Source organism: Arachis hypogaea, chromosome 12 (assembly GCF_003086295.3).
Source record: "Arachis hypogaea cultivar Tifrunner chromosome 12, arahy.Tifrunner.gnm2.J5K5, whole genome shotgun sequence".
Lineage (NCBI taxonomy): Eukaryota > Viridiplantae > Streptophyta > Magnoliopsida > Fabales > Fabaceae > Arachis > Arachis hypogaea.
The window spans coordinates 82299089-82371177 of record NC_092047.1 but is presented as its reverse complement, the minus strand read 5'-3'; the positions used below and the strand labels follow the sequence as shown (position 1 = coordinate 82371177).

Sequence of the window (72089 nt, the reverse complement as noted above, 5' to 3'; positions counted from 1 at the left end):
TTAGATCATATTGATCACGTTGGGGGCTGGCCTCTCGGCCATGCCTGAACCTTCATCTCTTATGTATTTTTAACGGTAGAGTTTCTACACTCCATAGATTAAGGTGTGGAGCTCTGCTGTTCCTCACGAATTAATGCAAAGTACTACTGTTTCTCTATTCAATTCAACTTATTCCGCTTCTAAGATATCCATTCGCACTTCTATATGAATGTGATGAATGTGACAATCATCATCATTCCCTTACGAACGCGTGCCTAACAACCACTTCCGTTCCACCTTAGATTGAATGAATATCTCTTGGATCTCTTAATCAGAATCTTCGTGGTATAAGCTAGATTGATGGCGGCATTCATGAGAATCCGGAAAGTATAAACCTTGTCTGTGGTATTCCAAGTAGGATTCAGGGATTGAATGACTGTGACGAACTTCAAACTCGCGAGTGCTGGGCGTAGTGACAAACGCAAAAGGAGGGTGAATCCTATTCCAGTATGATCGAGAACCTCAGATGATTAGCCGTGCTGTGACAGAGCATTTGGACCTTTTTCACAAGAGGATGGGATGTAGCCATTGACAACGGTGATGCCCTTACATAAAGTTTACCATGGAAAGGAGTAGGTGATTGGATGAAGATAGCAGGAAAGCAGAAGTTCAGAAGAACGAAAGCATCTCTATACGCTTATCTGAAATTCTCACCAATGAATTACATAAGTATTTCTATCTTTACTTTCTATTTATTTAGTATTTATTTTCGAAAACTCCATAACCATTTGATATCCGCCTGACTGATATTTACAAGGTGACCATAGCTTGCTTCATACCAACAATCTCCGTGGGATCGACCCTTACTCACGTAAGGTTTTATTACTTGGACGACCCAGTGCACTTGCTGGTTAGTTGTGCGAAGTTGTGAAGTTATGTTTGGACCATGGTATTGTGCACCAGTTGTTGGCGCCATTGCCAAGGAGAGAACGAACAACAAATTTTACAACCTCAGAGTAACAATTTCGCATACCAAGTTTTTGGCGCCATTGCCGGGGATTGTTCGAGTTTTCGGCAAGCTTTTGGTCCGGTAACATCAGTGCCAAATTTTCGGTCCGGCAACAACACCAAGTTTTTAGCACCGTTGCCGGGGATTGTTCGAGTTTGGACAACTGACGGTTCATCTTGTTGCTCAGATTAGGTAATTTTCTTCTTATTTTATTTTCAAAAAGTTTTCAAAAATTTTTCAAAAAAAATATTTTCTTTTTTTTTTTGTTTTTCAATTAATTTTTGAAAAAAAAAATATATATAAATCTTTTCAAAAATATAATATTCTTCAGAATTTTTAAGAATGAATTCTAGAGTTTCATGAAGCATGTGAAGCCTAGCTGGCTGTAAAGTCATGTCTAAATTCTTTTGGACTGGGGCTTTCAACCCAACATTATCAAGAGCAAGCTAGTTGTTGCTAATCCATCAGCTGCTGTATGCTTGATTTGTCACTTAAAGCTTGGCTGGCCATTGGCCATGTTTAGTGTTTTGGACCGGAGCTTTCATTGAAAGCTTGGCTGGCTAGTGAGCCATGTCTAATTCCTGGACTGAAGCTTTAGACTAAGAATGCAAGATTCCTGGAATTCATATTAAAAATTTTGGAATCCTTATTTTTCTTTTTCAAATTAATTTTCAAAAAATACCAACAAAAAATTAGAAAATCATAAAAATAAAAAAAAATATTTCATGTTTCTTATTTGAGTTTTGAGTCAATTTTAAGTTTGGTGTCAATTGCATGTTTTAAAGTTTGCATAAAATTTTCGAAAAAATTCATGCATTCATAGTGTTTTTCATGATCTTCAAGTTGTTCTTGGTAAGTCTTCTTGTTTGATCTTGATGTTTTCTTGTTTTGTGTCTTTTCTTGTTTTTCATGTGCATTTTTGCATTCATAGTGTCTGAACATGAAAGATTTATAAGTTTGGTGTCTTGCATATTTTCTTTGCATTGAAAATTTTTCAAAAATATATTCTTGATGTTCATCATGACCTTCAAAGTGTTCTTGGTGTTCATCTTGACATTCATAGCATTCTTGCATGCATTCATTGTTTTGATCCATAACTTTCATGCATTGAGTCTTTTTCATGTTTTTCTCTTTCATCATTAAAAATTCAAAAATCAAAAAAATATCTTTCCCTTTTTCACTCATAAATTTCGAAAATTTGAGTTGACTTTTTCAAAACTTTTTAAAACTTAGTTGTTTCTTTTGAGTCAAATCAAATTTTCAATTTAAAAATCTTATCTTTTTCAAATCTTTTTCAAAAATCATATCTTTTCCATTTCTTTTTATTTATTTTCGAAAATTTCAAAAATCTTTTTCAAAATATTTTCAAAATCTTTTTCTTATTTTTATATCATATTTTCGAAAATCACATCATCAATTAATGTTTTGATTCAAAAAATTTCGAGTTTGTTACTTACTTGTTAAGAAATATTCAAACTTTAAATTCTAGAATCATATCTTGTGATCTCTTGTGAGTTAAGTCATTAATTATGATTTTAAAAATCAAATCTTTTTCAAAACTAATTCTAATCATATCTTCCTATCATATCTTTTTTTTTTAAATCTTATCTTTTTCAAAAATTTGACTTTCAAATATCTTTTCTAACTTCTTATCTTCTTATCTTTTCAAAATTGATTTTCAAATCTTTTTCAACTAACTAATTAACTTTTTGTTTGTTTTTTATCTTTTTCAAAACTACCTAACTAACTCTCTCTCTCTCTAATTTTCGAAAATATCTTCCCTCTTTTTCAAAAATTCTTTTTAATTAAATAGTTATTTCAATTTTCAATTTTAATTTGATTTCATTCCTAATTTTCGAAAATCACTAACCCCTTTTCAAAATTTTATTTTCGAAAATCCTCCCTCTCTCTCATCTCCTTCTATTTATTTATTTATTTACTAACACTTCTCTTCATCTCAAATCACTGCTCCTATCCTCACTCTTCTGTTTGGATTCTCCTTTCTTTTCTCTCTTCTACTCTTCTTTTCTTCTACTCACACAAGGGAACCTCTATACTGTGGTAAAAAGGATCCCTATTATTATTATTTTTCTGTTCCCTCTTTTTCATATGAGCAGGAGCAAGGACAAGAATATTTTTGTTAAAGCAGACCCTGAATCTGAAAGGACTCTGAAGAGGAAACTAAGAGAAGCTAAAATACAACAATCCAGAGATAACCTTACAGAAATTTTCAAACAGGAAGAAGAGATGGTAGCCGAATAATAATAATGCAAGGAGGATGCTTGGTGACTTTAATACACCTAATTCCAATTTATACGGAAGAAGCATCTCCATCCCTACCATTGGAGCAAACAATTTTGAGCTAAAACCTCAATTAGTTTCTCTGATGCAACAAAACTGCAAGTTTTATGGACTTCCATCTGAAGATCCTTTTCAGTTCTTAACTGAATTCTTGCAGATATGTGATACTGTTAAGACTAATGGAGTAGATCCTGAAGTCTACAGGCTCATGCTTTTCCCGTTTGTTGTAAGAGACAGAGCTAGAGTGTGGTTGGGCCCTCAAGTCTCAACCCAAATATAGCCTGAACTCTTGGGATAAGTTGGTCACGGCTTTCTTAGCCAAGTTCTTTCCTTCTCAAAGGCTGAGCAAGCTTAGAGTGGATGTTCAAACCTTCAGATAGAAAGAAGGTGAATCCCTCTATGAAGCTTGGGAGAGATACAAGCAACTGACCAAAAAGTGTCCTTCTGACATGCTTTCAGAATGGACCATCTTGGATATATTCTATGATGGTCTGCCTGAATTAGCTAAGATGTCATTGGATACTTCTGCAGGTGAATCTATTCACCTAAAGAAAATGCCTGCAGAAGCTCAAGAACTCATTGACATAATTGCTAATAACCAGTTCATGTACACTTCTGAGAGGAATCCTGTGAGTAATGAGATGCCTCAGAAGAAGGGAGTTCTTGAAATTGATACTCTGAATGCCATATTGGCTCAGAATAAAATATTGACTCAGCAAGTCAATATGATTTCTCAGAGTCTGAATGGAATGCAAGCTGCATCCAACAGTATTCAAGAGGCATCTTCTGAAGAAGAAGCTTATGATCCTAAAAACCCTGTAATAGCAAAGGTGAATTACATGGGTGAAGCATATGGAAACACCTATAATCCCTCATGGAGAAATCACCTAAATCTCTCATGGAAGGATCAACAAAAGCCTCAACAAGGCTTTAATAATGGTGGAAGAAACAGGTTTAACAATAGTAAACCTTTTCCATCATCTTCTCAGCAACAGACAGAGAACTCTGAACAAAATACCTCTAATTTAGCAAACTTAGTCTCTGATCTGTCCAAGGCCACTGTAAGTTTCATGAATGAAACAAGGTCCTCAATTAGAAATTTGGAGGCACAACTGGGCCAGCTGAGTAAGAAGATCACTGAAACTCCTCCTAGTGCTCTCCCAAGTAATACAGAAGAAAATCCAAAAGGAGAGTGCAAGGCCATTGATATAACCATCATGGCCGAATCCAAGGAGGAAGGGGGGACGTGAATCCCAAGGAGGAAGACCTCCTGGGACGTCCAGTGATCAACAAGGAGTTTCCCTTTGAGGAACCAAAGGACTCTGAGGCTCGTCTAGAGACCATAGAGATTCCATTAAACCTCCTTACGCCATTCATAAGCTCTGAAGAGTACTCTTCTTCTGAAGAGAATGAAGATGTTACTGAAGAGCAAGTTGCCAAGTTCCTTGGTGCAATCATGAAGCTGAATGCCAATTTATTTGGTAATGAGACTTGGGGAGATGAACCTCCCCTGTTCACCAATGAACTAAATGCATTGGATCAACTGAGATTGCCTCAGAAGAAACAGGATCCTGGAAAGTTCCTAATACCTTGTACCATAGGCACCATGACCTTTGAGAAGGCTCTATGTGATCTGGGGTCAGGAATAAACCTCATGCCACTCTCTGTAATGGAGAAACTGGGAATCTTTGAGGTACAAGCTGCTAAAATCTCATTAGAGATGGCAGACAATTCCAGAAAACAAGCTTATGGACAAGTAGAAGACATATTAGTGAAGGTTGAAGGCCTTTATATCCCTGCTGGTTTCATAATCCTAGATACTGGGAAGGATGAGGATGAATCCATCATCCTTGGAAGACCCTTCCTAGCCACAGCAAGAGCTGTGATTGATGTTGACAGAGGTGAACTAGTCCTTCAATTAAATGAGAACTCCCTTGTGTTTAAAACTCAAGGACATCCTTCTGTAAACATGGAAAAGAGGCACAGTAAGCTTCTCTCAAAACAGAGTCAACCAGAGCCCCCACAGTCAAACTCTAAGTTTGGTGTTGGGAGGCCACAACCAAACTCTAAGTTTGGTGTTGAACTCCCATATCCAAACTCTAAGTTTGGTGTTGGGGAGTCTCAACAATGCTCTGAACATCTGTGAGGCTCCATGAGAGCCCACTGTCAAGCTATTGACATTAAAGAAGCGCTTGTTGGGAGGCAACCCAATTTTTATTTATCTAATTTTATTTTTATTTTTGTTGTTCTTTCATGTTTTATTAGGTTCATGATCATGTGGACTCACAAAATAAATATAAAAATTGAAAATGGAATCAAAAACAGCAGAAGAAAAATCACACCCTAGAGGAGGATCTTACTGCCGTTTAAACGCCAGTAAGGAGCATCTGGCTGGCGTTCAACGCCAGAACAGAGCATGGATCTGGCGTTGAACGCCAGAAACAAGCAGCATCCTGGCGTTCAGATGCCAGAAATGCACACTGAGGAAGAGCTGGCGCTGAATGCCAGAAACAAGCATCTGGCTGGCGTTCAACGCCAGAAATATGCTGCATCTAGGCGCTGAACGCCCAGAACAAGCATCAATTCGGCGTTTAAATGCCAGAATTGCATGCAAGGGCATTTTACATGCCGAATTGGTGCAAGGATGCAATTCCTTGACACCTCAGGATCTGTGGACCCTACAGGATCAACTCAGCATCTGTGGACCCCACAGGATCCCCACCTACCACCACTCACTCTCTTCCCTCTTCTCAATGTTCATCCTCTCTTCCCAATAAATACTCTTCCCCAAAACCCTTCACCAATCACCTCAAGCTCTCTTCCCTATTACCTATTCACCACTCACATCCACCCACTCTTCCCCATAAACCTACTTCATACACCCCACCTACCTTCAAAATTCAAAATCACTTTTCCACCCAAACCCTCCCCATATGGCCAAACCTTAACCCCCCCCTCCCTTCCCTATATAAAGCCCTCCATTCTTCTTCAATTTCACACAACACAACCCTTTCCTCCTCTTCTTGGCCGAATACACCTCTCCCTCCTATCCTCCATTTCTTCTTCTTCATCTATTCTTTCTTCTCTTGCTCGAGGGCGAGCAATATTCTAAGTTTGGTGTGGTTAAAGCATAACTTTTTGTTTTTCCATTACCATTGATGGCACCTAAGACCGGAGAATCCTCTAAAAAAGGAAAAGGGAAGACAAAAGCTTCCACCTCCGAGCCATGGGAGATGGAAAAATTCATCTCCAAAGCTCATCAAGACCACTTCTATGATGTTGTGGCCAAGAAGAAGGTGATCCCCGAGGTTCCTTTCAAGCTCAAGAGAAATGAGTATCCGGAAATCCGACATGAAATCCAAAGAAGAGGTTGGGAAGTTCTAACAAAACCCATCCAACAAGTCGGAATTCTAATGGTTCAAGAGTTCTATGCTAATGCATAGATCACTAGGAACCATGATCAAAGTAAGAACCTGAACCCAAAGAATTATCTCACCATGGTTCGGGGAAAATACTTAGATTTTAGTCCGGAAAATGTGAGGTTGGCGTTTGACTTGTCTATGATGCAAGAAGATGCACGCCCCTACACTAGAAGGGTCAACTTTGATCAAAGGTTGGACCAAGTCCTCATGGACATATGTGTGGAAAGAGCTCAATGGAAGATTGACTCAAAAGGCAAACCAGTTTAACTTAGAAGACTGGACCTTAAGCCTGTGGCTAGAGGATGGTTGGAGTTCATCCAACGCTCCATCATCCCCACTAGCAACCGATCTGAAGTTACTGTGGATCGGGCCATCATGATTCATAGCATCATGATTGGTGAGGAAGTAGAAGTTCATGAAGTCATCTCCCTTGAACTCTACAAAATAGCCGAAAAGCCCTCCCCCTTGGCAAGGCTAGCTTTCCCTCATCTTATTTGCCATCTATGTTACTCAGCTAGAGCTTTCATAGAAGGAGACATTCCCATTGAGGAAGAGAAGCCCATCACTAAGAAAAGGATGGAGCAAACAAGAGAGCCCACTCATGGAGCTCAAGAAACGCATGAGGAAGCTCACCATCAAGAAATCCATGAGATACCTCAAGGGATGCACTTTCCTCCACATAATTTTTGGGAGCAAATCAACACCTCCCTCGGAGAATTAAGTTCCAACATGGGACAATTAAGGGTAGAACATCAAGAGCACTCCATCATCCTTCATGAAATTATAGAAGATCAAAAAGCAATGAGGAAAGAGCAACAAAGACAAGGAAGAGACATAGAAGAGCTCAAGGACATCATTGGTTCCTCAAGGAGAAAACACCACCATCACTAAGGTGGACTCATTCCTTGTTCTTACATTCTTTGTTTTTCGTTTTCTTTATGTTAAGTGCTTATCCATGTTTGTGTCTTATTACATGATCATTAGTATTTAGTAACTTTGCCTTAAAGTTATGAATATCCTATGAATCCATCACCTCTCTTAAATGAAAATTGTTTTAATTCAAAAGAACAAGAAGTACATGAGTTTCGAATTTATCCTTGAACTTAGTTTAATTATATTGATGTGGTGACAATGCTTCTTGTTTTCTGAATGAATGCCTGAACAGTGCATATGTCTTTTGAAGTTGTTATTCATGAATGTTAAATATGTTGGCTCTTGAAAGAATGATGACAAGGAGACATGTTATTTGATAATCTGAAAAATCATAAAAATGATTCTTAAAGCAAGAAAAAGCAGTGAATACAGAAAGCTTGCAGAAAAAAAATGAAAAAAAAATAGCAAAAAAAAATAATGGGAAAAAGAAAAAGCAAGCAGAAAAAGCCAAAAGCTCTTAAAACCAAGAGGCAAGAGCAAAAAGCCAGTAACCCTTAAAACCAAAAGGCAAGGGTAAATAAAAAGGATCCCAAGACTTTGAGCATCAGTGGATAGGAGGGCCTAAAGGAATAAAATCCTGGCCTAAGCGGCTAAACCAAGCTGTCCCTAACCATGTGCTTGTGGCGTGAAGGTGTCAAGTGAAAACTTGAGACTGAGCGGTTAAAGTCAAGGTCCAAAGCAAAAGAAGAGTGTGCTTAAGAACCCTGGACACCTCTAATTGGGGACTTTAGCAAAGCTGAGTCACAATCTGAAAAGGTTCACCCAATTATGTGTCTGTGGCATTTATGTATCCGGTGGTAATACTGGAAAACAAAGTGCTTAGGGCCACGGCCAAGACTCATAAAGTAGCTGTGTTCAAGAATCAACATACTGAACTAGGAGAATCAATAACACTATCTGAACTATGAGTTCCTATAGATGCTAATCATTCTGAACCTCAATGGATAAAGTGAGATGCCAAAACTATTTAAGAGGCAAAAAGCTACAAGTCTCGCACATCTGATTGGAGCTATGTTTCATTGATATTTTGGAATTTATAGTATATTCTCTTCTTTTTATCCTATTTGATTTTCAGTTGCTTGGGGACAAGCAACAATTTAAGTTTGGTGTTGTGATGAGCGGATAATTTATACGCTTTTTGGCATTGTTTTTAGTATGTTTTTAGTATGATCTAGTTACCTTTAGGGATGTTTTTATTAGTTTTTATGTTAAATTCACATTTCTGGACTTTACTATGAGTTTGTGTGTTTTTCTATGATTTCAGGTACTTTCTGGCTGAAATTGAGCGACTTGAGCAAAAATCAGATTCAGAGGTTGAAGAAGGACTGCTGATGCTGTTGGATTCTGACCTCCCTATACTCAAAGTGAATTTTTTGGAGCTACAGAACTCAAAATGGTACACTTCTAATTGCGTTGGAAAGTATACATCCAGGGCTTTTCAGCAATATATAATAGTCCATACTTTGGCCGAGTTTAGACGACGCAAAAGGGCGTTGAACGCCAGTTCTACGCTGCAGTCTGGAGTTAAACGCCAGAAACACGTCACAAGCCAGAGTTGAACGCCAGAAACACGTTACAAACTGGCGTTCAACTCCAAGAATGACCTCTCCACGTGTAAACTTCAAGCTCAGCCCAAGCACACACCAAGTGGGCCCCGGAAGTGGATTTATGCATCAATTACTTACTTCTGTAAACCCTAGTAACTAGTTTAGTATAAATAGGACTTTTTACTATTGTATTAGACATCTTATGATTTTTAGTTCATCTTTAGATCATATTGATCACGTTGGGGGCTGGCCTCTCGGCCATGCCTGAACCTTCATCTCTTATATATTTTTAACGGTAGAGTTTCTACACTCCATAGATTAAGGTGTGGAGCTCTACTGTTCCTCACGAATTAATGCAAAGTACTACTGTTTCTCTATTCAATTCAACTTATTCCGCTTCTAAGATATCCATTCGCACTTTAATATGAATGTGATGAACGTGACAATCATCATCATTCCCTTATGAACGCGTGCCTGACAACTACTTCCGTTCCACCTTAGATTGAATGAATATCTCTTGGATCTCTTAATCAGAATCTTCGTGGTATAAGCTAGATTGATGGTGGCATTCATGAGAGTCCAGAAAGTCTAAACCTTGTCTGTGGTATTCCGAGTAGGATTCAGGGATTGAATGACTGTGACGAACTTCAAACTCGCGAGTGCTGGGCGTAGTGACAGACGTAAAAGGAGGGTGAATCCTATTCCAGTATGATCGAGAACCTCAGATGATTAGCCGTGCTGTGACAGAGCATTTGGACCTTTTTCACAAGAGGATGGGATGTAGCCATTGACAACGGTGATGCCCTTACATAAAGTTTGCCATGGAAATGAGTAGGACTGATTGGATGAAGATAGCAGGAAAGTAGAAGTTCAGAAGAACGAAAGCATCTCTATACGCTTATCTGAAATTCTCACCAATGAATTAAATAAGTATTTCTATCTTTATTTTCTATTTATTTAGTATTTATTTTCGAAAACTCCATAACCATTTGATATCCGCCTGACTGAGATTTACAAGGTGACCATAGCTTGCTTCATACCAACAATCTCCGTGGGATCGACCCTTACTCACGTAAGGTTTTATTACTTGGACGACCCAGTGCACTTGCTGGTTAGTTGTGCGAAGTTGTGAAGTTATGTTTGGACCATGGTATTGTGCACCAGTTATTGGCGCCATTGCTAGGGAGAGAACGAACAACAAATTTTACAACCTCAGAGTAACAATTTCGCATACCAATCACCTTGATATCACTTGTTTAGTATAGACAGGACCCGAATAGCGTCTCATGGACATAAGCGAGGTACTCAAAATGGAAATCTTGGCAGTGGTATATGTGTGATTAGTGTGTTGGTTTTAGATTGTTGAGTAAAATACTTGAAGACGAATAGTTGATTGGATAATTTGTTTAATTAGGATTGAATTGATTGGATCTTGATGATTTAGTGTATAGGAGGCTTGTAAATCAGTCTTGCTATAGTTTGGATTTGAATTGGAATGAAAGTTTGTAAAATTGAGCACTTGTGTAGAAATTGAAGAATGACTAATTGCTAGGTCATTGATATTATAGGTTATGAACAATCAGGTAATGTGAGTAGGGAGATCAAGGATTTTTAAGAGGTTGTGATTGAGTCTCAGGACAAGCGTAAGCATTATTTTGGTCAGATTGAGAAAGCTTAGGAGTGGGCTTAGGTTTTGTGACCCGATAAGGGAATATGACGTGAATGCATGATTGGATTCTTAGTGGTTAAAAATCAGAGTGACGTAGCAGAACCTTGCGGAAGCAATAACACAGGATAGTCACGAATAGGAGGTGTAAAGTTGACTAGAGTGTCTTAAGCTTGAAATACTCGAAGGGTTTGGCGGGTTAATACAAGTAATGATTCCCAGATAATTGAATTTGATTGTGGCTATGAACTTTAACTGTTTCCAAAGTGGATACGAAAAAGATTGTTGGTGTGTAATTAGATTTAGGTGATAAGTGAGTACTAGTTGTCATGTTTGAAAGATAGGTATTATGATATTTTCTCATGATGACCTTGGAGTTAGATTGAAATGTATAATGATTGGATTTGAGAGACGAATTTGGAAAATATTAAATTGAATGCTAATGTTATATTGAGATTGGTCTGATAAAACCCGTGAAAGGTGGTAAACCTAAATTTATAGGGGAAGTTCTGTCGGAATTCTGAAAGAACATGAAGAGTTTAGAAATCTCAAGTTACAATTTCAATTGGGAGTTTTAGCTTAGATGTTTATGAAGAGTGAGATAAACTTGACATTGGTTAGTTATTGGGAGGAATATAGAAGAAGTTAAAAGTGAAACAGATGAATATGGCTTAGGCTTGAATTTGATCAACTTCATGACCTTGTGTATGAGGGAGAAGGATGTGATTTGGTATTGAAAATGATATTGGAGAAGTGTAGAATGAATGGTATGAAGATGGTTGAACTTAAGGGAACCTATATGAAGATAGAAGAGCAAATTTTGAGGACAAAATTTTAAATAAAGTGGGTAAGATGTAAAATCCAGTCAAATCATAATTAATTAAATAATAAATTAAATATGAATGAATATAGTTAGAAAATTTAGCAATCAAAATTTGATAATTTAAATATGATATTTGGACTCAGTGAATTTTTCTGAGTCCGAAAACATAATTTCAGCGTAAAAACGCACACTAGAAATTTGACCGGCAGTACCGGCTGAGATCTATCTGGTACTGTAGCTAAGAAAATTAATTATGAGTGAGAAAGTTTAGAAAGTTAAATATTTATTGTTGAGGTGGTAAAAATAATTAAAGCATACATTAAAACGTCAATCTTAAAGGTTTTGGCTCAAAATTGGGTCAACGGGCTAAACCGATTGAACCGGGCCCAAGTAGGCCCAAACCCACATATATAAGCCTTCACATTAAGCCATTTTAGCATCATCCCCCCCCCTCTTGTGTTCCACGGTGAGAGAGAAGAGAGAAAAGAGAAATCAAAACTCTAACTCCCTTTGATCTTCAAATCACCATAACTTTTTTTCCAGAGTTCTGATTGACAAGCCGTTTGCAGCCACGCATCGCTCTTCTCATTCTCTACAATTATATCTAAGTTTTGTGGTGAGTATTTTGCTCTCCTCTGCCCAGTTTTTGTTTTTCCTTTAAATTTGAATTTGTTTGTGGGTTTTGAGGAAATCTTATGGTTTTGGTTGTTTAGGGGTGCTCTAGTATGAGCCATTGGTGAGTTCCATCAACTAATTTTGTGGCTAAGGTAAGGAACCCTCTAACCCTTGTAATTTATGAGATTTTGTGAGCCTTAAGTTGATGTATGTATGTAATGTGTGTATTAGAGTATTGGGTACGCTTTTGGAACTTGGAAATTGCTTGAGGAACGGTTGGGTAGAGCTTGGAGTAGAAACTTGGTGAGATTTCACAAGTTGAGAGCTTAAATTTAACTTCTAAGAGGTGTAGTTTAAGTTTCATTTAAGTACCGTGTGGTATGATGAGAATTCCTAGGTTAAATGCTCCTAGGATTAAGTTTAAATTGTGTGTTTGGTTGGAATCGATGTGTATAGATGACATGTTGTAGAGAATAATAATTTGGATATGTAGTGTGATTTTTGCATATTTAGTGTGCTGTGAAATTGAGGAATTGGATGATGATAGTATATATATATATATATATATATATATATATGGAAGGTATCTCATAACATTTATAAAGAATATTTTTCATCGGATTTTTATTACAAATCTTTTTCATAAACTAAAAGTTTTATAGTTAAAACTTTGAAGTAGTAGTGAGAACTGTTAATACGTTGGTCAGGCCAGATCGTGGTCCCGGTTGTAAGTCCTAAGTAAGGCAGTGAATTAGTTAGTTAACGAGGGTGGTCCCGTAACTCACAAAGTTCTAACCATAAAATGGCTAGTTTATTGAGAATGATGAGTAGTTTAAATCTAAGAAAAAAGTAATTCTTTAGTAGTAAAAACAGATAATGATGAAGCATCCACCTCTAGAACTAAAAATGAATTAGAAATAGCTAAGTTAGAAGAAAGTTTTCATAATTAGAATATACCTATAATAGATAAAGATGAAGTATATAAAAAGAGAAACTTCTGGGAAGGAAGAAATTATGAAATTCATATGTTAGAATCTTGTAAACCAGGAACAAGTAGTAATAAGACTGTTACCATCTTAGAAGAAGATAAGCTAAAAGAACATAGTAACAAAGGATACAACTTCATCCATATAGGATTAATACAAGTAGCTATAAAACCTAATTTTAGAATAGGGATAAATCTTCCTATATTATTGACCTTAAGAGATACCAAAGGTTTTTCTACTTTAATGGTTTTTTCCATATTTTTCATTCTTCCTAATTGATTTTTCATTATATCTAGCATAGTATTAGTAAAGTTTAATTGTTGATATAATTTCTTAATATCTCTTTTTTCTATGTTTCCTTCTGAATTGCTATCTTTATAGGGTGTTGCTTCAACTTCTAAATCTTTTCTAACTGGTATTTTAATAGTTTCTTTAGGAGGATATTCAGATTCTATTATTGATCCTGAACTAGTTTTTCATACAATAGTCGGTTTTGTTAAGGGACATAATTTCTTATTGTCTTTAGAGTAATAATTAGCATACCAGTCAAAGAAGTATAAATTAATTCTATTTTCTTTCATAAAATCATAGAATAGTTCTCTTAGTCTAATAACTTCATTTTCAGAATAATTGGTAAAATAGCAATCTCTTAATGGTTTATTAAAATCAGCATTAAAATCTTGTCTTATCCATTCTTTATCAATCTCAATGGTTCTTCCTTGATAATTACTGATAATACTTGTGATTCCATTGGATCGTATTCCGAAGGTGATTTATATACAGGAGTGGCTATATGAGGCCTTGTATTATTAATTCCTATAATATTATCCATATTTCCTATTGATGAATTATCTATAGAATTTCTATGACTAATAGTTTCAACATTATCGGGAATTCTTAATGATTGGAATCTATTCATCCTAATTCTAATATCCAATCCTTCTCTTATTATTTCTCTTAATCTAGTGTTTTCTATTTGTGGTTCTTCAATAATATCAGGTATTACCCATTCTTCAGGCATTCTGCTTCATAATTCTTCATGTCTTAACCTCCTAGGGGTTTGTATATTAGATCTTTTTAGATTCGCATGCATAATTATCGTTTCTTCTTTTGAGGATTGTTTTAATGCTTTGAAGTTATAATTAACCTTAGTAGTTTTATAATATATTCTATAGATTATTTCGAATGGATCATATTTCTCATTTATAATTTTCTCATCAGATCGGACCTGCAATTTTAAGGCTTGCCATGTGTATTCATTTCTTAAATTCATAGCATAATTCGGGTAACAATTGAAAAAAATTGGTCCATCGTGACAGTTACTTTCTAATATTCCTATTAATGAATCACTAAAATTTTGAAATCTGGTATCTCTTAAGGTCAATAATATAGGAAGATTTATCCCTATTCTAAAATTAGGTTTTATGGCTACTTGTATTAATCCTATATGGATGAAGTTGTATCCTTTGTTACTATGTTCTTTCATCTTATCTTCTTCTAAGATGGTAATAGTCTTATTACTACTTGTTCCTGGTTTACAATATTCTAACATATGAATTTCATAATTTCTTCCTTCCCAGAAGTTTCTCTTTTTATATACTTCATCTTTATCTATTATAGTTATATTCCAATTATGAAAACTTTCTTCTAACTTAGCTATTTCTAATTCATTTTTAGTTCTAGAGGTGGATGCTTCATCATTATCTGTTTTTACTACTAAAGAATTATTTTTTCCTAGATTTAAACTACTCATCATTCTCAATAAACTAGCCATTTTATGGTTAGAACTTTGTGAGTTATGGGACCACCCTCGTTAACCAACGGATTCACTACCTTACTTAGGACTTACAACCAGAACCACGATCTGGGCTGACCAATGTATTAACAGTTCTCACTGCTACTTCAAAGTTTTAACTATAAAATTTTTAGTTTATGGAAAAGATTTGTAATAAAAATTCGGTGAAAAATATTCTTTATAAATGTTATCAGATACCTTCTCCTTGGGCAGGCTTTGATACCACTTGTAAATAATCTTGTAAAGGCTCGGATAAAGGTTGGAAAGAGGTAAGGCAGGTAAGTGGTGTTTGTATGGTGTGATGATATATGAGATTGAATTGATTTTAGATATTGAATGTGTGAATAATTAGTATGATTGTTGAGTAATGAGAATTGAGGAATTGAGGTGTGGAATTTGATGGTTTTTGGTGGAAATTGTGTAGATGAGGTAGATTTAAATTCGGTTGAGTGTAAATTCGTGAATTTGGTTGATTTGGGGTCAATTTGATAGTTGAAAATGAATTTGACTTATGAATCCTGGAAAAAAAATTGGTGATTTCATGTTTCTAGGTAAAAACTGATTTTTGACTAATTTCGTCAGTCCGTAATTTGGTCATCGGAGTTGGAAATTCTTCAAAACTAGATTTTTATGAAAGTTCATTCAACGATCTTTCCAATGGTTCAAGAATGGTTGAAAACCAAATTTTGTGGAAAAAGTTATGACATTTTGAATATTGGACTGAAAAACTAATTTCTACAACATATCAGATTTTCTGTTTTCTGATATGGATGTATACGCGGCTTTGGACATGCATACGCAGACATTCGCCTCTGCCAAGTGTCTTTGCGTATGCAGACACTACTTGCGTACGCGATACGGTCCAAAATCAATGTATGCGTACGCTGGCCTTTTGCATGCGTACTCGGACACTCAGATTTTCAGCTTGTGCGTACGCACACTACATGCATGCGTACGCACACTTTTCAGAATTTAGAATAAAAGTGTTTTTATGACTTTTAACCATTCTTTTGGTCTTCTAAACCTTTATAAACTTCGATACGAGTCTAGAGCCGGTAAAATTGAGGATGGAAGAGTTAAAGATAAAGCTAAATGAGTTGAGTTAGTAAAATTGAGAAAAATGAACAAGAGGTTAAGTGAGAATGATGATGATTATGAGATTGTTAATGAGAGTGATGATGATTATGAGATTGATAATGAGAATGATAATGCTTATGAGATCGATAATGAGAATGATAACGCTTATGAGATTGATAATGAGAATAATGATGATTATGAGATTGACCATGAGAATGATAATGATTATGATATTGATCTTGAATATGATCCTAATTGTGATGCACCTACCTGGGTAGATGCAGTGGAGTGATTTCGCTTGCTCCGGGATGTGGTGAGATATACCTGCCTGGGTAGATGCAGTGACATTGATCCACTTGCTCCAGGTTTGTTTGAGTCTCCTGGGATAGATGCAGTGGTTAGCTCCCACTTGCTCCTAGTCGAGAATGATTTGAGATTTGAGAAATTATCTGAGTTTCGAATTTCCTTGGGTAGATGCAGTGGGTCGGCTCCACTTGCTCCAGGTTGAGATCCGAGATTCTGTTGACCATGTGTCGTAAGTGTGGTCGGATACTTAGACCTTTCCAGATGAGCTCTCCCCCATGAATATTTTTATTTTGAATGATTATGATTTTGAGCTTGGGGATGCGCACTCGCAGGGACTGTCCAATGGTTAGCTACCAGGACATGTCGGGTTGGCTATATAACCGACAGATTATATCATCAGGCATAGGGCAGGCATACATCATTTGTATATGTTTGATTTGTTTGGGTTTACCTACTTGTTTTGGTTTTTCTAACTGTATATGCCATACTATGTGACTATGTGCTATTTGCCTTACCTGAATATACTTGTGTATTACTTGTCTGCATTCCATGTGTTTGTACAACTGAGAAGTCCCTCATGCTGGTATCGGTTGACGCTGAGGGCTGTTCTTGTTGAAATGAAATGATGAGATGATTGATTAATAATGATGAATATTAAATTAGATTATTTGGGTTTCCTGGGTAGACGCAGTAAAGTGATTTCACTTGCTCCAGGTGAAGATAAGAGGTATTGATATAGAATTACTGAGATAATAACTGGTGATGGTTCTGTTTATGATTGTGGATTCTGTTATGTTGGAGAGTTAGAAAGTTGGAAAAGATGCAAAAGATGAATTAGATTTAGTATTCCCTTATGACAGTTGCATATTTATGGATTGGTGAAAACCTAGGATGAATAGTTGATGAAAGGAAGTTTATGATACTTAGTGAGTTTTTATTATAGTGCATTGTATTTATTTGGCACTTTTACCGTACTGGAAACCCATGGGTCGGGGGTTCTCATTCCGCATATAACTCTTGTTTTCCATATGCAGGTCCAGGTGCTCAGAAGTGAGCTGTGGTTCATCTGAGAGATGGCGAAGACCTTTATATTCTCTGCTTTATATTTTACTTAGAATCTCTCCACCTTTATTTTGAAAAACTTATATTTTGTATTGATCTCCTTTGGGACTTGCCTATAGAGGCCTTTATGTATCATTTGGGAGAGATTAGGAAATATTGTTGTCAACTACTTTTATACTATAATCTAGCTGGTCTAAACTTCGCAGGTCGCGACTAGTGGCTATTTACTTACGTTATATATCTATACTTTGTCTTATTCTTACTCTTCTTTATGGCTTTATCTTCGTATCATTTTCAATTCACGCTTTGCCTTCTATTTGTCGATATGTGAGTGTTACGACTTCGCGATTTTATTTTCACTCTCTTCAGGCTTCTCGATTAATAATTTCTTTTCTTTTAATTATAATTAAGTATTATAATCTACTTGAGAGTCGTACCAACTTATTATCATTGACTTATGACTCGAGCACAAGGATTTGAATATTAGGGTGTTACAACCGACAATCCCACATTAATTTGGATGCACACTCTAGCAAAATGGCCATGTTCCACTTCTTTTGTTTCCATGTCCACTTTTATGCATTTGCCAATGGCCGCAACTAGCGCTACATCACTTTCTCTTGGTAGTATCGTATGTTCAAGCCCACAATGCGCACCTAAACAAGCGTCAAGCCAAAGAACTCCTCACAAGGAGAATCAGGTGACCAAGGCTTGACTGCCAAATAATGTCCTCCTAACCTCCACAAACCACCCAGGAGAATCTTATCTTTATCCTCCATGAGATCAAATTTCACAAGAAAATATTCACAACCAACATCCATGACATCGTATCCGCCTTGCAATCGCCATATGCTCTTGAAACGATGAACCATGGCTGTATAATTCACATGCTTTCTAATCACTTCGATGACAATAGATCCCGCATACGGTGCTGAAAGTGCTCATCTCCCTTCCTCCATGAACGTTACAGTTAGTGGTTTTGGATCTCCTTTTTTTTCCGTCACAATAGCTATATTATCCCCATCAAGAGCATCATCCATTATGAAGGGTTTAAGACTAGCCATTCCCACCATCTTATCCCCATAAGAGACTCTCATCCCCTTTGAACCCTCCATACCACCAGATGTACCCCCTCTCACACTCTCTCCGTTATTACTTCCATTGGTGGAGGCAGCTGCCTCACAGTGTTTCCCACTCTCACGGCCATTCTCATCGTCGCTTATACTTTTTTCGCTTGTCTCCATTGGTTCTCCTATTCTCTTTAAAAGCTAATCAAATTTAAATTGCATTAAAGTAGCAATGTCATAATTACTTTAAAAAAATTTCTCTTTTTTTCTGTTATGTAGGAATATGGGTGGGATAGATAAACCCAACTTTAGATATTACACATCATAACACTTACGAAAAAATGTTATAGGACTATTAAAATTTATTAATTTTTGGCCAACAGTTATCTAGTAATATTTAAAGGTGTGGCCTAACAATATATTTTTAGATTACTAGAATAAAAAAAATTAGACTAATAACTAAAGTACTGGTTAAAAATAATAAATTTTGCTGGACTTTGAACTTTTTTCATACTTACTTACTTGCATTAAATACCCAAGTCTTAGAACCCAAATGTATATAATGGACATGAAAAAGTCTAGGGGATCAATTACATGTACGGTCAACTTGAATAAATTTTTAAAAATTAAAAAAAAAACCTTATTTTAAAAGATGTCCCAACAAAAATAAAAATAAAAATAAAAAAATACCCAAAGAGTCAATCTAATTTCATGCTCACACACATTCACAGTAAACAATAAAAAAAAATAACCACACAAACTCTTATTCATCTCTTTAGCCACGTCCGCGCCCCACCCAGCGCCACCGATCACAGCCACACGTAGTCCCCTTCCTTCTCAAACTCAGCGTTGCTGATCGCCGTCATACGTAGCGTCATCTATTCCTGAAACCAGTGCCCTCGACCACCGCTGCAAACATGCATCTCTCCATTAGCCAATATAGCGCTGCGGAGCACCACCATAAGCTTCCTTTGCATCCGCAGCCACATTCACGCCATGCCCTCCCTTTGCAGCTGTGGTAGGAATGTAGCCCCTTGTTGTGATTGTAGCATCACAGACCACCGTTGTACCCTCCTCTCGAGTGCACCGCCGACTGCACGCACCAGCATCTCACTGAGGACAAAGACCTTCCGTTCGTGAAAATACTACCACCGCACCCTCCCCTCGCGACCGCATCGCATCACGCCACCAAGGAGACCGCCACACGTCCGCTTCTATTGCCTTGCCGAGGGTTGCGACAGAATGACTAGTAAGGAAGAAGGAGGTTGCGTTGCTCTTCTTCTTGATTTTCGATAATTTTTTTTATTAGTTTTGGATGTTAAATTTCAGATTTTTTTTATGTTTTGGATGTTTCTTCTTTTTGGATTTTGGATGTTTTTTAAATATTTTTAGATGTTTCTTGGTTAATGTTCAGATTTTTTTTCAATTTTTTTTATTTTTTGTTTTGTTATTTTTTGAATTTTTAAAATAATTTTAAATATTTCGTTTTTATTAAAAAATTTTAAAATAATTTTAGAATTTTTAAACTGAATTTTTAAAATAATTTTAAATATTTGTTATTATTTGATTTTAAATATTTATTTTTAAATTTTGATTTTTTTATTAAAATTTAAATATTTTTCATAATAATTTAAATTGACATCCCTTTAAAAAAATAAAAAAAGTGGTAATTGATTATAGTTTTTTTTTTTTTTGGTAATTAAAACGGCGCCTAAAAGCCCAGGTAATTGATTATAGTTGACTTTACCTTTATTACCACCATTGATTGGATAGTGCATGGAAAAAGACCCCCTCTATCTTTTTTTTTTTTTTTTGGACAGGCCCCTCTATCTTCACTTCTCCAGTCTGCTCAAACGCAGAAACAATCCCCCACAAAGAAAGCCCTATTGAAAACCCAATTTAGATGTCCTTAACTGTGTGTGGTTCAAGTATTACTTTGTTACAAAGATTCCATTTCCATGGGAATCATATATTGAAAATTAAAATGATGGTATTTTGATTCCTGAAATTAAACTTACTTGAAAATAATTTTTCAAACTTTGAAACAAACATGGACATATATATTCCCATCTTAAAATTCCTAAAAATTATTTATAATTCCCCCGACCACATATCCTAAATTTCATCCAATCAGCAAACATTCTATTTCACAAATAAAAAACGAACAGGGCAAGAAAAAGGAGAGCTTTCTCGTATGAAGCAAAGAAGCCTCTGCACCCACTGACGGCAACAGCTCGACAAAAGGCCGACCCCTGCCACAAGTGGAAACGACGCCGCGGTTAACTCACTCAGGTTTGTTTCCCTTTTTTTTTCATCTTTCCTAAATTTCATCCAATCAGCAAACATTCTATTTCACAAATAAAAAACGAACAGGGCAAGAAAAAGGAGAGCTTTCTCGTATGAAGCAAAGAAGCCTCTGCACCCACTGACGGCAACAGCTCGACAAAAGGCCGACCCCTGCCACAAGTGGAAACGACGCCGCGGTTAACTCACTCAGGTTTGTTTCCCTTTTTTTTTCATCTTTTTTATCTTTTATTGTTTTATAAATTGTGTCGTTCCTGGTGCTATGTTCTTGCATTTTATACACCATTGCTATGTTTTTCCTGAATGTGTTGGATGTTAGTGATGCATTGGGCGTGAGGGATTGATAAGTGATTAGAATTCGAAATTGCCAAAAAAAAAAAAAAAAAAAGACAAATTTCCATGCTTCGCTATAGGTAGGGCTGGTTGATATCTGATTACTCGTTAGTGTGTAAAGCCCGCCAATGGTGAATACTTTTAGGTTGTTGGATTTGATCAGCAGTTGATGATAGATTAGTCGAGGTTTCATATCGTGTGTTACATTGCTTTAGCTTGGATATGAATATCATTATATAAACAGTTACAAGTGGGTGCCATTGTTAAGTATTTACCTTGATGTCACAGTGGCAAGTTTCTGCATGTTCTTTGGATGTCGCAGTCACGGATATCGGATGTTATTTGCGCATTATGTTTCCATTAGTGTATTTAATGGTGAACCTATTAGTAATTTGAAGATTTTGCTATTTCACATGTATTATTTTTGAAAGCTTCCTGTGCTATTTCACATGCTCCATTATCATGCCACAGATACTAGAACCTTCTTTCTTTCTTTCATATGCCATGCGCTGCAATGGCGTAACCTAAAACATTTTCAATGGAGTAACCTAAAGCAACCCAAACGAAGCAACAAAGAATATATGTTATTAGTTTGTATTATTTCTTGTAAAAAAGTTTTCGTTTGTGAGTGATTACTGTTGTTTCTACATAATTCTGCAAAGATTTGGCTATGTTTTTGTTTACCGTTTAACTCCACCCACTTATTTTCGGTTCTGCACCGTGAGTTTCGGGTGTTTTGAATGGAATGGGTACCAATGGCTTGGTACATTTAGTGGGCCTTCTTATTGCATTTAGGTTTAACTCTGAGGATTCTATTGTTGATAGATTGTTAAGTAACATGGGGCATGCTCGAACTCTGAATTGAGGCATTTCCTCCACCTAAATCTGTTGTCCTGAAGATTTTTTGGATGGTTGGTTTATGATGAATGGATATATGGGAAATACGCCATAATTTATTGAAAGAAGTATGAAGTTCAACTAGGTCTAATATAATTTGAAAATTTTTGCAGATTGTGAGTAGGTGCAGCACCGAGGAATTTGTGAAGGTTGGGGCTGTTCTCTTCTTCCACTAAGAAGGAGGAATCACGTAGCTTAGCTGTGATGGTTGCAAATCGCTATCTTCCTCCTTGGTTTAGGTGGGTTTGCTGTTTATCTAAGCTTTCTTTCTATTTCTCCTTTGCTTGATAAATGATGTCAATTTGGTTTTTTTGCTTGGATTTCAGTGTTGCTCCAATGATGGACTGGACAGACCATCACTATAGGACTCTTGCACGTCTCATATCAAAACATTCTTGGCTTTACACAGAGATGCTTGCAGCTGAAACAATTGTTTATCAAAAGGGAAATCTGGTAAGTTTATAATGATAAGTCCTGGGTCCCTCCTAGCATGAATAACAAGTTGTCATAATTTCTAAGGGGAAAGGTCTCTTGAAATCTTAGGATATTACCTACGCAGACAAATTTCTTTATCTTGAACATGCCTCATCATACAAGACCTATTCAGATTTGAAGCATAATTGACACATGGGCCCATTCTATGTTGCCCTAAATTGGCATAAGAGTGCTTGAAGCTGCCCTTTGGTGGGATTTGGGGGAAGTAGAAATATATGAAGTTAGCAATCCTGCACTTGCAATTAGAAAGAGTGTCCTTGACTGTTCTTACTTCTTAGTGTTTGGACCCATGACCTTCAATTGTTTCTATGTCACAAGGTAACAATCTTACTAGTGTGTCTGGGTTCACTCTCTTCCTTATTTTAAAAATTAACTGATTATTTAAGTTCTTATGGTGGCATGAGGTGAAAATTGGAGGTAACACCGCACTAAGCTCTCGAGATTTAAGTATTCTTGTTTAAATTGCTGAGTAATAGAGAGATACCATAGGATTCAAGTTAGGTGGTCACTGTGGAAGAGTGTTTGGGGTTTTGTCGCGATAAAAAGGTGCCACTAAAGCTTATGGGTAAATGTTACCGCACAACTATTAGACTGGCAAAGTTGTATGAGACTAAATGTTAGACGGTAAAAAGCCAATAGGAACTTAAGCTTAATGTTGTAATTATTAATGAATGCATTAGAATCTCATGTTAAGTGGTTTAAACATGTTGGAGAAGGCTTCAAGAGGCTCTAGTTAGAAGAGTGGATAAGATACTGCAATGAGATAAAATATAAATGTTTTAAACATGTATATGATCTGTGATAGGCCATTATGTTGTTGCTGCAATGAGAGAAAATATATTGCTTACCCAATATGGATTGTTTTTTCTAGTTGAAGGCTTTGATTATATCTATGCTGTGGGCATATATGTGTGTATATGAACACAAACTAACGAAAGGGTGTTGAATAAATTGGTGCTGAAAAACCATTGATTCTTTTTATATGTTGTCAGGACAGGTTCTTGGCATATTCTCCAGATCAACATCCAATTGTGCTGCAAATTGGAGGAAGTAATTTGGATAATTTAGCAAAAGCAACCGAACTTGCTAGTGCTTATTGCTATGATGAGATCAACTTCAAGTCTGTTCTTATCACCTTAAATCTCAGAGCTTTATTGTTGTCTTTATCTCTAACAAAATGAATTTATTACTTTCAATGAATATCAGTTGTGGATGCCCTAGTCCAAGAGTAGCTGGGCGTGGATGCTTTGGTGTACGTCTTATGCTTGACCCAAAGGTTAGAAAATCATCCTTGATTAAGGTTACATATAAACTTCTTTGTCTTATCTGCATTAATATAGAAATTTAATGCATACAAGGAAAGTTTGTTGCTGAGGCTATTTCAGTAATGGCTGCCAATACAAACGTACCGGTTACTGTCAAGTGTCGAATCGGCGTGGACAATCATGATTCTTACAATGAGTTGTGTAAGGTCCTTCTTTGTTCATTTTTCTCTATTCATATCGAAAGAATGTAAAGTAATGAATTTTTGAAACAGAATTCATCATAGTGAAGGGAAGGTTGCTCCTGTTCAGTGTCAAGGCATGGCAAAAGCCATTTTGTTGTGGTTATTTGCATTAATGCATTTTGATCCTCCATTTGAGCCTACTTTCCTAGTTATTAGATTTATGTTAGTATGGCTGCACTGTTTTCAATCTGCTGCATTTTATAAGCATTTTAAATTATGCTGTGCTAAAACATGTGTTGCTTTTGTCCAATTGATTAGGTACATGGGAAATTCTATCTTTTTCACCCTTATTTTGATAAGTAGGTACATTGGGGATTCTTATCCTTGCAAAACCCTTGGATTTACTACTATAAAATTGAAATGACTATTTATTAATTGAAAGCAAATAGTGACCTTCTGCTACGATCTTAGAATGAAGATATCATGTTTGTTTCCGTAACAATCGGGTTGCAGTTAGTAGCTAACTGTTAATGGAAAAACAAATAACATATCTAGAGAATGTATGATTATTAAGTATTTAGCAGGAAACATTTTTATGTAGTAAAGGAACTTACGAGCATCAGTGTTTTCCCCATCTGCGAATAGCAATGAAAATAAGGACTTAAGTTATCATTTATTTCTATGTCTTATATAAGTTTTGAAAAGATTTTCCCCCTCTTTTATAGAAAAATAAAAGGAAAGGGGGAAAGTATGGGCAAAAGGCAAATAAGAATGCTCCATAGCAGAAGCAAACCAGATTAAGGGGAAAAGTTGAAAAGAGCATCAACATGCCTATTCTATAAAGTGTGAACTGGCAACTCCTTTTAAGTATTTATTATCAAAGCACCATATAGAGGTCAAGAACAGAGTCTTATTAAATTGACTGCCATAGAAACATCTTATAATATATATCATGAGGGGAGCACATTGATTATTTCTCTTTGCATCAATAAATACCAAAGCTGTTGTTGAATCCTATAATCACAGTTGCAATTATTCCCAAAAGAATCATATTCTACTCCTCAACTTGTCAGCTGTCACCAAATTGTGATGCCACCAACCTATACAAATAATAGGAAACTGAAAATGAAGCAGGGTTGCAAAATTTAGAAGCTGATGTCAGTCCTGCATAAACCTCTTTTTACGTCATAATTCTTATTACACAAATAAATGACAAGGAGAAATATTTTTACACAATTGTCCTTCGCATTGAAGCTTGCTTACAGTTGCACTAGCACTTGTTGGTTAATATAATATTGACTTCCTAATCTATTTTGTCAAGGAGAAATCCTTAATTAATGATTTCTTTGAATTATTTTTGTCTTTCTTTCTTGAGATGTAGGAATTCAATGACTGTTTTCCTTGACTTTGGTTGTTGTAATGAGATTGATAATTTCTGGATGCAATAAAATCTTATTGGAATTCTATCCTACATTAATATGGATGTGATTTATGTGTCAGTTTTTATACCTAGTTTTGTGTTCAGTTTTAATTGTATTAAGCATAGTGTTCCGAGGTCTTTTATGGCTGTCTCTTCTGGTTTGTTTTAAATTTGGTGAGTTATAAATCTGTTCCACACATTCCATGGTAAATCTATATTATATACTTTCTTTAGATGTCTTTAGCTAGTGTGGTTTGTCCCAAAACTTTGGACTTACTTTGTCCTGATCTATTTTTCTTGGCTTTGGGAAAAGGGTAGAAGTGAAATCATTGTGACATGTCATTACATGGCATTATTGTTTACTTCAGTTGGAGCATAATTTTCATATATTTAGTAACAGAATTTTCCATTACCAAATCTTGTATAATAAGTATAGACGTTTGGCATCTTTGTGCTGTGAAGATTATAACCCTTTTGTACAGAGTTTGCTTGATTTATTGGAGGGATAGTTATTTTACTTTTTGCTATTATTTTTGTAAATTGAAGTGGATCTCTTGTCCTCTAATATATATATATATATTCTTCCTTTTTTTTTTGTTTATACAAAACCCTTCGTTTTTTTATTATCAGAATACAAAGTTATATACTTGCCTTTGTTATTCAGTCTGTGTATTGACATTTTGTGTTGCCACTTTTGTTTCTTATCAGGTGATTTCATTTACAAGGTTTCTTCTTTATCACCTGCTAAGCACTTCATAATTCACTCAAGGAAAGCACTACTTAATGGCATCACCCCTGCTGAAAATCGGAGTATTCCTCCATTGAAGTATGTATCAGGAATTTGAGTTTTGTAGTCTAGTATATTATTTAATTAGAGAGATAATGTATCATATTTTTCCAATGCAGATATGAATACTTTTATGGTCTCTTACGGGACTTTCCTGATTTAACATTTACAATTAATGGTGGCATTGCTAGTATTGATGAGGTGAGTTTTGGCCCATATTTCATGTGATTGAGACTTGGTATCCTATGATAGTAAGTTTGTGATAAAGAATATATTTAATATTCTCTTCTTTTATGACCATATCAAGTATGTCCATATTTGAAGTGCACATTCATTCTATTTATGTGTGGGATAAACAGAAGTACTATGCTATATGCCGTAATATTTTAACAGTAATTTTGTTTTGTTTTTGTTTGGTATCTACAAGCATTGGTGTGTTTTTATTTCAAGTTGGTTATATTAGTTTAGCATGCCTCACCTTTTTGTCTTCCTTTTGGTCTGGATTAGATTTATAGAGATTTGGACTTTTATCTAGTGCATTGCTTTGCCAACAGGGGATACGGTTTGTCTTGGCATTGCTTTTTTTTTTTTTATATTTTCCAACTTTTGATGGGACTGGTTGAGTGGAGTAATTTTCCAAATTTATTGTTTGGCAAATACATTAGTAGATGATGAACTAATAGAGTGAGTTAGAGTTAGTTCTAAGATTAGAGCCAGCTAGGATAGGACAGCTGTAAGTTTGTTGCAGCTATCATAACTTAAGTAGACTATTCTGCTCTTTGGACTAGCTTATGTAGCAAGCTATGCTTCTTTATATATATACACACTGATTAGCGTTAAACTTATACAAATTACACATTTCTGAACTTCTTTGTTTCTCTCTGAAATCTTTCTTCTCGCAAACTATAATATGGTATCAGTGGTATTATGTTAGCACATAATCCAGCTTTACACAATATAGGACAAAACACATGACATGAATCTCTTCTTTATGATAGAAAGAGTTATGGAGGCAAGCTGCTAGTTTCACACATTCCCAATAAGGAACAGCTAACAATCTAAGAAGTTCTTATTAAAGCTGTGTCTAAAGCAAAGTTTTTGAACCTAAGGGTTATTTGTTTCTATCTGAATTCTCTCTTCTTTCAAACAGTAATATGGACAATTAACAGCCTTGGTTTAATTGTTTAAGCACTAGATTGGGTCTGCTACATTATCTTTGGGCCCTATCACAAACCATCACTATAGACAAGAAGCCGTTTAAAATACTCTTCAAGCTTTCAGGTTCTATCCTTGAATAACCTAAATCAGGTTCTATAGTCTTTCCTCGTAATGATGATAAAAACTAAAAAGTGCATGGCAATGCCTTTTTTTTATAGCATGGTGGAGATCTAATAATCTCCATTTGAAAGAAATGGTGTTGTGAATTTCATGTGGTAGATAATGATGACTGTCTCTTCATGGTTCTATTTACTCATTGTAGATCATAGCCAAAATAGCAGTCTTATTGACATTCTGATGACTTCAGAAAATGGGTATATGATTCTTTTTTTTTTTTGGCGATTCATCTCATAAATTCATTTGTGAACCTGTTCTGTATTTGCAATTCTTACTAACCTCAGTTTGATAGTCAACATCCATGGCAAGTAGAATCTCCATTGAAGTTCCTTCACAATTCACATGTGAAATCCAAGTTATGTTCTGAATCTTCCACTGTTAATCAATATGCACCTTTTTTTTTCTGCTCTCTGCAACTTCTTTGTTCACTTTGGCAGATGCTGCTTCTGTCTCTTCCCCCTTCCCCCTCTCTTGTTACCTCTTATGGTTGCAATTTGCAAACCTTTATTTATTGGTGAACTCCTCTTTCTCTTGTGCTCCATTTATGGTTTCTCTTCTTGCTTAAACAAATCTCAAACTTGTGTTACACGTGTTTCCTTGGTTTGCAAGTGCTACAATCTATGTGATATTGCTCAATCAATGAAAAATGAGTATCTCTGGATAGATTAAATATATCTTTATGTTTTAACATTTAAATGGTTAATATTAATAATAAAACATTATAATAGTGGAGATTTGGAATACAATAATAAAGATGAAATTGCGAGAGCTAAAATTTGTGGACACCATGTTCATATTATTTACTTCTTCATGAGGTTGATTTACGTTTTTCATGCTATTCCCCGTCTTCCTGTTATTTTTATAGATGGCATGATATGCTGGTGAGTGTAGTGAGTCTCTGCATCGTTTTGTAGCTTTGAAATTGTTCTTTTAATGGATACATATTGCTTTTATTAGAGGAAAAAGGTAGATATTGTCATTCTGCTTCTTTCTGTTCCTTTACTTGGCAACTTTGATTGTAGATCAATTCAGCTCGAATGGCTGGGGCCCATGGTGTTATGGTTGGACGAGCAGCATACAACAAGTAAGTCTCAAATACCAAATCTCTCTGCCCCAACCTCCTTTTTCACACTTTGACTGTGTGAAATCTAAAACAAAAAGTATCTAGCTCTGTTATATCTGTCTCTGCTTTTCAATAAACGAGAAGGGGAATCAGCCCTTCCATCCAATTTCCTGTAAAAGTGATTGTGACATTTTAGGTTAAAAATGATGAATGCCATTGTAATTCTAAAGTTGGATAAAACCTTGAAGTAAGTTATCATCTTATTAGTCCAACTGCATTGTTCTTCCACTTGAGCACTTTGTGTTAGAGTAAGCTGTTTTAGTTTTGGACATAAGTTAACATTCGAATTTAGAACAAAATGCATAAAATTGTTTTACATAAATTTTATGTTATGAAAGAAACCTGATATTTCTGCTATGGTCTATTAGAACTAGGAGTGCTAGGTGCGCTCGTGCAGCTGTGGTCTATTACCTGGTGCATGCTTCTTTCTGTCACCATTATTGCGTAACGATCAGAAATTATTTTTATGCATGCTGTGTGCACATGAATGCAAACAACAACAACAACAAAGTCTTGTCCCACTAGGTGGGGTCGGCTACATGAATCAGACGACGCCATTGAGTTCTGTCATGTATCATGTCTACAGAGAGACTGTTTACATGTAGATCTCGTTTGACCACCTCATGGTTGGTTTTCTTAGGTCTTCCTCTGCCTTTCACCCCTTGTCCATCTTCCATCTCATTCACCCTCCTGACTGGGTGTTCTGTCGGTCTTCTTCTCACATGTCCAAACCACTTGAGATGCGATTCTACCATCTTTTCTACAATGGGTGCTACTCTAATTCTCTTATATCTTCGTTCTTTATTTTATTCAATCGCGTATGACCACTCATCCATCTTAACATCTTCATCTTTGCCACATTCAACTTATGTTCGTGCTCCCCTTTGGCCGCCCAATACTCCGTACCATAAAGCATAGCTGGTCTTATAGCAGTGCGATAGAATTTACCTTTAAGTTTTAAAGGCACTTTTTTGTCGCATATAAAACCAAATGCACTTCGCCATTTTGACCAACCTGCTTGGATTCTATGATTTACATCATGTTCAATCTCTCCATTATCCTGTATGATACACCCAAAATACTTAAAACTTTTAACTTTTCGTAGGATGTTTTTTCCAATTTTCACCTCTATATTAGGTTTTTTCCTTCTCAGACCGAACTTACATTCCATATATTCCGTCTTGCTATGGCTTATGTGCAGACCAAGTATCTAAAATAATATTATTTCGTGAAAACTTGGATGTTATATACATCTTCATTGTGGGTTAGATAAGATTTTTCCAGCTATGCATATTTTTGGAATTAACTTCCTAGAAGTATAAGCCCTAAAGTCTAGCTACTTGAAAGGTTTCTTGTGCTAACGTGTTTTCAACCAAATGCTCTTCCGGCTTTAGAGTTGGATGAAGGACATACTTGAGATGTAATGCTGAGACTTAATTGTATGTAATAAATAGTAGTGACAGGGATCCAACTCCTGTCGAGTCAGTTGTTTGCCACTATTTTGTCATGTTAATTACCTTTGTACTAATTCCCCTAAGTGTTAAGTTTTTTGGTTGAAGACTATAAGTGACTTTATTTCTCTAATAAGATTTCACTATTGGTTGGACTTCATAATGTTTATATGAATTGATACTCAATAGCTTGAATAACCATCATTGGTAATCTCTGCAGTCCTTGGCACCTTTTGGGACACGTTGATACTGCAGTCTATGGTGCATCAAGAAGTAGTCTTACACGTCGACAGGTTCGGTTAGAGTCTTTTGGCTTTGAATGTATTCAGAGGCTTGAATTCTTGATCTATATTTTGGAATGACGTAGAGTATATCATGCTTTGTTTTGATTTTCTTTCTCCCTCATTTCATCAAGGTCCTTGAGAAATATCAAGTGTATGGGGACTCGGTATTGATGAAATATGGTCTTGGGCCTACTGTGCGGGATATAACGAAGGTGGGAATAGTGCAAATAATCCTCAGTAGATGATTTTCAAAATTTGTTCTTGTATAATGCCCGTCATTCAATGAACATTTCTTGACAGAAACGTAATTTTAATAGCAAGCTGATATGTGATGAAGGCATGGATTTCAATTCTCTTATATGTACCTGTAATGTAACTATAATTTGGTATACATGGTTCAATGCCTGGACTGATCCTATTTCCCCCTTCCACTTGCAGGAAGCAAGTTATATATCTATTTAATGTGATTGATTTTCGGATTTTCTGCTTCCAATACATATTTTACTATTATCATATGATCATCTGTTACTTTTTCTGCAGCCTTTGCTTGGTTTCTTTCATTCTGAGCCTGGGAATGGACTTTGGAAACGCAAAGCAGATGCTGCCATCCAAACTTGCTCGGTATATTACTTTTAAAACCCTAGATTTTTGGTACCTAGAGCTGCGTCACTAAAGTAATATGACTTTAGATTAGGTTATCAACATCCACTGTTAAAAAAAAACTTTGATAACAAAGCAAGTCTTGCCCAAGTCTTCTTAATTTCATCGATTATATACAGGTATGATATTGTGGTGTTGCACAAAGCAAGTCTATCATACTCTTAAATATTGTAAGGAGACAGGTTATCTGTGGAACTAACAACAGAAGAATGTGCTTATCGTGTTTATAAAAAACTTATTAAATGGTTTATGAAATTGTTGTGTTGACATCTTGTGGCAAGTTAATTCAAAATTTTGGCTTATGTTTTACATCATAATTTGCTGTAATTGTTCTTTTATGATTCATTTATTGCATTGCTTGCTTTGAATGCTTTGAGTTCCTTGAACTTTGTAGACAATCAAAGCACTTTTGGACGAAACCCTGGCAGTAATTCCAGATTCAGTCTTAGACTCACCTCTTGCTGAATCGTCATGCGGCCGTGGATATCTTTTTGCTAACATGGACAGCTTGTTGCCTCCTCCATACATAAGAAGAGAAGAGGACGATACCATGTTAACCTAGGTTCATGTAAACTCTACAAACCCAAGTCTTGAGCGGCCATTTCAGTTAAACGCACACGCACTCATTGCCAGTTTGAATAGTGATTGATAGATCTCACTCTTATGTTAAAACATGAATGAAATTATAAACCATATGTTATCTACTATATGTGGTTGACATAAATGGTAATCTATTTGATGTAAAAACGTTTAGCTGAAGCTGGGGCATTGAATTTATAAATTATATGGCGTTCTTTTGCTTGCTTATTTTATTTGAGTATTTGTCCATTTTGGTCTCCAAGGAATTTCGGACCAGACACTTTAGTCCCTAACAAAAATTAATTACTTGGTTAGTCTTTAACATTTAACTCCGTCAGTCAATTAGGTCCCTAGCTCAGTTTGCTCTGTCAAGTTTAGCCGAAAATGTCCTACGTGTTGCGTTAACTTATCACGTCACACGATTAGTGCCACGTCGACAAAAGAGACAAATTGGTCCCGGGCCTCCTTTGTGCAAAAACGACGCCATTTCATGGATGTGCCTTACGTTGCGTTTTGGAAATTGACCTTTCGTATGGGAGACTCCTCAGATGTACTCCAAAAATGAAATTACAAGTGACTATTTTCTCTGTTAGGTTTTACGAGGAAAACCACTCTCTTCATGTCACTATTGTCATCCTCATCAAGAACTTCACCATCTTCACTAGCCTAACCTGCATTATCGTTATTTCGAGAGTGATCGACATAGCAAGTCAGCAGTTGCGAGTTTGTGCTGTTCGTGATCGTGTCTTTGTCGTCCTTAACTGAGGTAAGAATTTTGCATTTGTTGATCGATTGTTGTTACGCTGTCTTTATGGATAGCATTATTGTGTTTATTGAATATTTTGTTTGAGTGAATATCTGGAATGGGGATTACTTAATAATGTGTATATTTTGTATGAGTGGCTCTGGTATGCATGCATAAATATAGGAGAAGTGGTTGGTATGAAAGTATTTAAAATAGGGATAATGATTTGTTGTAGAAAAGTTAGATAATGCATACTTAGAAGTTTGCTGTGTTGTTAATTTGTCATATACATACACAAATGACTGAGCTTGTGGTCCATGTATTTCAACGCGGTGGTAGCTTTGTTAAGGACAACAGGAGAGTACTTCATTACATAAATGGTAGTGTCAAGAAGTGGCCCTTTGGATGTTGATTTGGTGAATTATTTTGACCTGAAGAAGTTGTTTGAGGAGCTTGGTTATCATGCTTACAAACAGATGTACTGGTATGATCCAAAAGCTAGTAACCTTGAATGTGGGCTTCACCCCATTCATGAAGACAAGATAATAAGAGAAATGTGTGATAACAAGAGGGAGAACAAAGATACTGATGAGCTATATTTACACTTTGATCATCCTATTCTAGATGAGGTGAACCTAAGTAGTGAAGAAGATGATAATGGTAATGCTGCAGATATGGAGCTTTCTGATGTTCCAATTTTTTATGATGATAGCTATGAAAGTGCTGAAGATGAATTGTATAGGCTTCCACACTAGGATTTGATGAGGATGATAGTGAAGAAGAGAGTGAGGGATTGGTTGAGGAGAAAGTGAAGCATTCAGGAAAGAAAAAAAGTCAATCCCCAAAGAAAAGTGGTAAAAAATGTGCTAGAATGAGATCATGTTCTTCTAAGAAGGGTGCTCGAGTCCTAGAAGAGTCTTCTAAGAAGGGTGCTCCTATAAAGGATGGTGCAAAGCTTGGTTCTTCTAACAATAAGGGTGGATCCAAGAAGAAGGGTTCAGTCGTGAAGGGATAAAGCATTTCTGATGGACTGGGTTGTAAACTTTGGTTAATTAATAAATAATTAATTAATACATTAAATATAAGCTAAGGGATTAAGAAATTAAATTTTATAATTTGAAAAAGTAAAAAATATTTAGGAATACGAATTAAAACGCTAATCTTAAATATTTTGGCCTAAAATTAGGTCGATGGGTTAAACTAAGTGAACCGAGTCTAAGTAGGCCCAAGCCCACTCATCTAGCCGCACATATAAACTTAACATTAAGCTTTCTTCCTAATTCTTACTTTATTCCATGCTGAAGAGAAGATGTGAACCAAGGAACCTAACCCTTATCCCTCCAAATTTCATTTTGCCCATATCTTTCAATTCGTAGCTCCGATTGACGAACCGTTTGTGGCCACACGTTCATCTCGGAATTTTCTTCAAACCCATCCAAAGGGTAAGAAATTCGAATTTCTCACCCAGTTCTCCACTCCTTTCATTTTCGTGATTTTGGTTCATGGGTATTGAGAAATTTTGTATTTTTGATGGTTTAGTGGTACTCTAGTGATATAGTTGGGTTTCATCTAAGTGCTCAATGGATAAAGGTGAGAAATTCTTATCCCCTTTGAATTTTTCAATTTTTTGAAGTTTAGGTATTAAAATTGGTAGTTGTGTATGAAATTAGATTGAATCCATGTGAATTCAAGTCAATTGGTGAAGTGGAGTGCTTGAATTGGAACTCTGGTGGTTGGAAACTTGTTGAGTTGGCTTGAAAGCTTGTGAAGAGGAGGGTTTTGAGGTATTTTGAGGTTGAGGAGAAATAGGCCAGGTATAGTTTCGATTTCTTGTAGTTAATATATAATGTTGCGTGAAACTTAGGCTAGTTGACATAAGTTAGGCTTTAATGTTTTGAATTGTTGGTTTTCATAGATTAAATGTGTATATATGTGATGTATGATGGGTATGTTGATGAGTTGATATAATGAAAATTTAATAACTTAGGTGTTTGGGTGATTGATAAGTAGGGGACTAGTATTTGGTGATGTATGTGAATGCTTAGGATTGGATTTAGGTGTGAGTGGTTTGGTTTATATTGAGAATTTTGGAAAACTAGAGGATTTGTAATTTTTGGTAAAAACCTATTTTTAATTGACTTTGGCGGGCCATAACTTGACTTCCGGACCCCAAATCTTATGAAACTTATTTTGAATAAAAATTGGGTCCTTGAAGTTTATAATGTTCGAAGAACGGACTGAAAATGATTTTTAACAAAAAAGTTATGCGCGTTTAAAGTTTGGTGTGAAAAACTGATTTTCTGATCTTAACAGCTTTTTGGCAAAACTGACATGCTTGCTTGCGTACGCGTACATAGTCTCGCGTATGCGGCACTGTAAAATCCACAATCTCGCGTATGCAGCAGTGCCATGCGACGCGAGGATTGCTCCTTGCCTCATAAGCTCGTGTACGGACATGGTCTCGCGTACGCGGGTGGCATGCGTACGCATTTGCCAAAGTGGTATTTTTGAGTTTTTAACCATTCCTTTAGCTTTCTAAATCTTTTTTACCCCTGTTTAAGGTCCGATAGCTAGTGTTAGGTTTCAGAAGAAGAGCAAACATATTGAGGGAGTTAGTTTGATATTGAAGAAGAATTGTGAAGTGAATAATTGAATTAACGATGCATGGATAATGTTGGATGAGATATGAATGAGGGTAATGATGATATTGATGAATTGTGACTGAAAGATCCACACAGCATATGATTATATTATTTGAGACACGAGTTTTTCTGGGTAGATGCAGTGGCTTGCCCTCATTTGCTCCATGTTGAGATTCGATACTCTGTTGACCCTCTGTCACAAGATATGACCGGACACTTTAACTTTTTGGATTTTCCCAATGAGATGATAAATAAATCATTATATATGCACGGACTCTTGGGGATGCATGCACGCAGGGACTGTCCATGGTTTGCTACCGAACATGTCGGGATTAGCTGTATAATCGACAGATGGCCATAGGGTAGACATGCATCATATGCACTTGTATGTTTTGATTGAGTATGCATTTGTTTTGACTCGCCTATTTGCTTAACTGTAATTAACTGCTACCTGATCTATTTCTTGTATCTACTTTCCATATTTGTGTTTTTTCTGTTTGTCTTGCTTGTGTTTGTTTATGAGAGATCCCTCATGCGGGTGGAAGAGACGCTAAGGGTTGTTCTACTTGGTGATTTGGAGGTTTGCAGATAATAAAAAATGAAGAGTTAGATTAGAATCCTTAGATATAGTCACCATATTTTTGGTTTAGTGAGAGCTATAGGATTTGATATAGGTTGTTGGAGTTTTAGAATGCCCCTGGCTTTCCGGGACCTTATGTATTATCTATATGAGCACATTTACCATACTGAGAACTCCTGGTTCTCATTCTATACATATTCTGTTATTGTTTAGATGTAGGACGTGAGGCACCTCACTGAGCATGTTGGAGACTCTCTAGGAGTGAAGATATGAATTTTGGGAACTTTATGTTATGTATCTAGATAAATATATGTATATATTCTCCACTCTGTATAACTTATATTCTGTCCCTCTTAGAGGTTGACTCGAAGAATCAGGATTAACATTTTGTCTTTTGGTATAATTTTGGGTTGTATATATATATATATACACTCTGACCGGCTTTTGTTTCGCAGGTCGAGTCGGGAGCTTGCTATATGTATTTTTTTTTTTGGAACTCTATATTTGTATGTATATTATCCTTTTTGTACGCTGTTATCTGTCTCTTCTACGCTTAACCATTCGAGTGTAAGGCAACTTTCAAGTTTTGTTTTGTTCAACTTTTCTTCAAGACTCCTAGATAAACGTCATTTCAAATATATCTATGTACATGTTTTTCTATTAAAGGTCGTAATACCTAACCACCTCTGATTTACAACATAAGCATAAAGCTCTGTGTGGTAGGGTGTTACATGGGTAACTTCAACTTTAGGCCTGCAGAAGAGAATAATAGTCGGCGTCATACTTCTAATACCAATAATGGGCTTGCTGCATCAAATTTTGGAGAAGAGACTGGGGTATGAGTCAGGTGGGTTTGAGACTCTATATTCTACTGAAGATGGGTCGGATGAATTTGATGGACCTCCATATAATGATGGTGCAGCATTTGGTGAAGTCCTTAAAGACTACACAATATGTAAAGACATGGACTTTGCAACATTGTATCAATTTAAAAAAGTCCTTAAAGACTACACAATATGTAAAGACAGGATAATATTCTTTGTAAAAAAATGACAAAAGAAGGATTCAATGTGCAAGTGGTGAGGACAGTATGGGAAAGGCAAAGGCTAGATATAAGGCAAAATGTAAGGCTAAGAGAGAGAGAGTAAAGCCAATGTGATATGTAGTAACAAGATGATCTACAGAGCTTTAAAGCTAGTAAAGGAGAGATATGTTGGCAACGAGAAGGCCCAGTATGACAAGTTAAGGGATTATTTACATGAGTTACTTAGAAGCAATCCTGGAACTATTGCTAAGATGGAGTGCATACCAATACCTTAGTCACCACCATTATTCAGCAAGCTTTACGTATGTGTAGATGCATGTAAGAAAGGGTTCAAGGCCAGCTGTCGATGCCTTATGGGAGAAAACTAAATATCTCAGTCCAGAACCACCAAAGATCAAGAGGCCTATTGTGCGCCCAACAAAGAAGAAGAGGAAGGTAGACCCTATTGAAGATAGTCGTGATCAGACCAAGGGGAGAAGGACTTTCAGAATTATCTGCCAAAAATGTGGTATTGTTGGACATAATGTCAAGACCTGCAAAGGACCATCAAAACCTAAACCTCCTTCATGTTGACTAGAACAAATCAAAATCAGATCTTTAATTTCTTTCATGAATTTTTTTTGTAATAGAATTAGTTATAATATCCTTTTCTTTTTAGTTTAGCTTAATTTTAACATTTTTATGATTAAAATTCTTTCCTTTATTTTAGGCTAGTATTTTTTTTATTTTCTAGTTATTTCTATTTCTGTAACTTATCTATAAAGAGAATGATTTCCTGTACATTTGATATAACATAATATTCAAACACTTCAAGTTGGTAGAGCAGAATCCTTGCATTGTGCCTCTGATTTATAGCTATGACTAATAATTTCTCAGCCATTAATCATGAACAGAAGGATAATACCGCTCCTATTCCATCAGATTTAAAATCTAAGCAATGAGTACTAGTTAGTGGTGACTCCCATTCAGTTCAGATTATCACATTTCGACTCAATGGGTCAAACTACCTTAGGTGGTCTCAATCAGTTTAAATGTACATTCGTGAAAGAGAAAAGATTGGATACCTCACCGGTGAGTAAAGCTAGCATAACGTCACTGACCCACAATATAATATGTGGGATACCAAAAATTTTATGGTGATGGCATGGCTGGTGAACTCAATGGAGGAGGATATCAGTAGTAACTATATGTACTATACTACTGCCAAAGAATTGTGGGGTAATGTCAAGGAGATGTATTCATATCTTGGGAATAAATCTCAATGAACTTGCTTTAAAAGCTAGAGAAATTAGGGAGTGACAATGTCACCAAATATTTTCACACACTAAAGTGGGTATGGCAGGACCTTGACCACTTCTATAACTACAAGTGAAATTCAGCCGCTGATGCCAAACACCACCAACAAACAGTGGAAGAAGGGAGGATATTTGAATTTCTTGCAGGTCTCAATGTGGAGCTAGATGAAGTTCGTGGCAGAATTATTGGAAGAGCAATCGTACTCTCAATTGAAGAAGTATTTGCTGAAGTTAGAAAAGATAAAACTCGTAGAGCTGTGATAATGGGGAAAGGCAAGACTGAACAGACTTCTTTAGAGTCTAATGCACTCTTAGTGGCACTTGCTGCACTAAAAAGTTCATCGAATTAGAAGCACCTCTCCAATTTTTGGTGTGACCACTACAATAAACCTTATCAAACCCGAAAAACCTACTGAAAGATTCATGGAAAACTAGCACATCTTAAAAGTAGCAAACCTAGTCCCAAAATACATTCTACCCCAACTGCTCATGAAGCTGAAAAATCATCCTTGAGTAAGGAACAGGTTGAGCAGCTCATAAAGCTACTAAATTCCAATTCTGTGTCTAGTACTCCTAGTGGTTCATTAGCTAAAACAGGTAATTTTAGTATTTCTATGTCCCTTAACTGCACCTCAAACTTGAATGCATTATGAGTTGTTGATTCAGGTGCATTTGACCATATGACCAGCCTCTCCCCTTTATTTAAAACTTATTCTCCTTGCTTTGGAAATGAGAAAATTAGAGTTAATGATGGTAATTTTTCATCTATTGCTGAAAAAGGTACAATTAAATTGTCCAAAAATATTGACCTAAAAAATGTCCTACACATACCAAAACTTTCTTGTAATCTTCTCTCTATTAGTAAAATCTGCAAGGATTCCAATTGTGTTGTGACATTGTTTGGCACATGGTATTTTTCAAGACCGGACCTCGGAGAAGATGATTGGCAGTGCTAAGATGATAGATTGGCTCTATCATTTTAAGGATATTTAAGAGGATAAAGTAGCTCAAAGATTCAGTGGTATAAGTTCTATGCCTATAAAGGACCAAATAATGTTCTGGCACAATAGATTAGGACATCCTAGTTTTTCATATCTCAGACATTTGTTTCCAAGTTTGTTTAAGAATATTGATTCTTCCTTACTTAAATGTGAAAGTTGTATTCGTACAAAGAGTCATAGAATTCCTTATTACTTTCAACCTTATTATGCATCTAAACCTTTCCAAGTGATTCATAGTGATGTATGGAGTCCATCAAAAATAACTCAATTTAAAAAAAATAGTTTGTAACTTTTATCGATGATCACACACAACTATGTTGAATCTACCTCATACATAAAAAAATCTGAAGTTTTTAAAAATTTTCAGTATTTTTTAACACAATATTATCCAAAATATTATATCGCGTATCAAGAGTTTTACACATATCTTGGATAATTGTAAAATTTAAATTATAAATTTTTTAATTTAAAAAATTTAAATCGTTAATATATAAGATATTTAACTGCCTTTTCAGATTAGATCTATTTTTTATGTGATATATCAATGCTGTTAGACGATTTCTCTAAGAAAGTTTTTTCTTTTGTCTAAAAAAAAGCCCGTTATGTGATAATCAATCCATTCTGCACAATGCTACAAAGTACAAACCCTATGCTCCATGGGGGAACAAGCATATTGAACCTTACTGCCACATTGTAAGAGAAAAAACTCAGATTGATGTATTGAAATCACATCTAATCAAATCAGAAAACCAAATAGCTAATATTTTCACATTAGCACTAGCTCTAGGACCATTTACTTTGTCACTTTCATTACAATGTTTCATGACAAGATCCCAATTTGAAAGAAGATCCCACATTGCTTTAATATTGATTATTGATAACTGGAGGTAGAATGTTGATGAGCTTAAACTTAGTGACTTGTATTATAAGACAGAACCTGAGCAAGTGTGTGATCTGAATAGAGTTAATAATCAAAATCGTCCTTGAAAGATACTCGAATTTTCATTTTTATCCCCAAAAGATAAATTTAATCAAAATCGTTCTCGAAAGATTTAAAATTAATCACGTTAATCCCTCCGTCTATTCTATCACTAACGACGTTAAGTTTGCTGATGTGACAGTTAGCTTGACAACCCAACCCAAACCAGATCCGGATCATACCCGCTTCCAATCCAATCCAAACCCAAACCCAGCAAGAAACAGCTTTCCTTCTTCCCACATTCAACAGCTTCTTCATCTTCTACCTGAAGCTCCACCACGCCACCCCCTGCAACGTGTTCCACGTCGCTATCAGTCCCTGTATGTTCCTCTACCACGATGCTGTCGGTCCTTACCCGCAGTTCTTCTCTTTGTTCCAATTCCAGAATTCCTTTTCTCCTCCTCTTCCCTCCCTTTCTATTATTCTTTTCGCCACCAACATTGAAACCCTTCTTCTCTATTGATTCCTGATTTAGATGAACATATACACTTGCTACTCTATACCCATTTCTTGTTTTTCGGGATTTCAATCCCAAAACCCCAGTTGCTCAAATATCTTTTTTTGAGTTATCCTTTTTTAAAAGATCTTATGAAAAAGTAAAAGATTTTATATTTTGATATCTCATGTAAAAAGATCTTTTTATCTATCAATTATATTTGGGTATAACAATATCAAAGTATTTTTTTGTTTATTTATTACATGAAAAATATTTTTTTTTAAAGAAAAAAAATTTTTAAAAAAATATGTAAATTACAACTTCTCAAAAAAGATCTTTTTTTTTTATTTTTCTAATGCTTTTACTTTTACTATTAGAAATTTGCCAAACACGCTAAAAAATAAAAAAATATCTTTTTTCATTAAAAAATGATATTTTTTAATTAAAATAATGACACACAAACAAGCACATAATATATGGGGTCTTTGTTCCAAGTCTCCCAAGGATGGTGACAGGGTGGTTGCCACCACAGATGGAACCAAAGAAAATCATAAGAGCTACAAGACCACCATGCCTTCTGATTTGGCACCTGCGCCTCACACAAAAGAGGACATTAACAAGCAGAAACGTGGTGCTGAGAATGCTGCAGGGACTCGTGTTGTTGGTAATCAAAATATTGGTTAGTTTTATGTTAAGCATTTGATTCCAATTGAGAGATTGGCATTTTGGGAATAGGTAGCTGCTGCTTTGCGAAACACCCTCCACTCAATGATGCAGAGATCACCGTCGTTGCGCCCTCTAACTCCTCTCTGTACTCTTCCTCAATCATCACTGCTGGCTTCTGGTGGAACGTGGTCTCTTCCTCCACTGCAACTTGCATTGATCTGCTCTGCTTGTGTCGGTCTTCCTCTGTACTCTTCCATGGACATCGCCAAGTTAGAATAAAGACCATTACTAGAAGAACAGCATCGACGAAGAGGCAGCAGCGGTTGAAACTAGCATGGAGGCTGAGACGCATAAAGGAGAAGAAAAGCTGTTGGATCGTTGGGTTGAAACTCTAATTTAACGCCGTTAGTGATAGAATGGACGGAGGAATTAACGTGATTAATTTTAAATCTTTCAAGGACGATTTTAATTAAATTTATCTTTCGAAAATGAAAATGGAAATCGGAATATCTTTCAAGGACAATTTTGACTATTAACTCGATCTGAGTAAGTTAATTTTTTTATAGAGATCTGACCAAGTTAAAATCGTTTAGCTGGATATTTAATTTAGTTAGTTATCGTTTGCTTTCAGACTGGCAGGCAGTTTAGTTAGAAGTTCTAACTGAAAAATTCATTTCTTCTTTTCAATCAATGAATAGAGATTTCTCCTCCGATTCAATTCATTTAGGATCATAAATAACTAATCAAAGCACTTGTGCCAATGTCAAACGCAAACTAATAAGTCCAAGGCATAAACTAATAATTATTCAACAGTAACACGATTATAGGACATTAATACTCCACTAAAAAGAATGCAAACCCAGATAATGAAATGTTCTTGGTTCGTTCAAAGCAAGCTATTAAATAGGCTTCATTACAAGCTATTCCCACAATAATTCAAATGGCTCCACTACTAGCCATACAAGGTAAATTCCTAACCCTCAATCCATAATAACTTAACAACCATGATCAGTGCTGAAAGATCTGATTTAGTAACTATTCGCAATATCTAGCAGAGAGGAATAAGTTCCGAGGAGTCCACAAATGATTCCCGCTCCTGAAATTATGATGCTCAAGGCAACCTGAAAGAACCAGCAACACAAGTCTTGAGTTCTATGGAATGAATAGGAAATTCTTTCAAAACAGCATTGTTAATCTATGAGCTCACAATAATTAACAATTCTATGCGGTCCAACAGCCAAAAAAGCTTTGAAATCAGTAGTGTACCAAAATTATCTTAAAAGTTTCATATTATTACAAACTTACGTATGAAAGAAAATATAAAATTAATAGTGAAAGATCATGTTGTACTAGAAAAAAAGAATAAAAAGTACCCTTATTTTGGTTTGATTTGCCAAACAAATAAAACATTTTTAGCGGTCGATTAATTTTTTTTTTTCATACGTAATTTTGTCCACTGACATTCATTCATGGTAATTATTTTAGCTTCAAAATCTTCCAAAGATGATTATTAATTTTGGTACTTCAATGTTGAAACTATTTAATTAATATAAAACATGAATGTGATAGATATAAGGAAAATTGACAGATAATACTGAGAGCTTACATGCATTTCGTATTGGCTTAATTAGAACTTACATGCATTTCGTATTGGCTTAATTAGAAAGTATTATTGTTCAATACTAACGTTAGTCTACAAATTATAATCATGTGAGTGTGGAATTTAGATTTTTTATTAAATTAATAATTTCATCACACCTATGGACAAAATATAAATAAAGGACTAGAGAGTAATTATGGAATCAGAAACATCCTTACCTGCATCTTTGTAGCTTTCTTGCCCACAATTTTCAGAAAGCAAAGACTAGGCATTATCACTGACTGAAAAATTTTGCATACAAATATTATATGTTGTTCAATGGGGATTCCTTATAAGAAACTGAAACAAGAACAATAAGGGAAAGCAGAATGGAGTATGGACAAATCTACCTCATGCCAATTATTATAAACAAGTCTAGCGTGTTTAAATGAGCAAGTAAAGTTGTTGTATGTTTATATGTAAAAATCAATATATATATATATATATATATATATATATATATATATATATATATATATATATATTTGGATTAGTTAATATTTTAACAAACCTTATTTTATCCTTGTACAGCTTTATTTTTTAGTGATTTTCAATAATTTTTTTAGCGGTTCTAGGTTTAAAGAATAAGATGAGATGCAGCCATGCAGGCATGAATATAAGGCACATACATTAAACATACAACAAATTTAGTTATAGGATATGAATAGCATGTTGACACACCACTAAAATGGTATCCTCAATTTCAAGGACAATTATGCACATGAGTATTTCTCTAATCAATTAAAGTTAGTATTTTATGGTTGATGTATGTAAATAAAAATTGTAAGAAACAAAAAATGACAAAAAAGGCATTAAACAATCATGAATTATATCCACCAAAACAATCTTAACAGAGTCATGACTTCTAAATTCCTTCCACGACAGTTAAACTTTTATTTGTGGTTCGAATCATAGATGTCATTAAAGAAATATTTATATTTGTTTGAATATAAGTAGCTGAAGGGAGTGCTTACCACAAGTATGCTGAAGAGAGAACCAATTAAAGACATCACAAGCCCTGAAATTGTAATGAAAGGATATTAGAGTTAGACTTGTTTAATTTTGTAACATGTATTACCACTTCAATACAAAATTTCATCATTAAAAAGATTTAGATGTATGATTATTGACTATTAAGCACCTTAAATTAGGCAAGAGCAAGAGCTTAGTAGATAAGGTACTGATCAATGACAGAAGAAGAACATGGCACACAAAGTTGCTTGCTTCCACATTTCTTGCAATATTTACAATTTGAAAAGTACAAAATAAGTGTGAATTAGGGAAAGCAATCAATGTCAACGTCCTCCCAATGCAAGTTTTAGTTTTGAACTTCAACATAAAGTATGTTTACTACACAATGATTTGAAACCATTTTTTAGACGATGGCCTTGAAAAGTAGCTCTGGCCCGGAGGTAATTATCCATAACCTTCACGATTCTTTTCATTTCAAACTGACTCTTCAACTTTCAACCCTATCAGAACTATTCATAGTGGACACCTGACTGCTACACTTTCTATCAAGCCAAGGTTGTAGAGCCTGTCGGCTGTTGGTTACCGTTGGACCAGCCAATCACTATAAACATTTCACCAGTGATTTTTGCATATGCCTGTGTATACCATCTTTTGTTCCGACTTCCCGGCTACCCGTTGCTTATTAGGGGTTTGCAAACAGGGCCAAGTTGCTAACATACTGTAAAATTTTGTTATCTTGCATGTTTGCAGTATGCCTCAAGTCCAAGTGTATATCTTTCCTATGTTTTCTGGTGCGATGCAAATGGAGGCCGACTTCAAGGGTTTTCTGGTGATCCCTTATTTGATTTTGAAGCTTCTATCAACATTATGTTTCTCTTTTAGGACCTCCTTCAATTCCAATCATATTTTGAGTCTTGTCAATTATACATGTGTTAAGTTTCTTGTCATGGAAGCCAAACGTGTTGGACTTGATGCACAACTCAAATACAGGAGCAAGTTAGGCTAGATTTGCGCCAGGTAATAATTACCAATTGTTTTTATCTCGAATAACCTTTTACAGATTTGAACATCAGAAAATAATGTTCAGTTGTTGTTACATTTCCAACTGTCTTATTTTTTCATGTATAGGTCAAGCTACTATGTGGAAACCGGAAAGCAAGCTTCCCTTGCTTGTTCCATAGTTGCACTAGATAAATACGAAGATCCTACCAAGCTTAGGGAGTTTTAAAGGGGATACGTTACTCAACTTATATAGTAGGAGTCGAGAAGAGAGCTCCAGGTGTAAATCCAACTAGGTATGTGCAAGCTAGTGAAACAAGTGATCTTGTGAGTTGGACCGGTGGTGATTGAATACGAGAAAAGACGGAATAAAAGAGCAAGGGAATTCACTCTGAAGATAAAGCTGTTAGTTATGCACTCTGACTCACTCCCTTCATCATGTCTAGTGCTGTTTTTTACATTGAATTGTCTAGAAGATATTAAAAACTGCTGAAATGACATTTGCTACAATATGACAAATCATCCATTTTGGTTCAAAATATGCCAGGGAGATAAATGAAGAAACTAAACCAGTTTGGATGTGGTTCATGATTTGGAAACAAAATAACACAAAAAGAAAGGGTGGCATCAGAATACTGCACATATGATTATGAAATTATATCATAATATGGAATGAATGAATAAATGAATAGGTCTATAGCCCAGAGTTTATATTTCAGAGACAGCCTCAGACTTACCAAAAAATGGAATCAGAAATGCAGCACAAACCGTAGATGCAACCAGTGCAGATCTAAGAAGAATGTAGCACCAGTAAGTTCTAGAAATTCTTTCAGGCAGCAACTCCTCTAGACTCCTTGCCAGTGGATTCATCAACAGAGCATATTTGTTAAATATTAAGGAAAAAAGTCAAATATAATTATTGATCAATTTGATAAATCAACCTACGCATTTTGTACTTCCATAAACAAAATTATAGCCAAAAGGATATTTAGTAAATGGGTTAATTACCTGAAAGAAGAGTAAAGAAACACGAAATTAGAGACTTAAAAAAACATCTTAGGTAGATTGAAGCTATTAAAAAGTAACAATTAGAGACCGAAAAAGTATCAAACTCACTGTTGTCCATAATGCAACTTTGGAAGCAAATGCACCCTTTGGCATATTCAATGTTATCTGGGACAAAATGCTGTCACCAAACATGAAGTATCCCATGACTGCAACGCCTCCATATATCAAAACGCACAAAATAAAACTGCAAGCAGAAAAATGAGTTGAGGAATCAGAATGTAGAAATTACACATGATTTTCTAGTGATAAAAGGAGTTAGGTACCATACCATGTTATTAATGCCTTGGGGTATTGTGATTTGTCCGCCATGGACTGGTAGATATTCGGAAAAACGGAATGTCCTGCAAAGCAAAAGCCATAGATACCAATGGCGAATGGCAGGCCGCTCCATCTCACCACTTCACCAGTGTGATGGAATCCAACATTATCAATTGTCCCAACACAAAAAACACAGATCACAATCAATATTGTTGCAACAACCCCTCCAGCTGCAGATTGTCATAATAAGTTCAAGTTACAACAGATTCTTTAAATTGAAAACAAGGAATTTTCTTAAGACCTTGGGGAACCTGATAGATAAGAGATTAAGCGAAGATCCTTCAACCAAACCGTAGGAAGAATAAGAAGTGCGGTCAGAATTCCGAACAAGTGCACAGAGTCTAACTTGAGACCTCCCCAATCTATGGAAGTTCCCGGAAACACACTACTAAGGTTATCTCCTTCCAAGATAATGAATTCCACACAGTATGACTGCACTCATGAAAAGAGATCTTAGGCATAAGGTCCAGAGGAACAGAACACAGGTATTTCAAAGGAAATGAAAGACATTGTTGCCACACTCACATATAATTCAGTGTACAAAACGATCTGCAAGAAAATATATCAAAAGCAATAACATCAGTAAATATTGATTAGTGAAACCACCAATTCAAGCTTCTAAGCACTCTTTTTCACTTCTACAGCAAAGAATTTGAATATAGAGAAAAGAGAGATAGGAATATTCTTATACACATTTTGAGGTCCTTAATAATTTATAAAACCCAAGATAAAAACTGAAGCAAAACCATTTAGGATCATGATAAAAATAAATAAATAAATAAAAAAGAACTACAATATTCATATATCAAGAGAAAAGCAGCATTTCAAGTCCATGAATCCAATAATTAGAGTCTAGAGATGTGAAGTAACGAGAATTGAACAACAATTTTCAATCAAGTTAACTTTTAGTAATAAAAAAACAGAAGACTCACTGATACAGCAATACGGCCATATCTTCCAAATGCAGCTTCTCCTATATCGGGGTAGGTAATGATTCCTTCTTTACTTTCAAAGCAGCGTCTCAAAAGGGTGGCCGTATAACAGCATACAATGGCAAAAAAAAGCATCACCACCATACTGGCCCACCCTGCTTGTCTCACAGTATATGGTGTGGATAGAAGACCAACTCCACACATGACATTAATCCCTGCCAGGTACAGAATCACATTATAAAACAGTCACATAATTAGAAAACTAGAATCAGTGTTTGATATTTGAAAACAGAATTCATAGAATCTGTCAACATTTCTGCAAACAGACAAACCAACTTTTCAAATTCCAATTTATAATTAAGCAGTAAAATTTTGGAAAAAGGTACATGAGAGACACTTCTCGATATATATATATAACAATAATAGCTCGGACATGAAACGAATATAGAGCCAGAGACACCTAAAATTTGTGTCCCCTCTGTCCATGCTACTACCAAATGAAGCCTAGCTACTCATTAAAGTTGTATATATTTCTCTTCACTTCATTGATAGGTTACTTATTACAATTATAACCACTCTAAGGATAGTGATATGCACTAACCTTTTGGAATGAGCCAACCTCAAATGGCCAACTTTTTCTTACTGAAGGGGAAAAAAAAAAATCTAAATTGCATTATTGGAGAATGTCTTTGCCGGTATTTGAATCTAACATATTTTATAGATAAACATGCACAAACCAAGCTTAATGTTTAAAAAATAAAAAAATTGCAGCAGATAAAGATGAAATAGTATACCATTGAAAATTGTTTGAGTTAAGCTGCATCCATAACCAATAGGCAATTCTCCCGTAACATGCCTTTGAATTGAAGCTTTCTCCCACCATGTTGATGATCGAGTGATGCCTTCATGACCTGACAGTAAAGGAGTCTTTCCATCTATCTCCAAGTTGCTCTTTGAACGCGCGAAACTCGAATAAAGAAAACTCGGCCCTCGTAGAAATGATTCGAAATTCGGTGCTGCAGCAATGGTATAAGAATCTGTAGTCTCTCTGTCAAAAGTAAGGGGATGAAAAACAATTACACAAGAATAGTTAATGTTTGATCCAATTAACAAAAAACGCCATATAACAGAAAGTACCAACAAAGCTGATTAAAAAATCCTAGAAAACCAAAAATACATTTACCTCTTTACAAAACCACTCACCTACACAGATCATTTCATATGGAATCTTCACTCACTACAAGAATTTCAATAACCCTCACCATATTTTAGCTATAAGCCAGGGCAAAACTTAATATGACGCTCTAATTATTGGAAATTTGACTATGGACTTGTTTTGGTATCCCATACTAATTCGTTGCGCATCAAATTTTTACATACACAGTCGAGCAATAAAAGGAACGAGTTTGTGCATGTTGAAGATGCTAGGGATTAAAACAGCATAAAATAAAAATGAAATAATAAACAGAAAATTACACGAATTTCGATATTATAATGAAAAAAAAAAATTAATTTCTCAAAATCAGTCAAGCACCAAAACCAAAACAAAAGGACAGTGTATATTGCTTTGAAAACGGAGGTGGGACCATCCAAAGTGTACAATAATTCCGAACAAAAGAAAATTGCAGAAACTAATACAGGATGAGTCACGTAAGAGATACTATGTGAACAAAATCACCGAAAGAAGAAGACAAAACCTTATCATGAAATGCTAATTGGAATCAAAACAAAAAGGATAGTGAAGAAGATGAAGAGGAAGAGAGGATGATATCATACTTGTAACTTTGAGGCCACTGCTGAGAAGTGAATGATTCAGGTTGATGTCCTCTGCGATGACGATTCCCATCGTCGTCGTCGTCGTCGTCACTGCCACTCCCACTGCTGCTTTCGCTCTCGAACTTGACAGCTTCAATGTCTTGAGGTTCAGCTTCTTCATTCTGTTCGAATATAAACTCCTCATAGTCCTTCTCTTTCTCGCTCTTCTTGTTCCTGTTTTCGCTGTTGTCGTTACTCGCCATTCTAACCAGAAGACTCAAGACCCCTTTTTCTTCAGAGCACAAGACTTAAGCAGAGAAAACACAATGTGTATATATATGCATTTGTATTATGTGTTATTCCCTTATGGGTAACGTGGTATGTTAGAATTTGTGTTATTGGTGAGTTGTTTATGAACCATGATGATGATGCATACACAGTGAACAAAACTTTTGAAGAATAAAATGTTATTGAGTGGCTGTAATTGGGTTATAACTTATAACTGGGACTGGGACATGACTAGTAAGTAGCGTGTGCTAGTGAACGATGATGGTAGAAAGTTCCAGTAGGATGGAGATGAAAACCTGTAGAGGGAAAGAGAATATTAATTTCTTTTTTTTTTTTTTTCTTTTTCATAATATTCTTTTATTTGAAAATCAATTTCACGTACTTTATTTTTTTCTTTTTTTTTCTTATTTCTTTTTTCCTATTTTGTATTCATATATTCACTGCAAAGGCGAAAGGTTAATAACTCATTTCAGACATGTAAATATTATGTCATTAATTTTAGAAAAATATTGGATGAATAAATCTTTTTAACATTGAATTTAATTGTTAAAAAGATTTATTTATATAATATTATTATTAATTTTAATGTTAAATTTCCGTTAAACAAGAGTAATAATTAAATAATTTTTAGGGTGTCTTTTAATTTCAATATATCTAGAAAAATAATAATGTCAAGTTATTTTTGTTTAATTAACATTTATAATTTCATATATGTAATATTTATAAAGATTTTGTTATCGTGTGTCATAAGATATAGGTTAAACATATTACAAGAAATAAATATTTTAATATTATTTATTACAAAAATAAAATTTTTTATGTTTTCAAATTTCAATACATAAAAATAACAAATAGCATTAAAATATTTTTTAAAGTATATTTAACCTATACTTTTAAGACACAAATAGCAAAATTCGATTTATAATTATGCATTTATTACATTTAATATTTTATATTTTTTTCTAGTGATAATTAATAAATATAAAATAAAATCATTTTAATTTATTATATTTAATATTATGCATTTCTTTTAACGATAATTTACTTAAGCAACGCAGTAACTAAGTACATAAATTATGTAAGAAGTTAATTTTCCATTTTAAATTTTAGCAAATAATATAATTTATTTAAATTTTAAAATAAATTGATTTACACCTAGAATTTCAAGTACTAAATTGAAATTTTTTTTAACATTTACTCATATAAAATCTATTAAATATTTTTAATTTTTTTAATGGTGTACATGTTATATAAATGCCACAAATAATAATTGGTTTGACCCAATATATTGGAAAACAAAAATAATTTTATAAATATAAAAAAATTAATTACTAAATTAGTCATTATATTTTATGTATAATTTGTGTTGTTTACATATTATTTTAACAAAATTTAATACTGATGAGTAATCAAGCTCCTTGCTTACAACAAAGTAATCAAATGTTTTATAATAGAATAATCAAATTATATATTTTTTAACAACATAATCAAATTATTTATAAATATAAAAAATCATCTTTTACTCTAGTTTTATCTTTATTCCTACTTTGACAAAATGATTAATCAAACTCCTTACAACAAAGTAATCAAATATTTTGTAATAGAATAATCAAATTATTTTTTAGCAACATAATCAAATTGTTTATAAATATAAAAATCATCTTTTACTCTAGTTTTATACTTTATTCGTACTTTGATTATAAATATAAAATTTGATTATATTTTTATGAAATTTAATTAATTGAAATTTTAAATTAAAATTAATTAATTATTTATTAAATTTTATTGAAAACGTGAATATATCATTATTTTATATTTATATAAATATTTTTATACAAATAATTAATTGACGACTAATTTTTACTTTTCATGAATAATGATAGTTAAAGTGGGTGTTTGATCTCTGTAATAAGTGAACCAATAAACTTTTTCAAATAATGCTCCATTAACGCCAGAATACCCAAATTTGACAAAAAGCTATTGAATATTGATACCAAAATGCTGATAAAAAAACACGTACCAACGTAACTCTTCATGCCGAAACTTTTCAACAGAGTTCATGTTATTGTGAATTTATTATTGTGTTATCATAAATATTTAAATTAGTTTTTAATAAATTTTTTATTAGATATTTTAATTTTTAATAAATTTTTATTTTTTTATAATTTTTTAAGAATTATTTTTATCAAATAAATTAATTTTTTTATCATTTTTAATAAAATTTTTAATATATTTTAAAATAAACTAGTTTCAATTAAAATGATAAGAGATCCATTTTTGTAAGTAAAATAATTTTTTAAAAAACTAAAATATCTAACTGACATTTCTTAGAGATTAATTTTAATGTTTATTCTTGTATTTTTTTTTTACCACTGGATTAAACAACTGTCTGAATCACACTCATAAGTCATAAGTTTACTTTTTTTTTTTGTTGTTAACTTTTTCCAAAGCATGAAAACAAGGTGAGCATTAGAGGTGTTGATGGTCAATTCGAAGATTGGTCAAACTCCGAATATTTTAGGAGTTAATTTGGTATAATTTTATTGGGTTAAGGATTGAGTAAGGGTTTTAAAAATAGACTAGGTTATTATTTTAGGCCAGATCTGGGTCAAAATAAATTCGATTTCATTCGATCTATGTGTACCTTAAGAAACCAAAAAAGATATATATATTTTAAATTAATGTTAATATTATGTTATAATAATTATAAGTTTATTATTTTATTTTTAACCATATTTGTTGAATTAGAAAATAGATCAAAGAAGCATCAAATTAAAATTTATAGATAAATTCAAGTTTAAATATGGATATTAACTTTTTAGTAACAAATTTTTTTTTTATAAATAAATGCAGCATAAATAAATTTTTATAAATTATTATTAAAACTTTAAAGATCTAATTTTCACCTGATTTGGACTCAGTATAATTGTGGCCCAAAAATATTTAGATTTTATCATATTTAAGATCGAATTATAGTCTAAAAAATATACTCAATGTATATTTAAAGTCAAATTTAAATCAGAACAAATCCGATTTTACCACATATATGAAATTATGAACACGCGAGTGAGCATGAATGAATCTTGGACTTCCAGCTAGGGGTGTGCATGGGTTGGGTGAAACTGGGTTTGATGTGACCCATATCCGGCCCAAAATATATACCGGGCCTATTTATTAGACCCGAATCCGATCTTAAACCCAATGAAATCTATACACTTTCGGGCCACGATTATACCGGGTAAAAACCGGGTGAAAATCGGGCCGTTAACATTGATACCTTCTTATAAGCTAGCATATGAAAATATCCAAATTTTCAAGACTCCAACCATTATTTGGCATAGTAGAATTCACTTAGAAAAATATAACAAGAACCAACTCTTCTCTAAAATTAAAGCATAACCATAATCAATACTAATATTGTCTAATAACACCAAATATTTAAATCAATACAAATAACACAATATTATGCATTAGTCTAAAATCTTATGCATTTTAAACATAAAGCATTAACTTATAGTCTTATAATAACTAATAACACAAAATATTAAGGTTTACAATACTTGAATTTCACATAAGAATAACCATCATCCATCACTAATAACACAATTTTAATTGTGTATGATGATCGGGCCACCGAACCGACTTCGGGTGACCCGAGTCATGACTCGAACCCGACCCGAAATAATGACCGAGTCTATTTTTGAGATCATTACCCGACTTTAAATCTAATTAAATTACACTAAAATAACCCCTAAAATATTCGGAGCCAAACCAAATCTTCGAATCGGACCGGACCATATACACCCCTACTTCCAACGTTAAATAGACCTCCATACCATACCACTACTTGATTGATAGAAACTTCGAGGAGATGCAAGGTGGCTGAATTTAAAAGCGTCAAATGCGCAGTATATTCTTTCAGCCACGAAGGTGGAGCTGACCTGGTGAATGATCACCATTTGTTTTTATTCATATTAATTATGTTATATTTGTCAGAATATCGTTTCATGATAATTTATTAAAAAGCTTACACCCAAAAACCGGGATAGCAATAACATGTGGGAATAAGTCTATTGTCAGAGGGAAGTGGTGGTCCAATGTAAGATCTGATTTGGACTTGTGGTTTGTTGTAGGGATGCACATGGGTCCCATCTTAAATAATGATTGACTTTATTTTTTCAGTTTTAGACTAAATAAAATTATATTATTTTTGGATCATATTAAATAAAATCGATTCTAAATCAAATAAAGTCTAAATTTTAAATTTTAATAAATTTTATGTTAAAAAATTAAATTTTTTTATTTAAATTAATTAAAAATATTATTTACCAAAATTTGTAATACATAAAATATTTATTAATATGTACAATTTTATATATTTTGAATACTATGATTTAAAACACATTAAACACATATTTTGAATATTTAATCATCAGAATATGATCTAATAAAAATTGAAGTTGTTCGAATTTTTTGTGAAGAGACGTGAAGTGGTACCTATAAGAGACTCTATTGTTTAAGTTAACAAGAATTTTAAACAGGTTTTAAGTAAATTAAAGTTAAAAAATATTTGAGGTAGTAGGGGATATATATAGCATTAAAGATAAATTATCTTTAATGACTTATCCACTTATCTTGGTAAGTGTTATTCTCTTCTTTTTATTTAAGGGTTGTTGAGATTCCATATTTAAGTGGATGAATATGTTTGTAGTTATCGTTAGACTTTGGCCACCAGATCAGATGTAAAAAATCGGATGTGTCTGTAGGAGGAGTTTGGATTCTGATAGTTGAGCCTTGCCTATTTTTAGGTTGGACTAAGTTAGCTACCAAAGTATGAACAAGGCACAATAAAGAATACATATATTATTATAACGATAGCGGTGGAAAAATGGGATAAATTTGCCAATTTAAACTGCCAAAAAAGTAGATCGAAACAAGATTTTGAGTCCACTAAATTTTAAAAATCTGTCAAAACTATGGACTAGAACGGAGCAAGACGGGCTGGTTGGACGAGCTGTCATTCTTTTTAGGTTATTTTTAAAAATAAAAAATTGCAACTGGATTAGGATTGTGAAAGGTCTCGTTTGAGAAGCTTTAAAAGTAATTTTTTTAAACTTTTGACTTATAAAAAGTAGTAGTATTAATGTCTTATACAATTTTTAAAATCAAATTGTAACTTTCTAAGAAGCTATTTAAGAGTTTATAGAAAAGTTAAAAAAATGACCTTTCTGGTAATACTACTATTTTTTTTATCACATTCCTATAAAATAAATACTTTTAAAATTAAAAACTCAAATATAAAATAACTTATTTATAAACTACTTTTAATATATAATTATTTATTATTTAAACTATTTTTTTTTTAAAATTTAATTAAACTATTTACTCAAACTGTGCCAAAATCACAAACACAACATCCCTCCCTGAACTCCTTCCTCCGTGAGCTACCTGTTCACCTTTGTCTCTCAAGCTCTCTCGCATTCTCGGAGCATAAGAGGTGGCAGTGGCAATTCCCTCACACCAACGAAGGCGTCTCCCTCTCTCACAGCTCTCCTTCTCGTCACTGGCCCTCTCTGCATCACGTCTGTGTCTCCCTCACATTTCTGGCGACGCTCGTCTCTCACAGTTCTGCCTCGTCTCTATCTCCTTCATATTCACAGCAGCGCGCTCGTCTTTTCTTTCTCACAACTCTGCCTCGTCTCTGTCTCCCCTCGTTTCATGTTTTCATATTGATTTGCTTGGTGAATGGATCCATCAATGGTTGATGATGATAGAGTTTAGCGTGTAGCTGGTAACTAAGGATTCTCTTTTATTTTTTTTATATAAATTTAGTCTCTACTAATTCGTAGAATAGTTGTCGAATAAAAATATTTATAGTGCTTTTGGGTAGAATTTCTTGTTTCCTTTTGAATTATAATGTATAGGGTTTACAGTCATATTGAAATGAGTTGGTATAACATGACGAACTCCATCCATGGTAGGCTTGTATTATGATATGATATGTTGTTGTAAAAGATCAGATGCTTACTTTTCTACCTTAAATTTCACTTGGTATCCTGTTTCGGTGGAATTTATTACTGCACCTAATTACCTATCGTATTTGCTATAGCAATGTAATAGGCTAATAGCTACGTCTGAAAGTTGAATTGACCTAAAAAAAAGGGTTGTGAATTGTGTTTAGCTTTTTAGAAAGTTCCAACAAAAATATGGGTAAAAAGCTTTGCCCAATCATTGCTTAAACCTAATATGCACTAACATGAGTGGAAATGCTTTCTGCACCCTGTTATGCTTAACTTGTTTCAGTTATGTCTTCGAACAATGGTTAATTATCACTTGTGCTTAACTTGTTTCAGTTATGCTTTGATATGGATTTATGTATGAATTATGTGTTTGTATTTTATTGTTGTTGTGTATGAGACTTAAGTTATTATGGTTACAAAAATGTTATTTGTACACTAAAATCAGTCATTAAAATCAGCCACTAATATATTTGTGTATAAATATATGTAGTTTAATTTATTTTCAATATGTATTTATATTATAGCATGTATTTTAATTTTGATGTACACGTAGGATAACTCTAATATTGTGATTTAACATATTATTTTTGGATGTTTAAAAAAAAAGAAAGAGCATGATAGTGACTTGAACCCATATTAGTTTGGCAAGGTGGGCCATATTTGGGAGGATTTGACGGTGCAGGTCGGCCCACTTTGTCACCCCTAAATACTCGTATTATTCTATTCGGATGGTTAATTAAATAAAAATGATTTAAATTTTTTAAATTAAAAAAAACATTTTAAAAATTTTAAATTATTTAAAATATGTAAAACCTTTTGATATGTTGATATAATAGTATTCGTAAGTATAAAAAATTTAATTCTAAAATAAAAACAGTATTTATAGTATAATTTAGATTAATTTACAAAATAAAAATTAATATAATTTATTACTATTTAGATCGATATATTTGTAATTTCTTCCTATTGCTATTGATGAATTATTTCAATGGCAGAACCTTTTATTTTTGCTGATTGACATTCCCAACGTGAATTGTTTTTTCTTATTGACGTTTTCAACATAAATTAAAAGTGTATCCGTTGGCATTAGTGGATTATTAAAATTAGAAACGGTTTTTAATTTCACTTTAATTTGAGGTTCCAACGGTTTGGAGTAGTGGATTACCATTTTAAAATTGGATTAACACCAAACTATTTTAAATTTCAACTGTCCACTAATTTTAACATTTTTTAAATTGGTGCAATTTATTACAATTTAAATAGTATTTATTAGTCACAAAAAAAAATAGTATTTATTTAATTTTTATTTATCAAAATTCAATTAAATTTATTTAAAAATATCAATTTAAATTTATTTAAAAATATCAATTTAAATTTATTTTTAAATTCGGTCTAATTTAAATTATTGTAATTAAATTGAATCTATTTAAATTTAAAATTTATAAAAAAAAGAAAAATTATAACAAGATTTGTAGTTATTTAAATTGCTGTTGTTTTTTCAAAATTTATGTAAATTGTGTCTCCCACTAATTTAAAATTAGTGATTTGAAACCGCACACATATTGATAGCAATAACAAAATATACCGATTTTTATTTTTAAATTCAAATAAAATTATTAATATTTTTAATTATTTTAATAAATTATATTTTTATACTTACAAATTATATTTTCAAATCGAATATTTAATTAACTATATAAGTAGAATAATATAAGTACATAATATTATAGTTTTTTTTTTACCAAAGATAGGAGACTCGAATCCGCAACCTCTTAATTGAGTATGGGGAGACTATGTCATTTAAGCTATTACTCATTGGCTACATAATATTATAGTTAAATCATTACAATAATATACTAACATTAAACTCATTGTACTTAAAATCCCCAATTTATGTACAACTTTGCAGTTGTGTCACTCGGGATACATTCAATTTTTGTAAAATTATAGCTTAATTGGTAATTAAGTACCTAGGATATGTGTTTAATATTTTAATGTGTTTTGGATCACAATATTCAAAATGTATAAAATTTTGTATATCAATAAATATTTTGTGTGTTACGCATTTTGATAAATAATATATTTAATTAATTTAGATAAAAAAAATTCTAAAAAATTATAATGACACTTATTTATAAAGAAGAAAAAAATTTACTTATTACAAAGAAGTTAATATCCGTACTTAAAACAATTATTCTATAACATTACAACATTTATATAATAATAATTTAGAATCTAATAATAATAATAATTTAAAATCTCACAATAATAATTAAGTCAATTACACATTAATCATTCAAATTTCAAAAGACAATAAAAACAAATCTAACAACCAACACAAGATTAGCATAATAATCATTTATAGTGTCATACCAATTAATAACAGCAAAATATTAAATAGTAAACAATAACAAAACTAAAGTCATTCGATTCGTAGCTTGCTCTTAAAGTTATAAACTTGATCTTTATTGTGTGGATGTGTTAGTAACATTTGTATGTAAAAATTAGTCTCTCAAAATTATTACATGAATTTTTGACCAAATATTTTTCAACATCTGATTTGTTATCTGCATTTGTGTTTTTCTCTTTTGTTTTTTTTTTCACAAATTCACTCTATTTTCAGTAATACCCTTAGCATTAGTCACATGAGGAGTGTTAAATATTGATTTAGAAATTCACAAGTTAAAAGCTCAAATTTGTCATAAATAACTCTAAACTGGAATTCAACACCCTTTAAAAATTTGTAAGCTTTAATTTTTGCTCATCACCTAAGTTACCGGTGATAAAGCACCTCTCAAATTTGTTTGCCCAAATCTCTTCCTGAAATAGGCACATAATTGGGTTCTAGTCATTGATGTTCTGAGTCTTATAACTTTAGAATTATTTTGATTTTTTCAGATTATTTTTCACTGCTTCAAGAAATTGATCATTGAATTTCCATAATCCTTCTTCATATCCTTGTTTTGGAGATTCTCCTTCTATTTCCAAAAGATTTAAATATCTTAAATTCATTAATTGTAACTACATTTTTTTACCACCACCACTTTTGTTTTGAACTTTACTTTTTATTACTCAATTTTTTTCATCAAAATATCCTTCATACAAGCATACAAGTTTAAGCACTTAAACAAAGAAAAAGAAAAAAAAAAGAAAATAGAGAGTGCTATGCATAAAAAAAGAAAAAGAAAAAAAAAACAAAAAAAAAAATAACTAACCATCAGAAAAAAACATTCATCTTACCTAAGTTACTTATTTATCATCACTACTTTCTTCATCTTTAATCTATATTCTTCTTTTATCCAGAGACTCATGGTGTTACCAACACTAAACTTAAAGTTTAACAGAATTTTAAACACAAATATTTTAAATTATATGAGAAAGTTTGTGTGCACGAAAAAGATATTAACACATTTTATTAGTAATTGTAATTTCCTCTAAGTAGAAGGAAAAATATGTGATAAAGACTGTGTTGCAACTTTTATTTTTATCAATATTTGAATACAAATATTTGTTTCAATTTTATTTCTAGTTCAAGTCCTGGGTAATAAACAACTGAAAAGATAATTCATAATAATCAATACTTGATCAACAAGAGGATGAACAATAAAGAGCATAACTAGAAACTGTCGTTAAAAACAAAATGAAACACAAGCCATAAAGTCAGAGGCCTAAACACCAAACTACAATTTAACCTTGCACAAAGATCTTTGGTTCCTCATTTCTACCTCCTTGCACAAACCTTTGACCAGTGGGTGCTGACCTCTTATACGATACTCTTCTATTCTTTTGACTACTCTTAAATTGCTGGGTAGGCACTTCATTCTAACCTGTTTGCGGAGTTGGACCCATTGCATCGTTAACTCCACTTTCAGGTTGTGTTTCGGCTTTAATGTGGTCTTCGGTGGGCTTTGGGGATACATTAGGAGGTGGGACTTCTACTTGACTTTGCTACTAAGTGGTGTTTTGGTTGATGTTTGAGAAGTTGGGTGGTGGCATTAGTTGGTTTGTAAGAACAGGAATAGAAGATGCTGGTTTTTGGCTTTGATTGCAACTTTTGTTGGTTATATTTTTCTTATTTCCTTTCTTAACATCTATCTTTTTTTTTTGGGGTAGGCTTTCTATGGATTGTCATCTTACTTCCTTTTTTGGAATTTCTTGTGGTATAGGTTGTTCAACGGTATCAGAAATTGGGTTTGGCTCATCATCTACAACATCTACCACTTCAACTTTTTCAAGTAAATCAACAGTATGATCCCAATAAATATGACATATTCTCCCATTTTTAATAGAAAATTATACTTCAGACTACATCAATGTCAAGCTTAATTAAATACAAACCATTGGATATTTTATTTTTTGCCCAATAAAAATTCTTGAAAGAAAAATATAACCATAAAAAATATAACCAAATTCTTAAATAATTCTACCATAAAAAATATATTCAGAGTTTCAACATTCATCCTAAGAATCACAGCAACCATCCTTCAAATATATTTCAAAACTCCATTCATGTTTTTCTCAAATCGTTCCTTGTGATGGTACACAAAAATTATATGATTTGCCATTTGTTTATCGAAAAATTTTTAATTAAACTATAAAATAACCAAATTGATACAAGTAATTTGTACATGTTAGAATATAATTAGGATCAATTAGCATTATTTAACATATCTGAATATTTATTATAGGATATTACGTTTTTATTATTACGATTCTCTTAGCACCTATAAATACCCTTTTATATTGTATCATTCGAGACAACTTGAATAGACAACTTGAATATCTACTTAATATACTAAAACTGGGTTTTCTCCCGACTAATGAAAGTGAGGTGTCACTTTCTTGTGAACCCATTTTTTCTCCAAAATGAATGCATTTAATGAATAATACATAATTATACTAATTTAGAAAAATATCTTTATTATAATTATATAAAATCAATATTTAATGCATTATTAAACTACTTATAAATTATTAACCAAAAATATTTTTAATTATTTTAATGAATAATGCATAATTATACTAATATAGGAAAATATCTTTATTATAATTATATAAAATCAATATTTAATGCATTATTAAACTAATTATCAATCGAAAATATTTTTAAACATTTTAATTATATTCATTTTAATTAGTGGCAAGTTGTTAACCCATTTATATTGATAATAATAATAATTTTATTAGGATAAATATCAAATTCTATTCCTAATACAAAAATATAAAATTTAATTCCTTCCATTTTTATTTTACCACTATAAAAGACCATGTATGCTAGAAGAAAATATCATTCATTTACCAATTACTCTTTCATTTGATAGCTTTTATAACAATTCTTTTTCTTCCTATGAGGCGTCGTTGCAAGAAGGCAACTATCATGGACACAAACTATTACACTCTCCAACTTTCGTGCTCATCATTCGGAGCTATATAAGATATGTTATCTATGAAGTATTTATAGACCATGGTGTTATCATGTATGCATAAATAAAAAATATTTCGTATTTAAATTTAAGTTATTTACCTGTTTGTGGTATATTGTAGTGTGAAATTACTTTTAATATGTGTTGTGTAATGATATTATGTTCTAATTTAAGCTTTTACTTTAAAACTGTATTATTATTTTATCTCATTATTTTTTTTAGATATCAAGTTGACGTATTTTTATTTATTATTATTATTATTATTATTATTATTATTATTATTATTATTATTATTGAAACCAATGTGATATGAAATGTACCAAAAAAACTCTCACATTTAATTTATTTTATTGTAGTCTTTTATTTATTTTATTTATTTTTATTTTCTTCTTATTCATTTTATTTTCTTTTTAATGTAATATAATTTATTATAATTTATACCAATCTATCTACTTATCTACTTAATATATTAAAATTGAATTTTTCCCCAACTTATGATGGTGAGGTGTCATTTTTTCGTGAATCTATTTTTCCTCCAAAATGATTGCAATATTTCTCTCTTTTAAATTTATTTTTAAAAATTATCTTTAATTGATATAATTATATTATAATTAGTATTTAACAAGTTTAATCACCCGTACCATGCACATGATAAGATTGAAATTATAATTTTAAGTTGTTATGTTAAATTTCATTTTAATTATAATAATTTAATTAATAAAAGAATAACTTGTATGCGTTGTTTTTCTTTTTTTAATATAGTGTTAATTGTATTAACTATAAAATAGTTATTTAATCTACTTTTTTCAATAAATCAGGTATATATACTCAATATGACCATAAATAATCTAGTAATACTTAAATCTACCAACAAAGTTTTATATGTTGGTTTACTGTGAAGTAAGAAAATATCAAAATCAGCTCAAAATGAAGAACAATTAACCCGTGCCATACCATGCACGTGATAAGATTAAAGTTGTTATTTAAACTTGTATTAACCTGTGCCATGCACGTGATAAGATTAAAATTATAATTTTAAATTATTTTGTTAAGATTAATTTAAATTATAATAATTTGATTAATAAAAATATAATATGTTATGATTTATTTGTTTTTTCTTAATCTAGTGTTAAATATATTAATTCTAAAATAGTTATTAATTGGTTTTAGTAATCTACTTTCATCAATAAATCAAACATATATACTCAATGTGACCATAAATAACTTAATAATACTTAGAGCCACCAACAAATTTTTATATGTTGTTTTACTGTCAAGTAAAAACATATCAAAATTAACTCAAAATAAATAATAAATTATTAGAGAATTCTAATACACAAAATTCTCTAATAAACAATAAATAATTTAAATCTACTAAAACATAACTCAACACTTTTCTTTGATGCCTGCAAAATATATACTTAAAATAATATTATATCAATGTTAGCATATAGTTTTACAATCATCGACCGTATTTACTATACATGACTCCTTCTTAAAAGTTATTCTACACACGTGTGCAGTCGAAAGATAAATTATTGGACTTTATTTTTCTAAATTATTATAATTATGTATTATTCATTAAATGCTAATTGTAATATTGTAATAAAATTATAATAAAGATATTTTTCTAAAATAATTTAGAAGAGAGAATAGTGCTTTCATTTTGGAGGAAAAATGAATTCATGAGGAATTGTACCTCACTTTTATTAGTTGATAATGTATTAAACATTGATTTTATATAATTATAATAAAAATATTTCTCTAAATTAGTATAATCATGCATTATTCGTTAAATGTTAATTGTAATATAATTATAATAAATATATTTTTCTAAAATAAATTTAGAAAAGAAAATAATGATTTCATTTTAGAGAAAAAATGAATTCATGAGAAATTAACACCTCACTTTTATTAGTTGGAGAAAAAAATCCAGTTTTAGTATATTTTGTCATTATTATACATTTTTCTCTAATCATATATCCACCGTTTTCTTTTCTTTGTTTCAAGATTTTGAACTTAGGTTTAACTTCTCGTAGTTCTCACTTCTTAGTTATTCTATTAGATATAGTTGATAACTATTAAAATTCTTCGATTAATATAGGAGAAAAATATATTATTATATGATAGAATTAATATGAGCATATTTTATTATTAAATAAACAAAGTTAATATAAAATAAAATTATACATAAAAAATAAAAAAAATTAAAATAGCAAAAGTGATAAAAATATTATTTTTATAATTTTGTTTTGTCATTTTTATGTATAGAAGATTAGAAAATAGTAAATTTTTAACTAAATTAATTTATATTTGTTGTATTCAATTTAAATAAGTAATAAATTATCTTATTTTAATTTATTTCTTAAATTTATATATCATAAAAATTAAATCAAATAATTAATATACCTAATTTTAAATTGTGTGATACTTAAATATCTATTCAAATCAATTAGTTGATATAATTAATTCATCATAATGAATTATCTTTAATGAGTTAAACAAAATAAAGTAGAAGCATGCTATGTTGATTCTATCATTAAAGGTAAAAATTCGATTTTTATATAATAGAATATATAGAATAGATAATATAATAGACGGCGAGAAAGAGAAAGATAAACATTTTAGATTCTAAGTTGTTTTATTTAGATGTTGCAATGTGGGTATCACATTATTTTACTTATTCTACTCTATGGACCCTTTTGTAACTTTATTTCAGTATCAATGGAATTTCACTACCTTTGGGTACTAAATTAAAATTCAAAATGAAACTGAAAAAAAAAATAAAGAGTATAAAATTATTGATTGAAAAACACTCTAAATAATAAAAAGCCAAATTAATTTTAATATTAAATTCATTAATACAGTTTTAATTTTATATAATAGTTAAATAATAAATTAGTAAAAGCAAATAGAAGAATGACTTTAATTAGTATTTGAAAAAATATTCATTTAGAATAATTAAAAAATATAAAATTATGATATTATTAAAAATAATACATTTTTATGTTAAAAAAATTATATTTAAATAAAATATTTATAAAATATACAATTTAGAGTAACATGGTTTCATAAACATTAATCATTAATCAATTATGAACTAACATAAAATTATAATATAATTTATTTATGAAAAAATAATCAATAATTAATATTAATAAATATAAAAATTATCCAAATACTTTGATCAAAAGTATGAGTGATTAATTATTATTCATTATTAATAATATTTTGTTCATAACAAAAACTGAAAATATAATTATTCAGATTTAGATTTTAGAAAAATAAACGTATAAGTAACAAATGATCTATTTTATCATGTATATTATAAATTAATTAATTAAACTAACTGATATAATGAATTATAATTAATTAATTGGTATAAATTATAATAAATTATATAATATTAAAAAAATAAAATGAATACAAAAAATAAAAAAGAAATAGAAGAATAGAAGACTACAATAAAATAAATTGAATGTGAGTTTTTTTTCTTTTTACAAATTTTATATCACATCCGCTTCAATAATAATAAATAAAAATACATCAACTTAATATTTAAGAGAAAATGATGAGATAAAATCATAACACAATTCTAAAATAAAAGCTTAAATTAAACCATAATATCATTGCACAACACAAATTAAAAGTAATTTCACACTACAATATACCACACAAATAAGTAAATAACTTAAGCTTAATTACGGATTTTTTACGGATTTTTTTTTTTATGTATACATGATAACACCATGGTCTATAAATACTTAATGGATAACATATCATATATTGCTCTAAATGATGAGCACATGAGTTGAAGAGTGTGTGCTGATTTGTGTCCATGATAGTTGCCTTGTGACGACGCCTCATAGGAAGAAAAAAAATTGTTGTAAAGCTACCCAACGAAAGAGTAATTGGTAAATGAATAATATTTTCTTCTAGTATTTTTATAGTGGTAAAATAAAAACAGAAGGAATAAAATTTTGTATTTTTATATTAGAAATAGAATTTGATATTTATCCTAATAAAATTAAATAAATAATTAGCTATATTTAAATAAATAAAATAAATTAAATAAAAATATTTTTAAGAATTAACCAAATCAATTAGTCGATACAAATAATTAGTATAATTAATTTTATTTGATTTATTGAATTCAAAAAAATAAATTAGAAAATAATTGATTAAATTAATTAGTTGATATAATTAATTTATTATAATTGATTGGATTTAATGAATTAAAATAAATAAATAGAAAACATAGGAGACAATGATTTTTTTAACTAAATTAATATGTATTTATTGTATTTAATCAGTATAAGTAACAAATCATTTATGTTATTATGTACCTTATAAATTAATGAATTAAAATAATTGATATAATAAATTATAATTATTTGATTGATATAAATTATAATAAATCGTGTGATATTTAAATACCTAATCAAATCAATTAGTTGATATAATTAATTTACTGTAATAAATTATATTCAATGAGTTATAAAAAATAAATTAAGAAACACGCTAAGAAGTATCCCACGCCCATCATGAAGTACAGAAATTCAATTTTTATATAATAAAAATATACATTCTTATCTACTTAATATACTAAAACTGGGTTTTCCTCCGGCTAATAAAGGTGACGTGTCGATCCCTCGTGACTCCATTTTTCCTCCAAAATGAATGCAATTTTCTCTATTCTAAATTATTTTATAAAAATATCTTTATTATAATATATTATAGTTAATATTTAATGAATAATATATAATTATACTAATTTAGAAACATATCTTCATTATAATTATATCAAATCAATATTTAATGCGTAATTACTGTATATAATAAAAAATTACCTTAATAATAATAATAAGTAATTTACATATTTATTTTTATTTTACTAAAGTCTATATATAGTGTTTTTCTGTGGTACATAAATCTAAATTTGAGAGTCAACTCATAATTTTATATATTTTTTAACTACTTCATAGAATAAGAATGTATTCTTCGTTTTTTATTGAAGTTGATCCTTTTAAGGTACAATTTATAAATTTTTATAATATTTTTTATATACTCATTCTATTATATTATTCTTTTGATAATTTATTAATTGTTGTTACTCTAAGTTATTCTTATCGTCTAATGTTTCAGTTCGATTGTCTTTTGCCACAATCGTTTACAATGCATCACATCCATAAAATACATCATCGAGTTGTCTTCACTGATTCGGGTTCCGACTACATGGATGTAAGCGTTCAAATAAGGGGCAATAATCTCTACTTTATCGAAAGATGGTTGGATCTACTCACCTATTATGACCGACCTCCTAATGGAATGTGGTTAAAGTTAGCTTTCTTGGGAGGAGCTCGATTTTTTATTGAGGAATTGTTTTCACGGAATTTTGTAGGCCAAGTTCAAGTTCCATCCCCTCTATACTTTTTACGTCTGCCTGAAAATTTTTGAAGTGGGGCACATAATGAGATTGAATTCTATCCGTTTAAGTTCAATTTTGCTAAATTTGTGACAAATTCGAATATGCAATTTCAACTATTGTTAATATATTTAAATTTTCTTATTTTAAATTTTTTAGAAAAAGAGGTAAATAATTAGGTTAAATAACTAGGTAAGATTGAAAAATTATCATAAAAATTCGTATTATTTATTCTTGATAAAATTGAATCAAGAGTTATGAATTAAGTTATTATTTTTTTAATAATTATACGGATTAAATTATCAAATAAATTATACGGATTACACGGATTATAATTTATTTGATAAGATTAAAAATAATTAACTTTAAGTATATTAATTAAGTAATAATCAGTACATGATATAATTTAGAGTAATTATCCGTGGCAAGAATAATAACCCATGTTAATAGTTTCAACAGCTATCTAATAATCTTTTTCGTGATAATATAATGTTATGTGCATAACACGAGTTATTACTTTTTGATAATATTCTCATTTAATACTTTCATAATATTCTCTAAATTTAACTTTATCTACTTAATATATTAAAACTGAGTTTTCTCTCAACTTATGATAGTGAAGTATCACTTTTTTGTGAATTAATTTTCTCTCTAAAATGATTGTAATATTCTCTCTTCTAAATTTATTTTAAAAAAACATCTTTAATTAATATAATTATATTATAATTAGTATTTAATGAATGATACATAATTATACTAATTTAAGAATTTGTCTTGATTATAATCATATCAGATTAATATTTAATGTATTATTAAACTACTTATTAATTATCAATTGAAAATATTTTTAATCATTTTATTTATAATAATAATAATAATAATAATAATAATAATAATAATAATAATAATATGTCTGATTTATTGAAAATGTAGATTACTAAAATCGATTAATATAAAAAAACTAATAACCTTTTGAATGAAATATATTAAAATTTTTAACCTAAAATAATTATATCATTAATATCAAGTGATACTAATAAATATTTATCAAAAAATATTTAAGAAAAAATGTATTTAAATTATAATAATAAATATTGATAAAATATAACCTTGACCCTTTTATCTTTTACGTGATATATTTTAAATCTTTAATTAAAATATTAATCTTTCATGATATATTACAAAAAATTGAATTATAAAATATATCACGTGATAACTATAATTTTAACCACATTAAATACTAAAGATATTTATCAAGATATTTATTAATTTTAACAAATATTTTGATCAGGTATTTTTATTTATATATTACTAAATGATATATGTTATGAATTTTATATTATATAAATTTTATAATCTTATTTCCAAGGAAGAAAAATATATACTAATAAAATATTTTAGAGAAATATCATTTTTAAAAATCTACTTGATATATTAAAATTGGGTTTTTTCCCATCTAATGGAATTGAGGTATTCATTCCTCATGAATCTATTTTTTCGCCAAAATGAATATACTATTTTCTCTTCTAAGTTTATTTTATAAAAATATTTTTATTATAATTATACTATAATGAGCATTTAAGTAATAATGCATAATTATACTAATTTAGGAAAATATCTTTATTATAGTTATATAAAATTAATATTTAATACATTATTAAACTACTTATTAATTATCAATCAAAAATATTTATATGATAATGGCACCAGTTATTAATAACCAATTTATATTTCTCTAAATAAATTTATTTTAAAAAAATATCTTTATTAAAATTATATTACAATATTATAATTAATATTTAATAAATAATGCATAATTATACTAATTTAAGGAAATATCTTTATTATCTATCTATTCTATCTATTCTATTATATAAAAATTGGATTTTTGCACTTAATGATGGAACTGATGTGGCTTACTCTTGAGGTGTTTCCTAATTTATTTTATTTAATTCGTTAAAGCAAATCAATTATAATTAATTAATTATATCAATTAATTAATTTAATTAGACATTCAAATCTCACCATTTATTATAATTTATATGAATTGACTAATTATAATTAATTACATCAATTAATTAATTTGGTTAATTATATTAATTGTTTAATTTGATTGGAGTAAATATCAAATTATTTAATAAATAATTAATATGATAACAAAATATATGAATTAATTTAATTAGTTTATTTTTCTTAATACCATCTATTTATACAATATCAAATGTTTTATACTCATTTGCTCTCTTTTTTCTCTCTCTCTCCCTCCCTCCATCCCTCCCTCCATTCCTCTCTCTCATGTTTAGGGTACAATTTTTGTGTTTTATTTAATTTTTGTTTCTTTTATCTTTATTTATATATTTTTTTATATTTTTTTATATTTTTGTATTTTAATTGCTTATTATTAGGCACATACTTTTTTTACTTTTAGCTTATGATTAACAAAAAAGATGTGTCATCTTTATGTTGACTATAATTTTATTTTGTAATATTCTATTATGTCATATGTACTTCAATTCATATATATATATATTGTCTTTTTTTTTTTGTGATTTACAATTAATATATATATTGTTCGTGTATGTGGTTTATATGTTAATATTTTTATTGATTCTCTTTATTATTATTATTTTTGTGTGTGTCTCTTTGTTGCTCTTTTTATTTTAGTTATATTCATTGATTTCTCTGTATTGATGCTCTTTTTATTTGAAATATTGTGGTAATTTAGAGTGTATGTTGTGACCCATGTAATATTCGTTAATTTGGTGTAACTTTTTAGATGGTTTATGTTATAATGTGTTTAAGGAGTTGACTTAAAATTATAATATAAAATATAAATTTATAATATGATTTATAGTATGCTAAAATAAAATATTAAGATATTATCATATAGATATTTTTTTATTTGTCTATTAAATTCAACTATATAGGATCTTGAAAATTATGCAATTATGTAATTAGTTGTTTTTTTCATATAATTATTGTATTGATCATTTACATTAGTGGATAATAATAATAATAATAATAATAATAATAATAATAATAATAATAATAATAATAATAATAAGGTCTACACGATACATGCATTATATTTTAAAAAGGTAAAATATATTTTAAAAAAATTAGGGTATCAATAATTAATTTTGATTAATATCAATATCAATAATTAATTCTTATAATTATTTTTGTACTACTAAAGGCTACATATAGTATTTTTTTTGTAGAATAAAAAAGATTGTGATTCATAACATTTTCGTAAAGTTATATCGTATGGATATAAGATTAATTAGATAACAAATTGAATTTTAATTAATATGTTTTATTTTCTATTCATTTTTTTATTAATTTTTTTACTTTTTATATTTACAGTAAATATTGAATGTAAAAAAAAATATTGAATGTTATCTATTTTATTTATTTAGAGTCATAATTAAATTTGATATAATTATAGCAAGTATCTAGAATTAATAATGGCATGATATTATAATTTTAAGTTGTATAATATAATAAAAAATATAGCAATTTATGTATGCTTCCTATATAGCAATAATATATATATATATCCTCTTTTAGCTCTTTTCTAAAAATATTGGCATATAATTAATGTAGATAACATATATATTGAGTAAGTATCTCCATTGAAAATATTTGTTAATTATTACCGTGTATAGTTAGTGTATGTGTATATATATATATATATAAGGAGTAATAGTGAATTGTTACAATTATTTATCATCAAAAAAATTCGTACCTCAGATATAAATTTTCTTCTGTTTATTATTTTTCATACCTAAGGGCTACTAACTACGATTCTAAGTGCTAATAGCCTTTATATTTGATTTGTTTTGTAGTGTGATAATAGCCAATATATTTGTTGGTGGATTTAACTATTACTATATTATTTATGATCATATTCAGTATATATGTCTGATTTATTGAAAAAAATAGATTATTAAAACCGATTAATAACTATTTTAGAGTTAATACAATTAACACTAGATTAAAAAAAATAAACAATACATAACATGTTATTTTTTTATTAATCAAATTATTATAATTCAAATTAATTTTAAAAAAATAATTTAAAATTATAATTTTAATCTTATCACGTGCATGGCACGGGTAATTACTCTTGTATATGTTATAAAAATATGATTTGATTCCATTAACTTACTTATTTTTTTAACTTGCCACCTATATTCAGCATGGAATTTTTATTTTTCTAAAATAAATTTAGAAGAGAGAATAGTACTTTTATTTTGGAGAGAAAATAAATTCATTAAAAATTGACACCTCGCTTTCATTAGTTGATAATGCATTAAATATTAATTTTATATAATTATAATAAATATATTTTCCTAAATTAGTATAATCATACATTATTCATTAAATGTTAATTGTAATATAAATATAATAAAGATATTTTTCTAAAATAAATTTAGAAGAGAGAATAGTGCTTTCATTTTAGAAGAAAAATGAATTTATGAAAAATTGACACATCACTTCAATTAATTAGGAAAAAATACAATTTTAGTATATTAAGTAGAAGTATATTATTATTATTATTATTATTATTATTATTATTATTATTATTATTATTAAAATATTTTCGATTGATAATTGATAAGTAGTTTAATAATGTATTAAATATGGATTTTATATAATTATAATAAAGATATTTTCCTAAATTAGTATAATTATACATTATTCATTAAATGCATTCATTTTGGAGGAAAAATGAATTCATGAGAAATTCATACCTCACTCTCATTAGTTGAGAAAAACCTAATTTTAATATATTAAGTAGATTATATAAATAGAAATACTTGCTAAGTATATATAAAAGAGGAGATATATAATTATATATAATATAATTGCTATATATGTAACAGATATAAATTGTTATAATTATAGAGACTTACTATAATTATATTAAATTTAATTATGAATGTAAATAAATAAAAGTGATAATAATTAATATTATTTTTTTCTTTTTATATTTAATATTTACCGTAAATATAAAAAATATTGAGAAAAAAGTAGATACTAACTTTATTTTATTTTATTTTACGTCATGGATTTCTTTACTAAAATTAATGGAAGAAAAAAAATCTTTGTTTATATATTAATCTCAATCACAATAAATAAGATGAATCGATTGAACAACTAACAAATTTAATGGGTAAATATTATTTTTCATTTATGGAAAAAAAGAGGTAATATGCATGCGTATATTAATATAGAAAGAATATATACTCACAACTTTAAAATCTTCAAGAATATTCGATTGTATTATCCTTCAAACCAAAAAATTCATCCTTTATTTTCATTAAATATTTATATTAATTTAATTAGATGAGTGTTTTAATTAAAGAAAAAATTATTATTATTATTATTATTATTATTATTGAATAATAATGATAATTATTGTTATTAATATTAAATTGATTATTAATATATATATATATATATATATATATATATATATATATATATATATATATATATTTATATTGTTACTTCTACAATCGTGTAATAATATTTCCTTTCATTTGTTAACTAATTAAACTTAGTTATTTATATTAAATATATTTAATGATTACTAAAAATTAATCATATAATTATCATTATTAATAACCAATTTATATTTTCCTAAAATATTATTTTCTATCTTATTATTATTATTATTATTATTATTATTATTATTATTATTATTATTATTAATGTATAGGTCACCATTAAGATAATAACTTGTCACTAATAAAATTTTAGGATAATGAATAAAAAATAGAATTATATCAATATAATTAAAATAGTTAAAAATATTTTTGATTGATAATTAGGTTAATAATGCATTAATTATTGATTTTATATAATTATAGTAGAGATATTTTTCTAAATTAGTATAATTATGAATTATTCATTAAATACTAAGTATAATATTGTTATATAATTATAATTAAGATAATTTTCTGAAATAAATTTAAAAGAGATTAGTATAATTATAATAAAGAGATTATCTTAAATTAGTATAATTATGTATCATTTATTAAATATTAATTATAATACAATTATATCAATTAAAGATAATTTTTAAAAATAAATTTGAAAGAGAAATAGTGCAATCATTTTGGAGGAAAAATGAATTCACGAAAAAATGA

General features: G+C 31.3%; 2 protein-coding genes and 1 non-coding gene across 6 annotated transcripts; 1 reads left to right on the top strand and 2 right to left on the bottom strand.

The window, feature by feature from the left end:
• Window positions 1–3636: 3636 nt before the first annotated feature.
• LOC112731560 (small nucleolar RNA R71) lies at window positions 3637–3744 on the bottom strand. Its single transcript, XR_003167333.1, has one exon. It is a non-coding gene; the product is annotated as a small nucleolar RNA R71 (small nucleolar RNA).
• Window positions 3745–20712: 16968 nt separating this feature from the next.
• LOC112727580 (uncharacterized) lies at window positions 20713–31931 on the top strand. Of its 2 annotated transcripts, XM_025777380.3 has the most exons (14): window positions 20740–20880; window positions 20962–21085; window positions 22236–22361; window positions 22449–22575; window positions 23610–23737; window positions 23824–23893; window positions 23981–24083; window positions 26193–26310; window positions 26391–26472; window positions 28629–28690; window positions 30401–30473; window positions 30596–30676; window positions 31005–31085; window positions 31519–31931. In XM_025777380.3, exons 3-14 carry the CDS (start codon window positions 22327–22329, stop codon window positions 31684–31686), a joined length of 1128 nt encoding a protein of 375 aa, XP_025633165.1. In that variant the 5' UTR covers window positions 20740–20880; window positions 20962–21085; window positions 22236–22326; the 3' UTR covers window positions 31687–31931. The 2 variants fall into 2 exon arrangements, with proteins under 2 accessions (XP_025633166.1, XP_025633165.1); XM_025777381.3 differs by lacking the exon at window positions 20962–21085 and having other exon boundaries at window positions 20713–20880.
• A 9939-nt stretch (window positions 31932–41870) lies between these two features.
• Window positions 41871–49339, bottom strand: LOC112727579 (amino acid transporter AVT1A). 3 transcript variants are annotated; one of them, XR_011868677.1, is made up of 13 exons: window positions 48797–49339; window positions 47815–48068; window positions 47021–47235; window positions 46614–46637; window positions 46340–46520; window positions 46039–46258; window positions 45819–45954; window positions 45693–45710; window positions 45440–45587; window positions 43873–45150; window positions 43706–43749; window positions 42911–42973; window positions 41871–42213 (listed from the first exon to the last, which is right to left on the bottom strand). XR_011868677.1 is itself a non-coding variant. In XM_072209416.1 (12 exons), exons 1-12 carry the CDS (start codon window positions 49036–49038, stop codon window positions 42121–42123), a joined length of 1638 nt encoding a protein of 545 aa, XP_072065517.1. In that variant the 5' UTR covers window positions 49039–49339; the 3' UTR covers window positions 41871–42120. The 3 variants fall into 3 exon arrangements, 1 of the variants encoding a protein (XP_072065517.1); XR_011868678.1 differs by having other exon boundaries at window positions 43873–44591; XM_072209416.1 differs by lacking the exon at window positions 43873–45150.
• Window positions 49340–72089: the final 22750 nt, after the last annotated feature.

What these genes read in the sequence shown, in the direction of transcription:
- LOC112727580 (XM_025777381.3), top strand. Translation starts at nt 22,327, where the DNA reads ATGGTTGCAAATCGCTATCTTCCTCCTTGGTTTAG. An exon ending in TTTATCAAAAGGGAAATCTG is followed by an intron (nt 22,576 to 23,609) that starts GTAAGTTTATAA and finishes ATATGTTGTCAG; the next exon opens with GACAGGTTCTTGGCATATTC. An exon ending in CTGTGCGGGATATAACGAAG is followed by an intron (nt 30,677 to 31,004) that starts GTGGGAATAGTG and finishes CTTTTTCTGCAG; the next exon opens with CCTTTGCTTGGTTTCTTTCA.
- LOC112727579 (XM_072209416.1), bottom strand. Translation starts at nt 49,038, where the DNA reads ATGGCGAGTAACGACAACAGCGAAAACAGGAACAAGAAGAGCGAGAAA. An exon ending in AACTCAAACAATTTTCAATG is followed by an intron (nt 47,236 to 47,814) that starts GTATACTATTTC and finishes TGTACCTGGCAG; the next exon opens with GGATTAATGTCATGTGTGGA. An exon ending in ATGGCCGTATTGCTGTATCA is followed by an intron (nt 46,638 to 47,020) that starts GTGAGTCTTCTG and finishes ATTTTCTTGCAG; the next exon opens with ATCGTTTTGTACACTGAATT.